The 62704-nt window shown below is 36.8% G+C and overlaps 2 protein-coding genes and 2 long non-coding RNA genes across 8 annotated transcripts; 2 read left to right on the top strand and 2 right to left on the bottom strand.

The window, feature by feature from the left end:
- Positions 1 to 10662: 10662 nt before the first annotated feature.
- On the bottom strand, positions 10663 to 11387 carry LOC124197576. The gene is made up of 2 exons (XR_006876251.1): positions 11203 to 11387; positions 10663 to 11098 (listed from the first exon to the last, which is right to left on the bottom strand). It is a non-coding gene; the product is annotated as an uncharacterized LOC124197576 (long non-coding RNA).
- Positions 11388 to 21220: 9833 nt separating this feature from the next.
- LOC124196653 lies at positions 21221 to 23419 on the top strand. 5 transcript variants are annotated; one of them, XR_006875783.1, is made up of 10 exons: positions 21227 to 21416; positions 21489 to 21671; positions 21742 to 21831; positions 21910 to 22044; positions 22109 to 22209; positions 22428 to 22537; positions 22597 to 22765; positions 22837 to 22953; positions 23015 to 23215; positions 23269 to 23419. It is a non-coding gene; the product is annotated as an uncharacterized LOC124196653 (long non-coding RNA). The 5 variants fall into 5 exon arrangements; XR_006875781.1 differs by having other exon boundaries at positions 21221 to 21315; positions 22597 to 22953; XR_006875782.1 differs by having other exon boundaries at positions 21227 to 21384; positions 22597 to 22953.
- A 2202-nt stretch (positions 23420 to 25621) lies between these two features.
- On the bottom strand, positions 25622 to 27367 carry LOC124197482. Its single transcript, XM_046592983.1, has 7 exons — positions 27196 to 27367; positions 27022 to 27112; positions 26804 to 26937; positions 26469 to 26582; positions 26244 to 26409; positions 26111 to 26171; positions 25622 to 26022 (listed from the first exon to the last, which is right to left on the bottom strand). The coding sequence occupies exons 4-7, from the start codon at positions 26574 to 26576 to the stop codon at positions 25974 to 25976; spliced, it is 384 nt and encodes a 127-aa protein (XP_046448939.1). The 5' UTR covers positions 26577 to 26582; positions 26804 to 26937; positions 27022 to 27112; positions 27196 to 27367; the 3' UTR covers positions 25622 to 25973.
- Positions 27368 to 34559: 7192 nt separating this feature from the next.
- LOC124197662 lies at positions 34560 to 35895 on the top strand. Its single transcript, XM_046593195.1, has 2 exons — positions 34560 to 35250; positions 35320 to 35895. The coding sequence occupies exons 1-2, from the start codon at positions 34915 to 34917 to the stop codon at positions 35794 to 35796; spliced, it is 813 nt and encodes a 270-aa protein (XP_046449151.1). The 5' UTR covers positions 34560 to 34914; the 3' UTR covers positions 35797 to 35895.
- The last annotated feature ends 26809 nt before the right edge of the window (positions 35896 to 62704 follow it).

Genomic DNA, 62704 nt, shown 5'->3' with positions numbered 1-62704 from the left:
AGAAAGGCTGAAATTTTTTAAAACTTTGGTAGGTCATATCATGGTCATATTCTATTTTTCGTTTTAAATTGTATTGCGATTAAATTGAAAGAGATCCAGATAATATTGCATATAAATTGCAAAAAATTGCAAAACATCCCTTGCTAACGCTGGTATCTGACAATTCTACACATCATTAATTTCGATTCAAAAAGGCTACCAAAAGCCGTCACCAGATGGGGGTTTTAACACTGACAAGGCAATAGCCCTCTATGGCTATTGCCCTGTCGGACTGGCCATGGACTACTTAATCTAGAAGACGGGAATCTTCGAGGTTTCCTATGTCGGCTGTGTAAATTTTTTTACATCAGCAGCAAAAAAAGCACAAAAAATTATTAGTTGACTTAATAAATGTTCCTATACTTGTAATTAATAGTTTGATAGATATTTGTAATTTTCTTACAGGAGAAAGGGAAGAAAGTCGTTTCACCGGTGCCACCTAGCGGCTAAGTCCCAGAAGCTCTAACAACTGAACACACAAAACGTTTCTAGAATAGCAGTCGACACTTTGTTTTGTTTTGGTTAGCTTAAGACTTCTTAACAAAAACTTAAGTTGGTCGCTAGGAGGCACCGGTGAATCGACTTTCTTCCCGTTCTCCTAAGAATAAAACTTAAATATCTATTTCATTTCATAGTTTCTCTAAAAACGATTTACACAATTGTAACCGCCTTTGAAAGCTCTATCGATTGATGTATTTTAAATATTTCCCGTGAAATTAAGCCAACTGACCCATCCCGACAGGCTTTAACATGGCGAGATAAGGAAAGAGTCCCGTCCTCTAGATTAAGTAGTCCATGGACCGGCATGACAATAGATTTCACGGATTCAACGTCTTTTGCAGCAAGTAGAAGCAGACGATGTTGTTTTTTTCCAAAGACGCTTGGAACATCTGAAAAACTGTTGCAGGTCGAGCAAAATAATTTTTTATTGCCAGTTTTCGAGGCGCTCCAAATGGGATTTTGAGAAATCCAGCTCCGAGCTTTGTCATTTTTCAGAACGCTCAAAAAAGCCCGCGCCATAAATCTTTGGCTAATTGTTTTTGCGTTTAAATCAATAACGGCCATTTTATGGCCAAACATGGGCTGCTGCTGCTGGCCCATTGCGCGCACGTAAGAAAGCGGAAGAATCTCTTTGTTTGTCTATACTTTGATGCCAATGAGCATTGAAGCAAGGGAACAAGGACAGAACTAATATTACCAATACTACCATTTTGAAAAGCCAGGGCCGAGAGAGAACGAAAGTGAATTTAAATGAACTTATTGTAGATTTAAATTATGTGATTTGATAGCTTTCTTGTCAGCTCTCCTGGGGAGTTGGTCATGCAGCCAAACTTGGCTAAGCGGTTGGCATTGTAAAAGAAGAACATGTTGGCAATGTCTGATGCGGGTATATGTAATTTGTTTTCTTCGTTAGCAGAATGTTTGGTGGAATCAGACAGCAATGATAAAATGGAACCATTGTGACCAATTTCTTCAATTACATGGATTTCATAATCTAATCCAGTTTTCTTTTCAAAACGCTAGCGATCCTGCTATAATATGAAAGGTTATTTAGTTTTTAAAGAAAATAAATATTTAATGTAAGCTTACCTATGATTTTTCACAATAGTTTCATTCAAATCTTCGTATGGGGATTGCGGAATGATTCTTCGGTTTGAAATTCGTAAAACTAGAACTAAGAAAAAATGGGACAAGCAGATGTCATGGCCATCAATTTTGGGAGTGTTCAATAGATATTCATTGAAGTAAATTTTGCTCCGCCGTCAAAGCATCTATCACAATACTCATGTTCCATGTCGACATGTGATGCAGAGCCTAGATGCTGGGGATTCTGACAATGAAATCCGTGTGGTTCGTTGTAAAATTCAATTTCTTTAAGAAAACCATTGCACAGTTGGTGATAGCCGCTTTTGTTATTTGGATATGTTGTTTCTGGTTTTCCGTACACTACACAAAAAAAATTGAAATTTAAGTTTTTAATCCAGTTTCATTTTTAGCCACTTTCAGGGAAACGACAACGCTCTCTTATGGTGATTGGGGATTGGCGAAATCTTTCTTGCCGAATTAATTTATTTGCCGAATTTTTAAACGGGGCTGAACCTTGTTGGAATCTGGTCATGGACAAATTGGTGAGTCCGCCTCAAGTTCCACTTCCCAGCTCTCTGGCGAAGAGCACAACATACCGTCAAAAGAGCCACTTCCGCATCGGCAAGCTTTGAATTTGCTTTATGAATAAGCTTCCAACCGTGCTTTTTAAAAGTAACAGATAATGACAAAGGTTGCAATGGAGTAAAAGGCGTAAAGCATCAAAAGTTGGTGATGTATTTGCAGCCCTTTATCGCCAGAGAGCAACAGAGAGAATGTTAAGGTAAAAGATGCAGAGGCTCCTAATAGGAATCGAGTTTGCGCAGCACTCTCGGCTTTAATTTCTGGTGATGAGCTTCCGTTAAAATTGCTTGCAGTACCGTTGCCATTTACTTCAGATGACTTCCACGAAATTTTTTATCGTTCAGTAGATGAACTACAGAACTCTCCGTCGAACAGTGATGAAAACGACGAAGAGATTGAGAACGATGACGAATACGATTTTTCTATTTCCAAATTTGAGAAAATTGAAATCAACACACCGTCCATCCAATTAATGACACCTACTCCAGGCCTGGAAGAGCCTAAAGAAAACCATGGTAATGATTGGACAATTGACAACCACCTAGTCTTGGCGGTCCGAAATAAGAGATGGCCGCGATCCTGATTGGAAGCCGGATGGCTAGCCTGACCATTTCATTTCTAAGAAAACAGGGAAGACATCAAATACGTCTTCTTCTTCAGAAATCAGCCGTTCTGCTCTACTTCACACGAGAAAAAAGTGATGAGGGGGGGGGGGGGGGTGGTTGGGTTTACACACACACAGACATACATTTTTGCACAAGGAAAATTATTTAGATTTTCGACGATGACGATGCGACGTTCTGACGATGACGAACCGCGGCAGTGATCAAGGAAGACGATTCCTGGCATAAACCAATGAATCTTGGCAGCGATCAAGAGAAGACGATTCCTGGCATAAACCAATGAATCATGGCAGCGATAAAGGAAGACAATTTCGTGGCATAAACCAACAAATCGCGGCAGCGAACAATGAAGACGATTCGTGGCATAAACCAACAAATCGCGGCAGCGATCAGGGAAGACGATTTCGTGGCATAAACCTCACTCAGCTGGTTCTGAGCAGCAGAAAGTAGCAGCCCAGCTACTGGAACGCCTCGAATGCGAGTTGGAAACGGTGGATCAGACACTCCGTTAGAACGCTAAAAGCGTGGAAAACTACCGGGTTCAAATTCGAGAAGCCGCAAAGCGTAAGGCTTCGGTGCTTTAAGAGGCGTATCTAGTAGACGCGGAGCTCAGCACTACCAAGCTTTTAACGTTAAACGTCAGAAGACCACCGGAGCCGTGGTCTTCTGCGAGAACTCAGTCGTGATAGCGACAATTGCGTTATTATTCTTTAGGTGTCGACAACTGAAACGCTAGACACTCCCACTGTCCAGCGTCTTAAAGACAAATAAGAAAAAGAGACAAAGAACTAAGAAGCAACTAATCAGCCAATTTTGACCAAACTTCCTCGGGCTGCTCAGCCGGAAGCTCAAACTCGGCTGTCCTCGGCGGTTCTCGGCGGTCCTCGGTCGTGTGCTCGTGCAAAAATGTGTCAACCAGCCCCGGAAAATGCCGTTGCTGTGGTGGAAGAGGTTAACAGAAAAAATGCCGAGCAGTTTTTGGACTGTATGGTGACCCGAAAAAGGATTTTCCGTAGACAAACGAGTCACCGATGATGTAGATTTAAATGTTAAAAACCTAAAACCATTAGGAGTAATAAGTGATTCCATTTTTCGTCAGGCATATCGCTCTCAAGCCACCAAAAAGCTTAAATAATATTTTAGACAAAAAAAAATCGACGACAATCAGACGTTTATTTAAAGAAAAAATCAATTCATAATTTATTCAAATCAAATTGGAAGATAACGTCGCAACTTGCGCTTCTGCTAGAACAAAACTTGCGTTCTTGTGGGTGAGTAAGATTTTTTATTAGCTACTATTGCTAGTTTGTATAAAGATGAAGTAAGGTTTGTATGAAGGTCATATACACTCGCAAAAATTGAGGCGAAATCTATGTGTTTAAGAAAGGTTGCGTTTGTGAAACAGCTAGAGTTTCCCAGAAAGCGCAACTTACGGTGACAGTTGTGACGGAACAACTGGACTCATTGCTATAGATAAGTAAACATGTAGCATATAACTCCATTGTTCTATGGTAGAGTATGGAACACCATGGATGTGTGGATCGATTCCCACAGCATCCAGCAGATGATGGCGTTCATATAAATTAAACCAATACACAACATAAACCGAATATTTCTTTACATTGATAAAAAGCCAGGCCTCTTTATCAGAAATCTTTATTTCTGTGATCAATTAATTATCAAAAATTCAAAAATTGGCATAATTGCCGAGAGTGCAGACGACGGAAATTTTTATTTGTGTTTTTCTTGGGTTATTTTGGTGTATATTTCATCCATGGCATCAGTTGAAACATTCTGGGATGCTGGGCACAAAATAACTGGACATGACGTTGGCGGAAGCCTAAGTCTAGGTTATCGTTGATTTAGAGCGTTTTCTTGGAACGTTGCCCTTAGTGTGTGTTGTTGCATGATACACCATGTCTATGGCTCGCGCTCGTCCTCGAACCTCAAGACCAGAACATCTGTTATGGGCTTTGCTGTTGTTTAGTGTTGAGGATATTAATGCTTCTCTAATCGGCATTAGTGAGAAAACCATTCAAAAGTGGTCTCACATATTCATCAACCGAAGATAGATCATCGAAGATATTCCAGTTGTAGGTGAAATATATGTAATATGCTATTTTTTATAAGTAAATACATTTTCTGCAATTTTTGAAATTAACAGCTTTTCTTGGATGGACATTTCCATAACGCTCCAAGAGACGCATCTACTGCAATTTCTCTTGATGGAACTGATTTTGAAATCATGATTCCACCAGACTTTGTTTCAAAAATGGTGTTCCCACAAATTCCATGGCACCGGTTTGGAATATGAGGTTGGCATTTGTATCCGCACCAAGGACATTGTTTGGGCTCACGGAGGGCTTCCATGCGGCGAATGGCCGGATCTTTGACTCACTCGAAATGCAATTGTTTAACACAACATCAAGAACGAAGAGTAAGTATTGAAATTGATGAGATGGCGTGTAAATAATTGTTGCTATGGATACATTACGACAACAATTTGTGGGGGAGGTAGGTTTCGGCGCGGTTACAATGGATGACACGGAATTGAACGAAATAGTTGAAGATAACTTTAGAAGAACAATCGTTGGATGATGAAGATGCACAGGAAACAGTTAGTGAAGGGCAAGATGTGATGAACAGTTGCCATTGCTACGCAAGCAAATATGAAAGCTTTTATGGCTTGTGATTTCTTTGGCCTGACCGCATTATGTGTCAAATTTGTTACGGTTCTATCTACCTTACAAGGGAAAATCCCGAAAAAATAGTTTGCTTAAGTTGTTCACGTAATGTTCTTCTCAAAAAACCTCACAGAAAACCATTTAATTTATTGTTTTTGCCACCATTGTTGGATTATTGTTCTAAATTGACATTTACCCATCAGCCGAAACTTCTACGAATACCAAATTAATGGCTTTCAAAGACGTCGACAGCTGCACTTTACATTGCAGAAACTTTTTGCGTGACACAGCAACTTTTTGACTCGTTCAGGGGGAGAACTGACTCGTGACGAAAGGGTTTAACACGGGTGAAAAGCCATTACCCGACTGAGTGAAAACTGCCGGATCGTCTGGAACGTAGACGACAGGAGAGGTGGATTCAAGTTCAGATGCTGGGTGCGTGGCCACGTCCAGTGGAATGTCCTGCCGTTTGTGTCGAATGGAGACAGGAGTGGCGTCGACGGGTTCGTCGTGCTTCTACAGCGATCACGTCAAGAACGGCAGTTCCGGAGCTTTGGCTATCTTCGTCGAATGGAAGCGACCATTTGGCGGTGCCATTGACACTTCCGCCCGTACCAATCACTTCTACCTCTGTTTCGGAAACAGAATAAGAAACGGTATCACAATCAGATTCAGAATTAGAATCAGATTCAGAATGAGAAAAATAATCAGAATCAGAATTAGAATCACTATTTCCACCGATGACGGGTGGGATCAATAACTCGATTTAAAATAAACAAGTAATTCAAAAGTAATTTTGATTCTTACCAGTAGTACGACGTCTTCTCTTACGAATATGACCCATGTGGATACTGTTTACCACTTCGGTGACTGGGCACTCTTTCTCGTCGTCCGACTTAACCGAGGCAATTTTCAGTTATCAAATTTTTTCTGCCCCCTAAATTTTGAAAAATTTTAATATTTTGATTAACATTTCCAATATGAGATTTTAAGACGCATTCACACTAAATGATTTTCGACTCGTTGAAAAACGGAAATACGAGCCGAAACGGGAAAAAATTTTACCATCTCAGCTACCAATTTTTCGTGTTCCAGAGCTGCAATTTCTGTAGAAATCTCCGTCAGTGACCGCAGTTCTGGAACATTTTCTTTCCAAGAACTGGAGAAATTCTTGTGTAACAGTGATTCTGGTGTTAAATAACCACGTTCTATAACTTCATTTAGTAGTTTGTTGCAAAGCGGACAAATTTTCTCGCCTGGAATGAGCCGCATCAGTGAATTTGTTGCACAGAATATTTGATCACTAAACTCCAGTGAGATTGTCTTATCACCATTCACACTTTTATTTCCGTGTTTGGAATATGGATCACAGCATAGACTTTTCTTCCAGATCCTATCATAGTAAGTTAAGAACACAATCAAATGACGACGGCAAATGAAAGAAATGTTTTCTGATTTAACGCGTAATTTTTTCACTCGCTGCTCATCTAATGTTAAATTACAGAGCGGAATACTTTCAGCAATCAACGAATAATGCTTTAATTTGCATTTGCTCTCAATTTTTTTCCCCACACAACAACTTTCCTCCATTTTTCAAAAACTAAACTGGCACAGCACTGAAGCATGACTTAACTGCACCTCAGTTCAACCTTGTGCAAGCATCTTGCTGTTTGCTGGTTGCTCCCGCTCGGTTGCCACTCCGGTCGAGATCCCCATTTCCCACGGCAAGTACATCACCCTGGAGCAAGCCCGCGTCCTGGGCCTCAGCTATTGCATCCAGCGCATGATCGATCCACTTCACCGACCCCTAACGGAGACCGCAAGTCTACCACTTCAAATATGCCCGCCATGCAGCTCATCATCCTCCAACAGGTAATTGGAATGTTTGCATAGAGTTGACGTTCTAACTCCCACCACTGGTCATATAATGGAAACTATCAGTAGTATATATAAACTCTAAAGACACTGTCAAGAACCCCTTGGCCGTCGCTTGGTTGATTGTTGTACTTTTTAACTTATCGATTGTTTTATTGTCTAATTTCTAGTGTCATTTGTCAATTTAGAAATACGTATGTGTATTTGCGACAGCGACCGCAGAAGATTGATTTTTTCAAGTGATGTTGTTGGAACGTTCGGACGACGAAGAGTTGAAAAAAATTTACTGCAATAGAGTCTGCAATATAGTCAAGGTTAAATCCAACGTTTATTTAGAAACTCTATGGCTTAAAGTTATTAAAAAAATTAACGTTTCTTATATTTATTTTCAGAAATATGGCTGTTCCATTATGAAAGCCTTTGCTATTTCTTGTAAATTAAGTGGTAAATTTGATTTTGACGTAACATTTCAACAAAGAAGTTTTTTAAAGTGATGAAAGACGAAGTTTCATTACACAATCGCTAGTCATCATCCTCTTTTCTTCTGGTGAGTCCTGGCTTTTTTTCGAAAAATTTTCATTCCGATATTTGCTCATTTTCGTTTCTTCTTTTCCATCCAGACATCAGCGGACTGAAGGATTAGGAGAGCGTTTGCAGTTATTCGCAGGAGTCGGTGCTCAAAGCATATGTAGCCCACCGTATGTATACTAACATCAAAAGTAAGGTTGCATGGCATGATTTTACCCTTCGTTGTTTAATCAAATCTTTTTTGTATAGGTTGCAGTTATGATATATGGCTTTTCATACTCATTGTAGATCGTCGGAGTCCCGAAGAGAGAAATCAAAATGATCAACAAGTCCTAAAATTTTACAGAACTCATACTGCATGCTTTTTTTGTTTCAATCCATTTGCGTATTTTGTTTCTGTGTTGCGTATTTTTGTTTTGGCATCAAATTAAATTGTTGCAATTAATATTATTTCCAATCTCCATCTACTTCGATTACAAGTTGAAGCAGATTATCCATAGTATTGCAAAAGGGTTTGCTAATAATTGTGACGTCTTCCGAGTTGACGCCAAATTTCCGTAATGTTTTCGCGTAGTTCAATTTCTGTGGCAACATGCTGAGAATCCATGGATGTCACCATCTCCTCCCATACATTTTTTTATTGGGTTTGGGTCGGCTACTTTTGGAGGCCAGGCTTTAACGTCAAATTCCTTCCCCTCTTCTTCGAACCAGTCTTGCACCAAATAACTGGCATGAATTGGTGATCGATCATGGACAAATGGAATGGGATTTTCTTCCGTTTGTCCGAAACGAGCCCATGCAGGCATAAGGGACCAGATAGTCTTCAAGAATTTTTCCGCGGTGAGTCGACCTTCAATGTGGTAGAGGTCTTCTGCACCTTCAGCTGAAAACCAGCCCCATAAATTGGCCGATTTTCTGCCGCTTTTTTTGGTTAGATGGGTATGGCCAGTATGGAATCGTGTTCCATTCGTTCAGTATACGAACGAACGTTTTGATTCATTTGAACTAGAAAAAAACGGATGTCTGTTTTAAAGAAAGTGAAATGAATTTAATAACTCAAATATTACCCTTTCTCGTCGTCTTTTCATCGCTAAAGATAACTGAGTTCCACCATCACTGATTTCTGCCAGAATATTCTTCCGCGAATGCCAACCTTGCTTGTTTTTGAGCGGGGGTGAGGAATTCTTTTACGGCCGAAACTCTTCCATAGACTCCCGCTTCATTTAATCTCCGGGAAACAGTAGGAAGAGAAACCGGCTATTGGCATACATCTTTAATAAAGATTATGCTATAAATATGAGAATAGGTGGCGATATGGCTACAGTGTAGTCACTATAACTCTTATAAGATAATGAATTATATTTACCTTTAATTTCTTGCAGCGATGTGATAGGCCGCGCTCTGACAGCTTGGAATATCCGCATGTCTTGCGCGGGAGTGGTTTTCAACGGCTTTCTGGATCCCCCTTTTCAATGAACATCCAGGGTTTCCTCATAGTGCCTAATCAATTTCCTCACCGTGGTAAAATGGCAATGCATTTGAAGCGCAATGTTATTTTTAGGAATATTCCTTTCATAGCAGACTTTTGCTTTAAAGACAAGTGCCCACCAGCGGGTAGTTGAAACATGTTTCTCAAATTTAATCCTACAAGGTTACTGTCGTTCCTCCCACTTATATTCTTAGATCCTCAGGCTAAAGACTATGTCCCCTAACCTAGTAATGACAGTCGCATATTATAAGAAATATTTCCATTCCCTCCCCGTAAATTCATATTTCGAAAATAACATAAACAATTGTCTATTTGTTAAGTGCTGAGCCCATAAAATACTTACCCAGCCCTGCGTAACATGAGTGCTTTAATGATACCTATGCTATCTTCATCAATTTCTCACCCAGCTTTTTTGTCCTAAAGAAAATTTTTCCTTTAACGACGTAAAAATATCCTGTTAAGACGTCTCCAGAGTACAAATGACCTCATGGTTTTTAAACAATTACGAAGAAGGAAGAGCTTTTATTTCGCTTCGGAACATTCCTGTCGTTCTTGTGACGACGTAATTTTTACCGACATAAAAAAATTTAGATGAGAGTTGTTTTATTTATTTATTTTCACTGTTTCCATTTTTACTTCCCATTTTGTCTTCATCAGTATTCAATCGTATGAGTTCACCTAACAAAACAGTCGGAAGCATCCGCGTTCTTTCCTGGTTTTCTGTTCATGACGCTGGAGAAAATGCCCTCTTTGACGACGATTCAGACATCACAGACCTGGTGGACAAATATCTCGTTCAGAAAGCAGCAGCTCTTTTTGGGATTGGTCCACTCAGGTTCGTGGATGACAATGGGTGTACCTTCACAACATCGTCGTTAGAGTGTTTCAAGAAAATGGAGAGCAACATCAATATTAAAGAAATCAAATGGCCCTGCAAATCCAGCCATCTTTTCCCGTTCTTCAACATATGGCGAAGAATAGAAGAAACAATTAGACTCCAAAGCATCCAGCCACAGAATCCGGAAGAACTGTGGGACCTGATGAAATGGTGGGGGAGAATGAGCGACATACCCGTCTATTAAAGAGGTGGAGAGGTTTCCCTCCAATCCTCAATATGAAGAGAAAATTGCGGGTCATCGCTGATTTACATGGCGAAAGAATGGAAGAAGATGGAGTTAAATGATTTTGTTATGTTTTTTCATGTCGAAGGTGCATTTTGTTTTGTTTTTCGTTTCAGTAACTCGTAGAGATATTATTAAAATAAAACATTTGTATTACATGACAACAGGAAATACAAAAAATTGACAGTAAAATTTAAGAGAATTTATAACATAAAAAATATTCGATTGAGACCAGCGTTATAGAAATCGATTGTCGTGTAGTAATCTCGCAGTCGTAGTCGCCGGGCGCCATAGTCATAGCGGAAGGATAGGGTGATACCGTAAGTCTGCAAGCCAACGTTCACCTGCACGATGTGAATCCATTCCGGTACGGAGCTTCCATCACAGTCGAGAATCGTGTCTGGAAAACACACACAATTGAGTCCGAAATCGTTTCGTCAAAACGTCGTACAAATTCAAAAAATGAATTTTAAAAATATTGATTTTCTTATTCGGGTTGCGTTATGTGATCAACAGATTGAATCCTTGGCCGTCTTCCTCAAAGTTGACGGTCAGCATGTCTTTGCCAACCTGTCCGATCCATTCCAAAATAAAAAAAAATTCAGTTGAAATTCCCGCTGGAAAAAAATTGACGCAACAGGGAGAGAGAAAATATAAAACTCGGCAAGCCTTACCTGGCAAGTGCGTTCCAGCTCTGGGGGCAAACCTCAACCGAGAATAACTAAAAAAAGGGGGTTGAAAGCAATGTAGACTTTAATTCAAAAATGTTTAGTACTTATAGACTTTAGTTCAATAATACTGCAACCCTACTAACACAGCAATGTACCTTAGATATCACTGCAGTGTACTCCCAAGAATAAGGGAGATGCAAACAGCATATGCATAGAATGCTTCATGTTTCTCCCTATTTACCCTTCCCCTTCCCCGCACGTACAGTATGGTCCACAAAATCCAATTTTATTTTGAAAGCCACCTACCCACATTGCGGGAAACTATGTTTCACTTTTGGTCCTAATTTTGGGGGGCTAGGAACAAAGCAAAAGGTGGGAATAAAGAAAAAGAAGTAATAGGCTCATTAAGCCACTGGTCACGTCTTTCCCGCAAAAAAAAATATGAATGAAACCAGACAGGCTGCCTGGAATTTCCTTTGCGGGTAAAAACGAATAACTTCATTGCAAAAGCCTTAGGATCACTGTCAATTTTTTGACAATTGACGAGAAAAGGAAAAAGCTGTCCAAATTCTGGACCATAAAGCAGGAAAAATTCAAAGTTATTGTTATGTTGCTTTGAAACACTTTTCATCCAAGTCTATTTTGACCGAAAGTCGTGACGCCAATGAAATCATTTCATTGGTGATTAATGATCATTTCATTTCCTATAATTTAATTAAAGAAGGAACGAAAAATTTAGATTGTTAATTAAACAATTTCCCGTTTTTTCGAACGTCGAAATTCGAACTCGGGACCTCAAGGGTAGGAGAATACCACACGTTTCGGCACTTTTTTTCGGCACTTCGATTTCGTCGTTTTCGGCACCCCATGCAAACCACACTTCCTCGAAGATGAAAAATTATTGTCCATTTCGGCACCATCTTCAACCGTTTCGGCACCCAATGCAAACCACACTTCCTCGAACTTGAAAAATTAGTATCTATTTCGGCACCAAATTTAACCGTTTTGGCACCAATTTTGCCATTTTTGCAGATGCCACCCGTATGGAAATTTTTTGGACAATAATCATGTGATTAAATCACCGATTTAATTCATGACAACTTGGGATTGTATTATCGAATCCTGGCGAAGTCTAAAAAATCTTCGATTTTAAATAAATAAGTAATTTTTCGTAGATGAAATATAATTTTTTGAACATTTTACATGGTGAATTACTGTTAGACTTCATCGGAATACGAACTTTCAACATTTGTCTTCAATTGAGAATTGGTTGGCATTTGAGATTTGAAAACCTGTTTTTTGTTTCGGCCCTTTCTCTTCCCTTCCCCCCCCCCCTTTTCCACCCCACGCGCTTTTGAGGGGGCTACAACACGGCTTGGGTGGAAAGGGGGGAAGAACGGGCAAAAAAATTAATTCAGTTTTCAATTCCCAAATGCGAAGTTCAATATGACGCGAAAAATCTGAAACTATAGAATGTTGATTAGCTTGTAACGTTCTTTATTTCAGAGTTTTCCGCGTCTTCCTAGCTCTACCCTTTCTTTAGTTATTCCCCTTTAAAGTACCCTACTTTGCATGGAGCACTATAGAGTGTTCCCAAACTTAGGGATCCATTTTTAACCTACCATTCCCTCGATAAGAAAATTCTGAAAAACAATCAGCTTAATGCTACCCATAATAGCCACGACCAAAAAAAAAATTCGTCGTGATCCGACAAAATTTGATTTTTCGGATCGCCGAGAAAAAAAAGCCAAACTTCCTAAGGTTCTCTCTCTCTCGCGCGCGTGTTATATAAATAAAAATATATTTAAGGAAATAGTATGATGAAATCCTACCCGGAAGTTTTTTCATCACTAAAGATGATTAACAGTCACCATTGCTCGTCTTTGTCGGAATAAGCAGTTGAATAAGCCATTCTTTAAAACTAAATAAAGCAAATAAAGCAAAATTCAAAATGTGAAAGTTTAAAGTAAATAAAACGATACAATAGTCTTGTCATCTTCGTTGGTTGAATGGCGAGCTCTAGATTGCGTTGAATTAAGTGTTTGGTTGAATTCAGAGTGACTAATCGAATCGTTTTCTGATTTTTCTCTACGAACTTCTGGAGATGAGTTGTTCTTTAATTTCCAGATTAATTCTCACATAAAAATTTGTTTGTTTTACAATTCCTCAGCATACACGTATAATCAGTGAGTAGTTACATCTGTAAGAATATTTATACTTGTGAACAATTCTGAAGAATTTAATTTTTGATCATCATTTACTGTGATGACATCAGGCATACTTTTACCTAAAGCATTAATTAATTTCTAAAACAAATTGTATTACATTTAATGGAATTCCGTGAAAGATTTTAAAATTACTTGTAATAATGTTAGTGCTTTCAACTTGACAAATTATAATTCACAATTTGGTTCAGTTAAGTTACTGTTTAGCAACGTATTTTCTAGTTTTACGGCTTTAGTCCAATGTACTTTATTTTTTGGCTTCCGCAACATAATGAATTCAGCACAGTACAAGTCCACTTAGTTTTAGATAACACGATTTTACTTTGACTACAGGAGTATAACAAAAATCTTACAACAACTTCCATATAAGTATAGTAAAATACAGTACTTGTTATACAGTAAAGTGGTTGATACAACATTTATGTGTGAAACACAACTACTCATCTAGAATATTTATTTAGTTTTATGTATTTTTTTGTCTACAGGATTTTAAAACAGATACCTGAAAACAACTTACATTGAAAAATATTAAGACAAAATAAATTTATTGTTTTTCACTATGTTGAGTTGAGACAACAGTATGGGGCAAACATTTCATCGTGAACATGAATTTATTGAATTCAACCACAATTAGTGTTCGTTAACAATGATGGTCTTCATGTTACCAACATGGCCGAATATTTTAAGTTAAGTTATAGTTATAGTTTAAGTTATACCTGACTTTGCTATGTCCATTACTATCTCTTTAGTTCCATCTGATATTCCATGCCAAGCTTTAGCTACTTGTTACTGGTAAGTTACTGGCAAGTTAAACTAAATTAAAGTAGCTTAAAGGAAAATTTTTAAAACATCATTATACTTTGTATGGTTTTAATGAATACAGGATCCATTGCTTCTCTCTGGAGCACTCCTTTTTTTCCACCCAAGGCGGGCATTTTGTGACGTAGTCAAACAGTAACGTGTTTTAACTTTGAACATTTTAATTTTTCAATAGATACCTTTCAGATACTCATGAGTTGAACGAGTCGACCATTACCTCATTAACGTACTTATTTATGTTGAAATCTTTATGATTTGTTATATGCGTTAATCGTAAGAATTTCCAAAACCTCTTTAACCTTTTCATCAAGATTTTCTTTAAATAAAGAGGATATTTGAAATATTTTGGAATCTGGATATTTCTAATTTTTTTTGTTGGTTTTTAAAGAAATTATTATAGTCTTATTACTTACTACCTTCCAATTTTGCATTTCATCAGGTTCAATGACACTTTCTTCTTCAACAACATTATCATTTACAGTTTCTGTTGAAGTATATTGATCTTCCACATCTTCAGTACTCTGTTACGAATAGAATAATATAAGAAAATGTAGTACAGTATAATTGAATCTAATTTGCTGAACCATGTTTTCTACAGGGTCGGCTGTTATTTCTTCAAACACAATAATTTGTGATTCCAAAAAAAGAATATTAAATTTCAAATTTTCTATTTTGTCATCTTTTTTAATGATACATTTTACATACAAAAGCTATCGATAAAAAATTACTGCAACAATCATATTTAAAAAAAAAATTATATGTAATTGCAGACCTCAATTTCAGCTGAAAAGTTTTTATTTCCAACAACTAATGCTTGAAGGTGTACGTTTTCTTGTTAAAAAGTCTGAAATAGAATTCATGGCTACAGTAGGCACCACAAGTATTCGAAAATCGTCGAAAACCCAAAAGCCGCCGTGTATCTGTGTTACTGGATTGCGAGAAAAGAACTGGGGCTAGATTTTTTAATTTTTTTACAAATGCATTGCTTGATAATGTATTCGTAAAAAAAAAAATCAGGACTGTACATGCTTCCTCCGAGGCTGTACACGACTTTCTATTAGTATTAGAAAATCGTTTTCCGCCATGCTTTTCTTATGGCGGCAGGGATTTTTTTGGTGGCAATACCTCTTGTACTGATTGAGATATCGCGTCGGGGATTTTTTTTACAAATTGCCCATTGGGCACTTTATTATAAGAGCGTAAAACTATCGTGATTCATTAACCCCTTCCCTGTTTTATTAGCCCGGGAAAATATCTCATTTCATTCACGAAGTAGATAGTGGGTGGGTAGTGGACACAATGGCGCTCTATAAAAGGAGAGAACAGATTTGGCGTATATATCGGTGCATCATTTTATCTTTCATCGCTGATATAAAATTAACGAAAAACATACGCGCATTGATTTTTCTGATGCCCATGCAGACGCCTATTTGGTTTCGTGGACGGATGTTATTTTTTACGAGCAACATGTCAGGTAACATTTTAAATTTCCTAATCTGTTGTCGAGACTTAAATTTTAAATTCAATTTATTTAGCATTGTCACCGACGGTTTCACATTTAAATGCCCAGGGTTGCAGCATACTGAGTGCTGTGTTTCCGTCTTAGGATGCATCTTGATCAATGGCCCATGCTTCGTAAAAAAAATTGATGGTCTACACCTATATGCGTAAGCCTACATCAAACACCTATGCCACCTTTCAGAATCTCTTGTTGTCTGGGAACAAAAATCAGAAGGGTGGCGTTTCGCTCAAGGTTGTAAAAGATACGATTGCGGAGCAGTGAGGCTTTGGTTTGATTCCCAAACCAGCCACAATATTATGGCCAGATCCAGTTCCTATTATCTTATTATGTTAGTTGGAGAGCCACTATTAATAGTCTCTGGGAAACTATTAAACATAACTGGATTACAATTATAAATCAAAGATGTCTTAACAATACAATTTTTTTATCCCTGATGTATGTGCAGACATTTTGTTAAAAATAATCCAAAATACTTAGTCTCCTATTTTAATATTCATTATTATTTTACTTCGCTTTTTCATTATTACTTTCATAATTATTCAAACATGAAAAACATTTTGCATTGATGCATTTGATGTGTTGCGTCATCATTAATGGTATTTTACCGGACAAGATTTAAATATGGTTTCTGCTATTGCAACTAGATATCTATGCTAAGTCAACTTTCATTAAATTGCCTTAGCTGTCCTGACGCGATTTTTTCACAGGATACTTTACGCACCATTAAATTTTATAACTTACTGCCCCTGCTGCTGTCTGATGCAATCAAAAGGTATGGAGGGGGGGGGGCCACCCGTAGCACCTGCGGTAGTACTAAAAATGTCTTATGGCTGGATAGAAAAATGCTAAAAATAGATATTCGCATCAAATATAGCAAAGACCAATTTACAACAAACTCGCGAAACTCGCGTCACTCACCATTCAGCGCTTTGGGCATTTCCGGTAAGCATCAGGGTACAGCTGTTCAAGAATTCGGCAAAATTTTTCCCCATACTGTGCAGGAACACTTGTAATTAAACATAAAATGTGAATAGGAAAAGTTTTTGCATCACTGCAGGATTGCAACGAACCACACAACAAGGGAAAGGAACTTTTCAACTATGCATCACTCACATGAACCAGAATTTGTCGCTGACGCCTTGCAGAAAGTTAGCGCTGGGCAAATTCAAATTTCCACATACCCCGAAAAAGGTCTGCGCCGGACCAACCATTAACTGACTGGCATTGACGCCCGGCAACGTTACGCTAGGGACTTTGAGGTACGGATCGAATGTAGCTCTCAAATTTAGTAGATTTCTGGCAAGGGAGGAAAGAAAAACCCAACCATAAAAGAAGGTAAAAAACAGGTATTGAACACTATTTTAGAGCAGTCAACGTCCTGTGACCGTGGCGCTGAAAGCGCACACAACACAAATAAACAGATATATAGCGAAACAAAATAAAACTAATCTGAGATTACCAAGGTTTGTCGTCATTTGGGAAGAGGTTGGCATTCATGTCGAATAGGTAATTGGGAAATCGTTTCTTTTGGACAGGTTCACTGGTTCACTTGCAACGTCATTAAACAAGCGTAACATTGAATTCCAGAAAAGTTTATCAGGGCCGTAAGTGCCATAGCCAATCTTGTTCAGCGACAGCTTCACGACACGAACTGTTCCAGGGACACGCTTGCGTGATTTCGCAAGCTTTACTTGTAAACACTCTCGGTTTTTTTTCGACAAACTTTTGCTTCAAGGTTTTGATTTTTTCCCGTCAAAGCACTTTTTAAAGATATCAAAATTGTCCCGCTGTGGTGTGAGTGGAATAGCCAAGATCCCCTTTCCGCAGTAATTCGAGTGGGTGAAATAAGCCTTTACTAACCAATTTGGCGAATTCTTGAATTTGGCCGGCGTTGGGCAGTAGGTGATGCCATTATTGTCGTTAATAACTAATAACATCCCCACCCATAAAAAATTAAAACAAAGGATATAAAAGTATTGTAGACTTTGGTCAACTATTGACTTGTGAATAAGGCAGTTGTTAAGGCAGAAACACACATAAGAAACTAGTACGGATGTCTGCCAGTCGAGCTCGCATTTGTGACGGCTGGATTCCCACCACTGTCTTTGAAGGGGAAAGTTCCTGTACTTGTGCTTTTCCACATAAAAAATTAACATATCGGCCTCGGCCTCTTTATCGCGAGTATTCCTTTCAGCACAGCATTCCTCCTTTTATGAACAGTGGTCCACTTCCTACGCATCTTGTTATGCCACGTCTACCGTTGCCATCACCTGCTACTACTAAACGTAAACGATGAAAACACGATAATTGGGATTATTCAATCCAAAGGTAGCGTGGAAGGATTCCAAGAAATTACAGCCTTCTTCAGATTTGGTGGAACCATGTGCGGCGGCGGGCCCAAAAATTGAGATGTCGGCCAAAACAGGGGAAACTGCGATAACTTTTTGGCGGTACCTGCCGACACGACTGAGAGAAAAAGTGAGATTTAGAAAACAAATTGAAATATATTTTTGTTTAATGCCGGGGGGCGTAAAAGAACAAAAGGTCAGCAGGAAAGGAATGGCGTTCAAGGCAACTTTAAGTCGGGGCTGAGAGAGGCACCATAAGAGAAGAGGCGTGCCGCTAACGACGGGCGGCCTAGATACCGCGCCCGTTTCGCACGACTGAAAGTGTGGCCGTTGCTGGAAAAACCATGTAGCTTTCCCTCATTTTCCTGGTGCGCCAGTCGATGGAATGCACAACTCTCTCATCTCCGTAGGCGGCCTGGGTCAACTTTCAATATGTCTGGCGTTTGCTGGCTACATTACGTCGACAACCAGAGGTGAGTGTGAGTTTCGGCATTGCACGCCTTAGCAAACTACCGCCGACAAATCCACGAACTCTACAATTTGACATCACATTAAACCAAAAGTCAAAAAATTAAACAAATAAAGAATAAATCAATGGTTGAAAACATCGCTAGCAGCCGGATGGCACCTGGGAACCACATTAGGTTGCACACAGAGAGGAAGGGTACTTAGAGCCGCTCCATTTGTCGTCAACGGTAACAGCGGCGGAAACTGAGCAATCAGGTATTCTGTAAAAGATTAAAAATTGGATAGTAAATTTAGAACAAAATCAACCTCAAAGAAGGCTAAAACAATAATGTTTCCATAAAATTTACAGCCCGCCCCCCCCCCAAAAAAGGAAAATATTAGACAAATGTTACTTATAACATAACTCTTGCGCAACTGTGCAAGAGAGAATGCGCAAAACTTTACTTATCAAATAGATGCAACTCTACGATAAAATTAACTACAACCCCTTTTTTACAGATGACTCCTAAACGCTCCATTTGAAGGGATCCCCAATAAATTTGGAAGTGGCTTTTGAAGCAGAAAACCCAGCTGCCTTTTCAAGGAACTGAGGCTATCGTCATTAGGCCGGCAAAAATTTAGCTATTATTACTTCCGCGCAGAGAGCCAGGTGAAACAGCGCTCTTCCACAAAGCATGAATTAAATTTTGTATTTTTCTTCACTGTATTTTTTTTAGTTTCTCTCTAATGCCAACACTGCTTTTCTGCTGCTCCCTCCCGTGCAATCGGGAATGCAGGGGCTGCATTTTGGGCTTGTCAGAATGCACGGTACTGGCCGGGAAAAAGATGGAAGGGGGTGGATCTCAGTGGTGTTGATGGAGAAGTCGAATAATCGGCGACAGCTAAATGAACAATGCAATAAACTTTCTTTTCTTTTTTTAATGTTGTGTTTTTTAATGTTTTTTGTTTGTGCCGTTAAACGATCCACCTCAACCACGGGCTCCCCATTATACGCCTCTGACTGAACCTGCTCCTTTATTTCCTTCACCTTATTTCTGAAACCGGGATTCCTCTCCTCCTCCGTAACCATTACGCACGCCGTACTACCGTAACTCTTTCCCAGATTATCATGATCCCGCAAATACCGAATACTATTCGATTTATTGTTATCCCAAACCTCCAATCCCCCCCCCCTCCAACTTTAAATAACTAAGGGCAATTCTGGTTGCCATGAAAAGATGATGTATATTGTACACTGAGCTGGACACAAGGTGACTACACTCACCTCCAGGAACACTCCTACAAGTCTTCTCCCCAATCTGCTGCCCCTTATCATCTAGTCTCACCGTATCCCAAGCACAAACCAACCTTCCATGATCGTCCCTACAAACATAACCTTCCCTATAAAACAGATCATTGTTACCATGCATCCAACCGTGGGATTTTGACATGATCAATGCCTCTAACCTTTACATAATCCATTTAGAACGAGAAAATAGTCCACCACTCGTTACCTATATCAAGAAAAGAAAAATTACTTTTTCTAATGATTGATAATTTGCAAATTTACGTTATTACCTAAATAATTACGCCTACTAAGAATCAAACCTGGTAAGTACAAAAAAACTTATCCCGACATAAAATTCCACGATTATGCCTATAATTTTATTTAAAAAATGTTTCAATTAAAATCCCTTCATACAAGTTAAGGAATACTCACGATCCAAGTACTGTAGACTGGCATCTGGACCCCAATTCACTCTCCTCTGATCTGTCATTATGTGGTTGAAAATACCAGATTATTATTTTAATCACAGCCTGGTCTCTCTTGACGTCAAAAACAGTCTTGACATCCATGGCAAAGCATTCTGATTGGTTGTTGCATAGTCATGTGACCCGTTTACGATTTTATGTTGATACTGGTAGCCATTTTGTTTTTTTTGCTCAAATAGGTCAGTGTTGTTTGTTGTTTTTATCATAATTTATTGATTGTTCAGCTCTAGATATTTTTTTGATTGAGTTAAGCATCTAAAATAACCCACAATTTTTCAAATTTAGAAACCATTTGTTTAATTTTCTCTAGATGGAATTCCAAGTGAGCTGACAAATTCAAATTTTTTTTGTTAAAATTTGTTGAAATCATTATATTGGCCCATGTATTGTAGATTCCAGGTAAGTTTATTGAGGCCTATTTTTTTAATAATTTTAAGCTTTTAATTAATTATTGGCTTTTTATTTATATAGGTTTATTTCAAATGATATGGATCTGGAACGACTAGAAGAAGAACTTGGTTAATCTTGGTTTTTTTATTTCTTTACATTGTGTTTTACTTTAATTTGTAACTCTTTAAGTTTTTCCAATTTTTCTTTGGTTTTAAATCATTATTTTTTGGAAAATTATCAACTATTTTAAATTCAACCAGAAGCTGCCATGTACTTAACGATTTCTATCACTCTGATTTGTGTTTCTAAATTATTTTGTATATATGTTAAACCTTTATTTTCAGAAAACTATATTGTATATTTACCTTAATACATTATTTTTAATTTACCATCCCTATTCGACTAATTTCATGTTTGGAAAATATAAGTTAGGCCTAATTGAGTAATTTTATTTTCAAAATTTTGGATGCTGTTTAGTATTGACCTTAAAATTTCAGCTTGTTTTGCTAGTCACAAATGGCGTCTATTTCTTGAAAAGCTAACAAAAATGTCTCCAATTACAGTAAATAAAGGGATTTTCAAGAATCTTCAGGTAATGAAAAGTCCAAAGTAGTTACGAACTTGTTGATTATTTAGGATTTCCACGATAAAAAAAGAAAAAGTATGTAATGGCCGACAAGCCAAAAGCTATAGGTTAAAAAATCTAGCAAAAACCGTAATTGAATACCTTCACGTAACGACAAAATTAAAAATTTGTTTAATTAGGCTCGTCTGTTATCTACCCTAAACGGAGTAAATAGTATCATATACTACTAAGCTGAAATGAGAAGAGGAACAATAGTGTATCTGGAATGGCTTTCGGTGAGAAAGCTGAAAAATTTCTAGCCTCACCAAAACCAGTAGAATTTTCTCAACACTTCAGAAAGAGTTTCTCGGTTGAAGAATTAAGTAAGTAAGTCTAACTAGAAAAAGTTACAGTCATAAGAAATAACGGATTTATTTTAACCTTTTTTTACAGCGATGTGTAATGTTGTGGCAGAAGAGGAACCATCATCTGAAAAGAAAACCAGTCTAGCTGGTAATGAAAGCACAAAGCATTTAAACAGTGGTAGCTAGTTTTTATTACTTTATCTTAGTAGCTGTATCATTAACAGTTTTTAATCTGTTAACTTCTTTTATTTCACAGAAGAGACATGTTCAACTGAGGTTATAAAAGAGATTACAAATATTGGTATCGCTGATGACCAAACAACTTGAAGAAATCTAGCCTCACAGAAAGCCACTGAATATTCTCTGCATAGAAAGCATTGTTCAGAAGAAAGTAAATCTAAAGTAAAGTATAAGGAATGAGTATTAACTAAATGGATATCTGAAATATTTTACAGTGAAGTTTGATCTTGAGTCTGATGAGGAAACATCGTTAACTGGAAAAAAGCGATCTAATGCAGCCGGTGGTAAAAGCAAAAAAGGATTTAAAACACTGACGGTAGGCTATATTGCAATCGAATAAGTTGCAACCCATAAGGGTTCTAGGTCCAATAATCTATAAGGAATGGAACTATTTGTGTTATACTGTAGTAACGTCTTTTAACTTATTGTTTTAACCAATGTGGTTAGAATTATATTATAAAACTGTAAATAGCAAAGGCCCAATCGACTTAATCGATGGATTTTTTTTATGCATATTTTTTTATTTTTGAACAGGGCTGGCATGTTCAACAAGCTGCTCCTTGAGTTAAGCACAGCCATCTGGAATCAAAAAGGAAAATGTCGATGAATTTTCTTCTAAGGATGAATTTTAAAAACGAAAAAGGGTAAAAAATATTTTAATATTTGATACTATCTAACATGGGTGATTAATCGTTCGTTGCAGCAACCAAAGGGGAAAAAGCTTGAAAAAGCATAGCAAGCCAAGCCAAAAAATGGGAAAAAGAATCCAAAAGCCCATGAAGTGACCAAAAATATTCCTGCCGAATGTACATCGTGTGATGATTGCGTATCACTAACTGAAAATGTGTTTGCGACCAAAACAGAAAATGAAGGTATGTTACCAATAATACAACGCGGATTAATTTGTTTTATTATTTTTTAAAAATACTATATAAAATTTTAGGTTTCCTTGCAATGGAAGATAGTGGTCTGATAACAGATATGGTTGCTGAAGAATCATCTGCGCACATAGAAAACGAGCAAAGTTGTGGTTTGTGTGCGGCTTCGGGAAGTATCGAAAGTAATTGTGAACATCGTGCTATACAAATTTGCATAAACTGACTCACTCTATTAAACCACAGATGTCGTCGCTGGAACAAAGGTTTCCAAAGTAAAAATGGATCAACGATAGTAATAGTGATTCTGAACAAGATTTCGAATCGGAAATGAAGGACCAGTCCAGGGTCAGGCTCATTGTAAATAAACATAGTAAATCTAACAGTATCAAAGCTATCCGAAAGTCTGAAAATGTTTCTCGTATCAATGAGAAAAAAGATGCAAAGGTATGCACAAGAAATGCTTTATTCAATCCAAAATGTAATGAGTGTTTTTTTAGATATCATGCAATTATTTTCGAACCAAAAAAAGGTTGAGGGTGTTATAAAAGTTATTGGTTTTCATGTGTTGCATTTAAGATCTTAAGACCATTAAAATGCAGTTTTCAGTGTTTGATTAAGGATATCAAAATACACATGTTGTAGAAAGTATTACGAATGTTTTGGGTCTTTTGTTATTCACGCCAGGGAGAGAATTGACGATATAACAGACTATTGTATGAATGATTTGAGGTTGGGATACCCAAATGGATAGCATCAGATAATTTAGACTAACTATATGCAAATTTTAGACATCGCAGTTGTTACAGACGTCACCATAGTTTGTTTGGGGTTATTTCTGTGAATGGTGATATTGGTGTTTGGAGAATCTTGAGAATCTCCGTGTTAACGCATATAAGTCAATCTGAATGCCAAATAATTTACAAAATAGTTAAAAACCTAAATAAAAGATGGCATATGTTTAACGCGTTAAGCGATTGAAGAAGAAATGGGAGACGGAAAGAGAAAATCAACTATGCAACACAGTTAATTTTAACTTATGCAAACGTGCTTGCACTATTAGCTTGTCCTCGCTAGATAAGTGAAATAACGCGGTTATTAGCGACACCACTTTTCCTTCCATCGAGTTAATCATCGAATACCACATTAGGCTTTAACAATGCTTTGTGTGCGTTCTGTCTTAGCGCTTTTCATAATGTATCGCCCTACATTCAAATTTCCCACTATACGCAATGGCCGAGCTGGTAGTAGCTGATTGAGCGTGTGTATTTTTTTAAATTTGTATGTTAAACACTAGCTGAAATTGATTTCAACGCATCGTTAGTATCGCCGATACGTAATGAGAAACCAGAATTGAGCTGAATTGAAAATATTAAAGACAAGCGAACTTGCCAAAATTTCACAGTTTTTTCTCAGTTCATCATAGTGTCATGCTGTAATAAAAAATTTTTATTTTTCTGTGCGATCTTGTTATGTACGTATATCGTCACACTTTGAAATTCCCAACTACAGGAAATGCCCATCAGCTCTATAGTAGCTAATTGATCGTTCATTCCTTGTGTATTAATGATAAAAATTTTAGATAAAATTGATTATAACGCATCATTTGATGCAGTTCTAAGAAACATATTTTTAAGGTGTAATACAGTATGATGCTTAAATGAGCACGACCAAGTTTCGCTGATTTTACTATTGCTCATAACATTTTAAACAATCAATTTCGACTCAATTATACTAAATATAGGACTAACTCAATATAGGACAAAACTTTAAATACATTGCCGAAACAATATAGCTCTTTCCGATATCTATCGGCTTGTGCAACATTTTAATTTAAAAAAATTTAAAACAAAAACTTTGTTAATAAGCTTCTAATTTTTTATTTTTTTTTTGTTCAGCGCATTACTAGACTGACTGAGAAACGGAAACTCGCGTTAAAACTTTTTATGTTGAGATTTTTTATTTTAGGTGTAATCCCGTCCGATAGTTCTGGACAATATTTATCAGTTTCAGCCGTATTTAAAGAAATTCGAACCATAATTAAATCACAATTAATTTATATAAGTATCTGATAAATTTATTGGATAGAGGAACTGAGTAAAAACTGTGAAATTTTGGCAAGTTCGATTTCTTTGATATTATCAATTCAGCTCAATTCTGGTTTCTCATTCTGTATCAGTGATACTAAAGATGCGTTGAAATCAATTTCATCCAGTGTTTAACGAACAAATGAAAAAAAAACACACACGCCCAATCAGCTTCTACCAGCTCAGCCATTTTGTATAGTGGGAAATTTGAATGTAGGGTGATACATTATGAAAAAGCGCTAAGACAGAACGCACATAAAGCATTGTTAAAGCCTAATGTTGTATTCGATGATTAGCTGGATGGAAGGAAAAGTGGTCTCGCTAATAACCGCGTTATTTCACTTATCTAGCACGGACAAGCTAGCAAGTACGTTTGCATAAGTTAAAATAAAGTGTGTTGCATAGTTGATTTTCTCTTTCCGTCCCCCATTTCTTCTTTAATCGCTTAACGCTTTAAATATGCCAGCTTTAGTTTCATTTTTTAACTATTTTGTAAATTATTTGGCATTCAGATTGACTTATATGCGCTAACACGGAGATTCTCAAGATTCCCATAAACACCTATATCTCCATTCCCACAAATATCCCCAAATAAACATATGGTAACGTCTGAAACAACTGGTATGCCTAAAATTGACGTTAAGTTATTCTTAGTTAACTGATGCTATCCATTTGGGTATCTAACCCTTAAATCTACCATTCACTAGTCTGTTATATCGTCAATTCTCTCTCTAGTGTGAATAACCAAAGACAAAAAACATTTGTAATACTTTCTTGAATATGTGTATTTTGATACTCTTAACACTGAAAACTGCATTTCAATGGTCTTAAGAACTGAAATGCAACTTATGAAAACCAATCACTTTTATAACAACTTGAACCTTTTTTTGGTTGGTAAATCATCGGAAGACATATAAAAAAAATTAACACTTATTACATTTTATATTGAATAAAATATTTTTTGTTGCATACCATTTGCGTCTTTTATCTCATTTATACGAGAAGCATTTTCAGACTTTCCGATAGCCTTTTTAATATTAAAATTACATCTACTTTGTTTATTAACAATGAGACTGACCCTGGATTGGCCCTTCATTTCCGATTCAGAATCACTACTACTATCGATGATCCAATTTTCTTTGGAAACCTTTGTTCCAGCGACGACATCTGTGGTTAAATAGAGTGGGTCAGTTTATGCAAATGTATACTTGCTGAAGCCGCACTCAAACCACAACTTTGCTAGTTTTCTATGTACCCAGACAATTCTTCAGCAACCATATCTGTTATTAGACCCCTATCTTCCATTGCAGAGAAATCTAAAATGTTAAATAGTATTTTTAACATTTAATTTTAAAAAATCAATCCGCATTGTATTATTGGTAACATACCTTCATTTTCTGTTTGGGTCGCAAACACATTTTCAGTTAGTGATACGCCATCATTACACGATGAACTTTCGGCAGAAATTTTTTCGGTCACTTCATGGGCTTTTGGATTATTTTTTCCCATTTTTTGGCTTGGCTTCCTTTGCTTCAAGCTTTTTCCCTTTGGTTGCTGCAACGAACGATTAATCACCAATGTTGGATTATTTCAAATATTCAAATATTTTTTACCCTTTTTCGTTTTAAAACTTCATCCTGAGAAGCAATTTCATCGACATTTTCCTTGTTGGTTCCAGATGGTTGCGCTTCACTCAAGGAGCAGCTTGTTGAACATGTCATCACACCCTGTTCAAAAATTTAAAAAAAGTATTTACAAAAATAATACATCGACCAAGTCGATTTGACATTTGCTATTTACAGTTTCATAATATACTTCTAACCATATTGGTTAAAGGAATAAATGTTAAGACTTCACAACAGTATAACACAAATAGTTCCATTCCTTAGAGAATATTGGACCTAGAACCCTTGTGGGTTACAACTTATTCGATTGCAATATAGCCTACCGTCAATGTTTTTAAAATCCTTTTTTGCTTTTACCACCGGCTGCATTAGATCGCTTTTTTCCAGTTAACGATGTTTCCTCATCAGACTCAAGATCAAACTTCACTGTAAAACAATTCAGTTGAACATGTCTCTTCTATGAAATAAAAGAAGTTAACAGATTAAAAACTGATAACGATACAGCTACTAATTTATAGTAGCTGTGATAAAAAATAGCTACCACTGTTGTTTAAATGCTTTGTGCTTTCAATTCCAGCAAGACTTGTTTTCTTTCCAGTTGATATTTCGTCTTCTGCCTCAACATTACATCACTGTAAAAAAAAGTAAAGATAAATGTGTTAGATTGCCATTGCCATTGGTTCTTATAACTGTAACTTTTTCTAATTAGACTTACTTTTTTTGGAAAAGCTCTTTCTGAAGTGTTGAGAAAATTATACTGCTTTTGGTGAGGCTAGAATGTTTTCAGCTTTCTCACCGAAAGCTATTCCACAAACACTATTGTGACCCTTCTCACTTTCAGCTTAGTAGTATATGATACTATTTACTCCATTTTGGGTAGATAACAGACGAGCCTAATTAAACAAATATTTAATTTATTCGAAACGTGAAGGTTTTAAATAGCTAATTATGGTTTTTGCTAGGATTTTCAACCTGTAGCTTTTGGCTTGTCGGTTATTACACACTTTATCTCTTTTTTTGATATCGTGGAAATCCTGAATAACCAACAATCAATTATGTTCGTAACTACTCCGTACTTTCCATTACCTGCAGATTCTTAAAAATCCCTTTATTTACTGTATTTGAGACATTTTCGATAGCTTTACAATGCTTAACAAGAAATAGACGCCATTTATGACAAGCCAGAACAAGCTTAAATTTTAAGGTCATTACTGAACAGCATCCATAATTTTGAAAATCAAATTACAAAATAAACTTTTATTTTCCAAACATGAAATTGGTCGAATAGGGATGGTAAATTTGAAATAATGTATTAAGGTAAACAAAAAATATTTTTGTCAAAAAATTGAAATCAAACACGTATACAAAATAATGTAGAAACACAAATATAGAAATCGTTCAATCCATGACAGCTTCTGGTGCAATTTAAAAAATTGATTATTTTCCTAAAATAATGATTTTAAACCAAAGAACAATCAGAAAACTTAAATTAAAACACAGCTGACAAGGTTACAAACAAACACTGACCTATTTGAGCTAAAAAACAAAATGGCTGCCGGTATTAACATAAAATCGAGAGCGGGTCACATGACTATGCAACAGCCAATCAGAATGCTTTGCCATGGATGTCAAGACTGTTTTTGACGTCAAGGGAGACCATGTTCTTTAATCACCTACCACAAATTACCTATTTAACCATATGAACCAACATCAATAGATGTTGTTACTTACATTCTCCCAAACCCAATGACTCATGACACACACACACATAGCGCAACTCTTCAAGCAGTGGCTTGCAAGCAAGCACCACCCATCCTCGTCCTAACTCCGACCCTATGTCTTACTCCTCTTTCTAAACATTATACACACTCAACACTTGACATAAACCTACCACATACACTCATCACCTGATGAACAAACTTTGCAACTAACCTAACCTTCACCTCCACACATAACATTTTTTTTACCATTTACAAGGAATCTAATTTACTCCCCATATTTCCTGGGATACACACAATTAAAATCTCCTAATATAAGAGATTCTATGTAAACAATTAATGAAAACATTTGCCCACTACACACAATATATGTAAGAAAGTTTGTTTCCATTTAACATATCCAACAAATACCATTTTTCTGCCTAAACCCTACATCAGAACCAACAATTTTTACTAACATACACACCATACACGTATTGACCCTATACACTAGACCATTTTAAAAAAAGGAATCCATTTTCCATTTTAAAATTAACTCAATCCTCACCCTAATTTTTAACATTTTAAAACCCATGTAAACTACAAACTTCACCACTGTAATGCTCCCATGATGACGACAACCACAAAATTTTATTTTTTTTAATAAAAAAAAAACAATATCCAATCCTACTATAACCTCAACATCTTCAATACACAGTATTAGACACATACCTCTTTTCTCAGGATAAAGAATTCACAACGCGTCCTACAGCTAGGCATCGCAAACAGAAAGAGAATGGCTATACAGACGTTGCCAAATTTCTTGTATTGTTAAAGCAAAAGGTTGCTTCTTTGTCCTCAACACGACGCAAACTATAAAAAAACAATATCACCTTAATTGACTAACTGAGGTCTTTATACACAATTAAAATTTTAAAAAAGGAATATCCTTGACCGCTGTGAGACTTGATTCCTCGCCGACCAGTGCGCTTCGCTACTTCGTTGACCATATAACCCCGACTTAAAAAAAAACACCATCGAATTCATCAGCTCCACACCAAGTAACTAACAGGCATGTATTAACCCTACACATTAGACCACTTAAAAAAAAGGATTCCAATCTCCATTTTTGAGTTAAACACAATCCTTACCCTCACTATCTGAAAAAATTGATAGTTGTCCTAATACTTACTCTTTCCCCCACTCAATCTATTGGTAACTACGTTCCGGATAAATGAACTATCATAAACCGAAACACTCGTCACAAATTTTTAGCAACTTATAACCCATAAAATATTACAACCCTTACCACTGTAATGATCTCATGATGACGACAACCACCATGGTTTCCCATTTCTCTGGAAAAATGTTTCCAAAAAAAAACAACCTCCAATCCTACTATGTATGGTGGGGTCACCATCTTCAATACACAGTACTAGACACATACCTTATTTCTCAGAAGAGAGAATTCACAAAGCGTCCTACAGCTGGGGCGTCTCAAACAGAAAGGGAACGACTATACGGACGTTGTCAAATTTCTTGTAACAAATCCAAATTGAACCACTCTTCTTTAAAAAAAATATCGAAATACCTCACGATGCAAAATATTTTTATGTCTCCAACACGCCGAAAAATTCAATTAAAAAAAAAACGATATCAAGGTCTTTAAACGATAAATAAAAACTGGAAAATAACCCCGACGCTATGAGACTTGATTTATCGTCGACCGGCGTGCTTCGCCGTTACGTTGGTTATATAACCACGACCTTCTTTCCTTTTTATAAAGAAAATATCCATCGAAATTATCAGCACCACACTAGGATGGATAATAGCTAATATTTAAAAAAAATAAAGAATACGTCAACACAACTTTCCTAGAATGAATATATGATCACTCCCCCAATGTAATCAATTGCCGAACCTACACAAACACTTTAATACCCCTTATACCCTTTCTCTAAACCGTCCTTTTTGTAGTTGCATCACATAATTATTTATACCGACTTTTTACACTGAGTCTCATTACACAAGACACAGACTCATATTTCAATCACTCGACAGAAATCATCAATATAAACACCCGTCACTACTTTTAGAAGTCTCTCACTCAAAACTAATTTCTATAAACTTAAACCTTTCATGACTAATCACATTTAAATGAAATTTTCATCATACACACCCAACAAATATTCTCATAACCACCTAAATCCTGACTTATCTTCTAATATAAGAATTTCCTTTTCAACCTACCTCTACACATAGTCACGTGCTTTCCAATAATTGAACACTATTTTTTTATTTTTTGTTCTTCTTTATTTCAATACAAAAAAAATACGGCACATTCTACTAAAAAAACTATCAATCCACACTCATTGACTTAACGACACCATTCGGATCTATTCTAATAAAATCATTTCCAACAAACTTTAGACCCATCCTCTCCACCTCACACGTCAGCAACTCCCGTACCACCTACATTCTGCGACTGAGGTTTAGCGGTCCAGGCATCACACTTGATCTATTGGCCTCCTTTATGGCCACCTTCCTGATATCTTCAACCAGTATTTTAAATGTGTGGGTCCGCTGCTCTTCTCTCGCCATCGCCCTCTTTATATCTTGACAGCTTCTTCCAGCACCATCATGAGTTCGTAGATAACGAATACAATTGGCATGTTGACTACAAAACATACCCAAATTGTAACTTTCATTCGGATAATAAACTTCCTGCAAACAGCTTCATCACTTTCCCCACATCTGGCATTTTTAAAGTATCATACAGCCCTTCCGACTTCAAGTAACTCAGTACAATTTTTGCCGTACGCATGTAGATTACACACTGAAACAGAAACATGATGTTCACACTTCTCTTCCGGTAAACTCTTACAGCCAGTTACTTCCAGTATCTTCACACCTTTATCATCCACTCTAATTTTATTCCTTGCGCAATATAATCCTAATGATGATCCATTCCTAGTCTCCGTTACAAACGCCCGATTTATATTTTAATTTAAATAGCTGTTACCATTCAATCGAGGCAACATCTGGTACTCAACACCTTTCCAACTTTTATACTCCATAATTAACTATACCGGTATGAAAACTTATATCTCAAAAACTTGGAGGAAACATGTCTTATCCAGACAGGAAAGTACAAAAGGAGTGTTCCCCATTTACTTGTTGCCAGATATCCCCCATTCTACTCGCCATCTCACCGCCAATCCCTGTACTCACCTCAACCTTCCGGCCCTAATAATTCATACCACATAGAGCAATACTTTTTTGTTGAATGTGTACTACAATACATTTACAAAAAATTATTTTAATTACGCTGCGATGGTCTGATTCTTATCTTGGCCACGGTCCCATCCGGTTTACGTAATAGAACTTCAAAAAAATTTTGACCCATATCTGACAAAATACCTCCTCTACCCCCAGGGAAATACATGCCACTATCACCAAAAGAAATAAAAAAACATAAAGATTAACCATAATACTACCAACATCGTCATTGTATTCCTAAAACAATAAATTCGGTAGTAAAAAAAAATAAGTTCGGCAATAATAAAAATACTTTTCTCCCACCTAACTTTTTTATCAACGGTACGAATGGACTGGCATGTACTAAACTGCACAAGACCTTACTCACGTCACAAAAAAAACTTTCACCCCCACAAACCAACGTTATAAAAATGCATTTTTTATCTCCAACAATCATCCTATTTTTTGAAAAAAAGTGATAACCATAACTGTCTACACTTTCACTTATTTTCCCATTAACCTTTATTCTTTCATACAAAAAACCCACCTACCACAAATAAACCCAACTCACCCCCACTTTCTCGAACCCACACCAATACTGCTTACTACCAACGGTAGCCTTCCACATTACTTCCCGTTCACAGTACAAAATATATCTTCAGCCTAATATTTAAATAAAAATAGAAACTAAATCCAACTGAATAAAAAGCATTTTAATTGAATAAGGAACCAGGATACTTCCATACAGAAAACCCTTCTAACGAAACAACTATTTTTCAGATTGTTCTTCTCCTCACCTCAATCACCGCCTGGCTGCTCATCTTCACCTATTAAAAAAATACATATATATAATCCAACTAAAAAACCATCCGAAACTCTTATTATTACCATGTGAATCTATGCGATCCTACAGGTCCATAAAATCATTTTCCTCTTCCATTATGTTCTCATGGTCTCCTTCAGGAATCAAGAGCTCCAAATGTAAATCTTCTCCTCCATCTAACAATAACTGTTGCCAATCTACTCGACTCTTCAACAATCCTCTCTCCGAGTATTTGTAACTCTCCCCATAAACGTAAAATATCCTGAATGCACAACCGCAACCTCAAATCAAACTCATTGGAAGCATCAATGATGCTGACCGTATACTGTAATCACCAACTTATGTTCTTTTTCCTCTTGAAAAAGAACACACCGTTGCTAAATCTACTCCATGGTTCACCCTAAAAAATAAATAATAACATAGCACATTCCTAACACACCCCCCTTCCCCTAACTCACACCAGTAGCAATCACCCCCGATTCACCAACTCACTCACCCAATAAAAAATCCCATTGTGGCTTTCCAAAAGAAACCAGAATTAAATCCATTCATACTAAACACAAATTTATTTTTGCCTTTTCAAAGGATTTTTTTTAACCCTGTCATTATCACCACTACTTTACGGGCCTTTAACACCTTTTTTCCTGTTAAATTAGAAAAATGTCTTTTTAACGTTATTCCACACTTTCAACTTAAAGGTTTTTTTTCCTCCCGCAACGACCGCTTCGGCATTACCAAACTTCTCTTTGGTATTTCCTCACCTAATGATGGAACGACGACATTCTTATTGCTCCTCAATTCACCCTCCAACCGATCAATTGAGTCCTTAAATCCCCGGACACGCTTCTCCTCTTGTGCCTCTTCTTCTTCTACCGAACTGGATTTCACCCAAGGCTTCCCAATCTTCCTAATGACCCTGAGGCCATTTACTCGTTCCTCATATATTCCACCGAAATCATAATGATCATTAGCACAATATAATACCTTTATGGCCTTCACCACAACCAGGAAGTCTGATTTCGTTACACCAAAAAATTAACCCTTCATTTTTAAATAACTGAGCTTTATCTTCACAGCACGAAATAGATGATGCAACAAGTATATTTCAAGTTTTATCACATATACGCATAATGATAGGATGTCTCAGCACACTTAAACCTCTCACCCTGCACTTTAAGACCATAATTCGTCAATTCATTTATAAGCACAATATAAACCTTTGAGAACCTATTAGCAACTCGTTCCACACGCTCTTGATAAACACGACCCTCATAATAAAAATGTCATTCCACCCATCTAAACATGGGAAACGCAAAAATTCACGACCATATGCACTAACCATCTCCATATTTATGTTCAACCCAACTAATTAATTGATGAACACTATAACAAACTTTAAACACCATCTACCAATCAACAAAACAACCAATATTACCTACCCCGTATATTCACATCTATCCCTCCCTTCTCTCTCTACCCATGGCCTACTAAATCTAACAGCCACAAGGCATAGATTCTCCCCTGTAGTTCAAAGAAAGTCGATTCTCCCAACCACCCTCAGTTGCCGGAGGGCTTTTTTGCATCCGTGGCCATCTTTTTTAAAGAATTTTTTTTTTCGATTTCCACAGTTCCATTCCACTTTTTCCGCACTTTCTTTTTGACACTGTGCCTGTTTACTGACGGACATTGCGGAGCACAGAGTGTCGTGGGTTGATTTTGTCCATTAAGTTGTAATGTAATAGCGATTTACTTTGAAGTTATTTAAAGGAACTTAGATAGAATGAAGAAAAAGTGTTTTGTGAAATATTGTGAGAACAAAAACTATGGGGAAATAATTCCAAAAGACGTTACTTTCCATATGTTCCCCAACGATGAAAATGTTATTGACAAATGGACTCAAAGTCTACTCAGTAATAGATTTGAAACAGGTTTCCCTAAGTTGGAAGACATAAAAATAACGAAGAGTAGTTATATATGCAGCGACCATTTTGAACAGGGTTGTTTTTTTCTAAGACGAGATTATCCACATTACAGACTTTTAAAGAAGGATTCAGTTCCTACTACATTTAAAGGAACAGTTAATTTGCTACAAACTTATTTTAAAACATGCTGTCTGCACATAATTACTAACATTTGCAATTTTACATACAGGTAAATACGCTATCACAAGAAAATGGGTTTACTACATGTGGTTTACATCTTCCCCAAAGAAAAGTATTAGCAGCAATTCCACACACTGCTTTACATAACAATTGACGAATGAGTACTAACAAGACAATTACATCAGTAAGAGAACAAAATTCAATTTCCACTAATGTATCTCAGGTATATTTAGATGGACAACGTAACTTGTTTTCAATGTAACAAATGAGTTAATTACTTACAGGTGATGGACAATGCTGTAAATACTGTAACAATGGATATAACGCCATCGTAGTTATGTAACGCTTCAAATGAGTCTCAGGTACATTTACATGACAACTTACCATGTTTTAAGTATAAGTAATGAGTTTACATGTTACTTACAGGTGAATGAGGTGATGGACAATGCTGTAAATACTGTAACAATGGATATAACGCCATCGCAGTTATGTAACGCTTCAAATGAGTCTCAGGTACATTAAGTTGACAAATAACCTTGTTGTCATTATAATTAATGGTACAAATTTGTCCTCTTTATTATATTATGTTCAACATTCAGTCAAAAAAGAAAAACATCGAGAAAGTTAGTAATAGTCCACGAATACGCAAATCTTGGAATGGAACCCCGTATGAACGACAGCGACTATTAGTTAGAAAACTTCGTACCAAAATAGATAAACTTGAGGATAAGTTAGAGAATATTCAGTATATTGTCGGATCAGATTTGATTTTGTTAAGTAAATCTGATGACCATGTGAAACATTGTTTTGAAGCCATTCACAAAATATTCGAAGAAGAAGAGAACAAATCTTCCGAGCATCACGCAAAATCATCATTTTTATTAGACCAGGTATTCAATTTGTTTTATTTTTCCTATTTCATCGTTGCTCACTTTATGTTTTATGCATTTTAATTATAGATACTAAATTTTTCTGTTAAAAAAAACAGAATACGATACGGCCCATGGTCAATAAAATACGCAATAATGTTGCAAGGCAGGACACCGACCACTTATGATTTCATCAGGAGACATGAGCTTCTTACAATGCCATCTTTGCCAACTTTATTTTCCTACAAAGGACGCACAAAAGGGAAAGTGGGCATCACCAATGTTAATGAAGAAAGGTTGAAGTTGTTGTTTAACTCGCTCGTAGAAGCCCACGAAAAGAAGATTTCTGTCGAAATAGATGAAATGGCATGTAGGGCAATGATGATGTGGATTCAGTCTAGACAAGAATTTGTCGGCGAAGTTGATTTTGGTGAGGTAGACGTTGATGGAATAATTGAAGATGCCTACAATGAATCCGAGGACGACCAAGTATGTGAAGAAATCGGCAAAGGAATAGATGTGGACGGTGGAAAGATATCAGAAGGTGCAGTATGCTTACAAGATTAACACACTGAAGAAGCATGTCATTCAAGAAAACCAGTCCTTGCCAACAGCTTAATCAATTTCATGATGACTGGCCTAACCACTAAATTTAGTGCTCTTGTTGGTAGTTGGCCAGTGGCTAAGTTAACTGGACGACAATTATTTTTCTTGACAGTACATGTCATAAAGAAACTAGAAGAAATTGGATTCTCAGTGGAAAGAGTAGTTGGTGATAATGCTAAAATAAATGTCAAACTTTTTTAACTACTTCGCCGACCAAATGACATCGAAAACTTCAAAGTTACTAACCCAGCAAACCCATGCAAGAAAATGTTCCTTTCGTACGATTACACACATATAATGAAGAACGTACGTAATCAACTCATCGACAGAAAATTGGTAAAAGACGGAAAAAATCTTGATTTCGGACTCATTCAGTTACTGTACCAAAGAACCATCATCGGCAGTTTCCATATTTGTAGATTTCTTACCAGAAAACACATAGATCCTACAAACTTTGAAAAAATGAAAGTGAAATTGGCGATTGACATTTTCAAGCCTGAAGTTCCCGCGTCATTAAGATCAATGTGTGAAATGAATATAGTTGGTTTCAGTAACGTTGAACCGCTTTGTAAATTTTTGGAACTAATGTGGAATTGGTTTTGTTATCATGATGTAAGTAACATGACACAGCATGTAAGGCAAAGACTAGAAGGGAAAAACCGTACACTGAAACTACTGATGAAAGATTAGTGTATTTGGATGTAGAATTTCCAGAAGAAATGAAGAAATGGAATGATAACAAAAAAAAAACATTTTGGAATGTTTAACCAAAGAGACATTAGAAGCAATAATCTTTACTAGTCGTTCTACTGCAAATTGTATTCGCCATTTACTAGATAGTGGTCAGAAATATGTTTTAACAAGACGATTTTCTACTGATAATATTGAAAGATTCCATGGATCGGTTCGTCATCATTGCGGAAGTAATGACCACCCATGGGTTGCTCACTGTCTAAATGCTGTTGAAAAGATCAATCGAACTGCTTTATCATTGACTTCAATGTCATCAAATACTCCATTGAAAACCGAAGCTGTTTTACGGGAATAGTCACCACTATTAATAGTGCAAAGAAAACCCCGGATAACCAGAATAAGAGAAAAGATATGTTTGGAAAAAACTAATCCAGCGAATCTCAAAATTTTGATACAATTAACTGTTCCTTCAAGTAACATTAACTTTAATAGAAAACCATTACATGCCTTATTCTTAATATGTTATTCGTTGTAGGTCATTTAACATTCTGCAGCGACGCTCTTACTTTAGTGTATGTAGTAGGATATACAATTCATAAACTTGGTCAACTTGAAGACTATTGCATTGATTGCTATACCCGATTGGTTAACCCTTCGCATTCAGCTGAATATCTTCGATTAATAAGGCATTTAGGTAACAATTTTTTGGTTTCATGTATAATTTCTTAACATAACAACCAATAATTATAAATATTTCAATATCTAGATAGAGGGGGGTTGAAATATCCTGCAGAATCGGTGGCGTCAAGATTTTGGAAGATTTTTATTTCACATTTTCTTCGAAAAAATGCTTCCGGAATTGAGGATGTGTGCTAAGATGGTGGATGATGTTGTGAACTTCTTGAATATGTTGTCAGAACACAAGCCAATTGTTGATTACAAGCCACAAAAACGGAAAGTTCGTAAACTTCAAAAGTGATTATCTATTTACATAATTTATTAATAATGTAATGTAAAAGAATTTACAGTAAAGTAATACAGAAGTTTTCTTTGAACAGATACTGCTTAAATCAGCATATGACTTGTAAACTATCTAAGTTCCTCAATTTTGTGATATCTCCTTAAGTTGGTTTAGTCCAGCATTTAGTGAAAATGTATGAAAAGAGAAACTTGTGTCGTAAAATGTACAGAGTGAAAAAAATTAAGTTATGTATATAACTGTTTACTTTAAATTTCTTCAAAATAAAATCCCTTATAGGTCGATCTGTAATAGTATTGAAGCAATATATATAAATGATTAAATTAAATACAAGATAATGAAATGTATTGCTCAGCACCAATCAATATCAGAAGAATGAAGAGAGCAGAATAATAAAACCTAAGTCAAGGGACAAAGATTAAGATAAAGCAGTGGACTGATTTAGGTAATGTTTACACATCCATTGATACAGTATTTGCAGCACTATAAGGTTATTTTTCATGTAAATGTACCTGTTTCATTACTGAGTAGACTTTGAGTCCATTTGTCAATAACATTTTCATCGTTGGGGAACATATGGAAAGTAACGTCTTTTGGAATTATTTCCCCGTAGTTTTTGTTCTCACAATATTTCACAAAACACTTTTTCTTCATTCTATCTAAGTTCCTTTAAATAACTTCAAAGTAAATCGCTATTACATTACAACTTAATGGACAAAATCAACCCACGACACTCTGTGCTCCGCAATGTCCGTCAGTAAACAGGCACAGTGTCAAAAAGAAAGTGCGGAAAAAGTGGAATGGAACTGTGGAAATCGAAAAAAAAAATTCCTTAAAAAAGATGGCCATGGGTGCAAAAAAGCCCTCCGGCAACTGAGGGTGGTTGGGAGAATCGACTTTCTTTGAACTACAGGGAAGAATCTATGCCTTTTGGCCGTTAGATTTAGTAGGCCATGTCTCTACCACATATTAAACCCATACAAGAAATTAACTTCTTTGACACTCAATATTTAACCATCCCAACTTGAAGATATGTGATAAAACTGTGAATTTCGCAGCACCCTAACTACACTTTGTACAAATCCTTCAAACCCCACCCAAGATAAATTTTTTTCCCACAGTAAACCCAATCCGAATCTCCCACCAGATCAATTTTTTTTAATCTGGCAAAATACCCCTGAAAATACTCGCAATTAATACAAACACGACATGATTAAAAAAACCTATCCTTTATCCATTAGTTATACTTAACACGCCCCTACAATTTTTTTTTTTCAAAACCAACATACAGGACACTTGTCTTTTCAAAATCCACTTTAAACCAGACCTAATCTGGTTCATCCTTTTCTGTTGTTTTTTTTTAACCTAACTTACAGTATTCCAACTCACCCCCGATCTTCCTAACCACCAATCACCCAAGAAAAACGCTTTCAACCCCACACTCACCCCTTTACCCCACTTTCTTTTTTTTCCTTAAACCCCCATTAGAAAATCAGCTATAACCAAACAATATAATACAACAAACAAAAAGAATAAATTTAAACTCTACACGTATATGCCACTATTCGACACCCACCTCTGACAAGAGTCCGTACTCACTCCCAATAAACCAACCAACACGAAAAATTGATTAACAACTCTCCTGAATTAAGCTTTGTTATTCGAATCATGATCCTCCACCTAACTCCATGAACTATCATGACTACTTTATCGTCCAGACTCATTGACCCTTTCCGCCATAATAGCTTCTCATCAAACAAAAGTGTTTTAAATATAATTTTCTTCCTTGAAGTTTTATAAAAAAAAACAGTTACTCATCAGTCAAATCAATTATCTGCTCGACGATCACGACATCACCAACTAGCAGTGGGTCCACAGCACGTTCTTGTACATCCCAATTTTCCTACTGATCTCCCTCTGGAACAATGATACGATCCGATGGAAAATTAATATTCCACCCCATTCCTTCAATCTTATCTTCCAGATGACCGATATTCTCCGATAACTGATTTATAACTTCAACACACCGACATAAACAGGAAAGAATCAACAGATATCTCTGGTCATCCATCATGGCCACTGACCTGATATCCCGGTAGCAACATTGCCATATATTCCCTATAAAAATCAATCCAGTTCATTTTTTTCTCTCTTATCAACCCACTCAAATTTTGATTTTTAACTACATTACCCAATTCCCCATTTTTAATTTTCAACTAAAAAACCCGAACTGAAACACGAAATCCCTAAAAACACAGCAATTTCACCACATAGATACTTAGCATATACTCCAGACCCAGCTTATACTAACCTGCAATTCAGTTATAATCCAACAGACACGTGTGACTCACCCTAATTTTCTCACCCCTGTTTCCACAAACTCACTTCGACTCTTCCACCATGAAATGATAAAAAAATTTTTTTACATACCTTAGCTCCAATAATCCCACAGCCACATTTTTTCTGAAGACTATTCTATACACCTTACATAAAACACACCACCATATCTAACTCTGTAACCACCACGTTTCCCTCCTTTCCTCATTTCATTCAGTCCTACTCTCCCAACTCACACGTTTTAATCTTTTTGACAAAAAAAATAAATTATAAAGTTTCCTTCTCTTTAATACAATTTCTTTACGGAAGCCTGACTTTATTACTCCCCAACTGAGCATGGTGACGTACACCTAATTTATGACTTTTATCCTTCTTCGGTGCCGCACCATCCGCCCTCCTCGTCTTTCTCTTCTTCTCCTTCCTCTTCTCCTCCTTCTTCTTCACCCGTGTATCCTGATAACAGCTATCTCCGTCACCTGGTACAAATAATTAACATCTAAATAAATAACACCTACCAAACCAGATTTTACCCGGTAAATCAATAAGTTCTTCAATTATGGTAACTCCATCATCCTCCCCGGGATTCACAGCGTCGCCTTCTTGGCGACGATGGCGACTTGCTCAACCATTTCCTCTTCTTGATCCACCAACAACTCTGGTTCCCAGTCTATTTTCTATGATTCCATAACTACATCCCCTTCGTGAACCAACTCCTCCCATAATTGATAAACGTTTTGAACATAAAATTGTACTTCAACATCATAATCACTGGGACACGCCATTATACCTGCTTTCAGCATCAAATTGCTTCTTTTAATGATACTCTCTTCCGATGGTGACTAAACATTCCCAGACTCACTTTTCCTTTCTTTAAAAAAAAATAAAAAGATAATATTTTTTTAATACTTACTTTTACATAAACCAATCGACTCCACTTTTGGAATAATCTTGCATTTGCTAAAAATATATATATAGATTTTTATCCTACCTTTTAATTGAAAGAATCGATCTAACATTTATAACCATACTCACCCCCAATCACCCCAATTCACAGCCAGTAACAAAAAAAACTTCCAAGGATAAATATCACCTCCAGCCCCATCCGGCATACCTACCACTTATTTGTCTGTTAACCTTATAGCATTATCACCTATAGGATCTTAACTTTGTTACCCCCCAATATTTTCCATTGACAGGCACTAAGGACCCGCCTATTCACCCCCGTTACCCCAACTCACTTCGAGCCTATTTTTACCAAATGCATTCCATCCTTCTCATCGCAGATTATGAGCAGATGCACTCAGTACAAATCCCCGACTACATTCATCCACTGCACATACAAAAAATTATCATATGCCCTGCCTCTCCAACATTTTTTATACTCTTCTGCATCTTTTTCTCCAGTCCATTTAACTACCATCTGATTTTGACTAATCTCTATGTATAGACACTCAACTTACGGCGCACTCCTTACAAATAAAATTCCCATCACAAACCTAGAAACATAATTAAGCATATTCTACCGAATAAACTAACGAAACCGTTAACCAATGTGAGACAAACCCCATCATTCCACCAACTTTTAACCAATACCAGAGATAAGGAGATGGGACACTCTGTGTAAAGTTCAGCAGGCGACTTTTTTCCCCCTCCTGCTCCCTAGCCAACGAATTTGACTGGCCTGCTCCTTTTGGCGAGCTCCGGAAGCTTTACCTTACTTGGCGGTAGGGGCGGTCCTGAAGAGGGAGAACTACTGGGAAAAGTACTACGAACACGTACTACAAATTAAAAATGTTTCTGTATTCTTCTCAAAATAATTTGAATAAAAATCCTTTCAGTTCCTTACAGGAATTTTCTCACCTTTATTGACAGTTCTTACTATAATTTTCCAATCCACTAAAATAATCAACAATCTCTTAAAAAATAACATCTTAGTCAACCAATCACCTGAACCACTGTCTAACGAAGCTATCGAAATACTATGCTTAGGCCTTAACTTTATTCCAAATTCACCAGCAGCTCCCTTTCCCCAACAACCAATCTCCCTCCTAATCCATAGCATCAACACATCACTCTTTTTCGCTCAGAAAAAACCTCAAACCACATCAAAGGATGGCTTAATAAATTCACCAGTACAATTCACTAGTACTGAGTACAATCATGGATGACTGATACCAGAATAATTAATCTTTTTAACCTACTACCTGAATCCAGTATCACCAATAATGACACAACCAACAAAAAAATCCCTTTAGAACTTGATAACCTCCAAGGCAGACAAGATATTCACATCCTAAAATCTGACAAGGGACGTTATACGGTGCTTTGGCTTATAAAAGACTACGACAGAGAAGGCATGAGACAACTTAATGATAAAGATCATTACCTGGAATTATCTAGAAACGATTATGAAAATAATCTTTTATTTATACAACTGCAATTCCATGAGCTATCAGAAAATTTACTCAGCCTTCAACTTATTAGTCCCGTTGAAGATTAACACATCCGTAAAAGACCCCCCACCGGCTCAGCCATTTATTTTTTACCCAAAATTCACAAAAATAAACAACCATCCAGTAAAAACTTTCCCTGGTCGCCGGATCGTAGCTACTTTTTCCTCCGTAACATATCCACTTGACTAATATACAACCGAAATTACCGGTCACCTATTATCACTTATATCGGGCTCCCTTATTGATACTCAAGACTTCTTACAAAAACTATCAAATAATTCCCTCCCTTCCGTCTCTACCTTACTCACCGCCGATGTCACCAGCTTATATCCTAATTCCATGGAATGAAGCAATTATAGCTGCAACCAATTTATATACGGATAATCTGAGAAACTCTAAAAAATATATCTAAAACAAAAAAGCTATGTCCTCTCCCTCATCCACCTTTATTCAAGAGAAAACACACTCTCTCTTTTCTCACTAACTCTATGATACCCTTCAAAAATAAAAACTTTTTTCACCAAATACAAGGTACAGTAATGGGCTGGTGCATATCCGTCTATTTTGTCAAAAGCTATATGTTATACATCCTCCGGAGCCTTATTGTATCACCCCCCAACTGGCTCATTTGTTTTCTTCGCTTAATTGACGATTTTTTTTATCACCACTGAATATAATGAACCTATATTCTCCGCAACCATCTTGACCATTTCCAACTCCAGCGTTAATTACGAATTCAGTTAACCTGGCCAAATACAAAACTTCTTAGTCACTACTGTCACAATAACTAAAAAACCGTATTATCACTGAACCATACTCCAAGGAAACAGCTTCCGGATCCTATTTACATTCCTGCTCAATGCACCCGCCTAACACCATTAAAGCTACCCCCTACTCCCAACTAATGCGTATTCGAAGAATATTTTCGGAAACACGCCAAAAAATTAAAAAAAAAGAGACTTCATCAACATGGGTTACCCTAAATTCTTGATTAAAAACTATATTAAATTACTGTTTTCTAAAAACCTCAACGAACTTACTTCTAAAAATGACAGGTCATCAATTACTTCGGCCTTTAAATTCATCACCAACTATAATTCATCACGCAATTGGATACAAGTAAAAAAACATCTGAATGAACTGCATAAAGCTATCTTTAATCATTACTTTGAAAAGAGCCCCTATCAAAAAATTGAATTAGCCACCTTCTTAAAAAATAAACCCATAAGGACTATGCATGGCAATAAACCCAACCTTTCCTCTTACTTCATCAAAAATCTCAAAACTTAAAAAAGACACAATTTTTACTCTTTAGGATTACCTTTACACTCGCTGACTCCATTCTCCTTCACAATAATGTTATGGCCTTCCCCCACATTATTAGATTAACTGACACCTCCCAAGATCCGGTTTACTTTGTCAACATATCTCTCCACTCATTAAATCCGGTTAACCACGGTTTACCCACACTCAAAATAATGTTACCCACACAAACCCACTTCAAAACACGTGAATATCTTCCCATCCAACCATTCAACAAACACATCTTTAATGAATTAAAAGAACTCTCTTGGTTTACCACTACGTACCTTTCCCCTCCTAACCATCCTATTTCCTTATTATCACCTACTAACCCTATCAAATTTGATAAATTCACTTGCTTCTTTACATGGAAAACTAACCTCCACCCACAACAACTTACTATACCCTCCACGTTAATTAGCCCCTCACGAAAACGATCCTGGAACATTAAAACAGGGAAATCCTCCCTTTACGAACCAATTGCGGAACCATCTGACATTGACATTTCCATGCAACCCCACCCCATACCATCTCTTACTCAAACGTACACCATGAACCTTTCAATACACTATCTTAATACAGAAGTACTACTATTCCGCATACTAGAAAAAGAAAGGACTACATTTCTCTCTGATCCGCTTTGGCAAAACCTCTACATCCGATATCAAGGACAAGTCCTTAAAAAGTATTTTGTCCTTCGCCAACACCCATCTGCCAATGGAATCACGATCAACTTCGAAGATTACTCGCTATACTTCTCTCCCATTAGACCATTATCAAGCCCTACATTCCGTTTCATCTACAAACAATTATCAAGTTTCCGAAGCCCATACGAATGGTTATCCGTAGGAAAAAACGATTTACATTTTCTCACTAAAAACATACCACACATTGTTCACTCCAAACTTTCTGACATTTATATAAAAAAAAAACACTTTTTTAATAAAGGGCAACCTATCTAACAAGATCTTCCTATGTAATCGATAGAATTTCCATTAATCTCGATTTCATCACCCTACCGCTTTATCAACCACTATGGACTGACTAACTACTCCACAATGGACTGACTACTTCCAACGTGTAACATGGGATACCCACATTCCACCGCCATCAAATTTACTCCAAATCCACCTTACTAACCATGGAAATTTCATCTACCAACGTTGTCCTCCCTTCCGCATAGAACAAGACCCTTGTTACTCATGGATTGGATGGCACACCCTTAACCCCCCATTAACAGCCTGTCATAATATAATACTCCGAATCCATAGTGGAATAAATCCTGCAAACATCATGAATTCTACATCAATTTTTAGTAATATTAATTACAACCTTTATGTATCCCAACTCCACGCAATTAATAATCCCACTACCAACCCAAAACCCACTAACTGCTGTAACATCCATTAATGAATAATATAAACCTCAATTGAACTAATTATCTTTTGTTTGCAATGCCATTCCCTTGGAAAAAACCTACCTCGATTAATTGTCTCCCAGATGACCTTATAGGAATATGTGATAACATTGATGGATTCGTCTGGCTAAAAATAATTGACGAGTTTGATGTCAATTTCTTCGCTCTCACACGAATTACAACTTCGAAATACAAAATTCCACTTTACCAACTGAAGGGCTAACTTGTGAGTTAGTTATCCCCACAACTAATTCACCCAACAGGACCCACTTCCAGTTCATACACATCCCTTCCACTGGACACATTATCAGCTTTGAAAACTAATTAACAAAATATTGCTGCCCCCTCCTAAATGCTGATTGGACTCTGTTAGATGGGTTTAGTAACTCTCGGATAATTGTGTTTCGCCCACTCATCCTACTTTTAGTCTCCAACAAACCTATACTAGTCCCTTCAACGCCGACAATTACATTTAAATTCCCGATTTTGGATACCCTGGAAGGCCGGGTGGCACTTGAAGAAATGGCACTCGAGCACCATACCTGCCATTACGCCATGCACTGAATTTTTTATATGCCCATCAACCTTCTTTGAACACATCACTGGACCCTCCCCCCTTATGAGCATTGTACTGATAAAACATGTGTCCGTTTTTTTTTTAAATTATCTTAATTTTACTGGCATTCCATAAAAATAAAATCCTCTCACTGTTAAAATAAACTCTGGTTAAAAAAAAAAACTTCCTTTATTAAAAATACTTTCCCAATACAGACACTCAACAGAAACTCTTCTAGCAACAACCTTTCTTCCAACACTACCGCTTAGCACAAATCCCTTGAGGAACCACTCCCTAACATTTAATTTCTTCCCTCAATCACTTGCGTTTGTTAAATAAAGAATTATTTCCCAATCATTCGGCACAAACTCCTAAAAAAAAATTTTCTCCAATCATTGGCACAATTTAAAAAAAATAAATTCCCAATCACTGGAACAATTTTTATAAAAAAACCTTCTTTTCAATCACTTGGCACCACCCTTTTCAAAATCACTAGACACCAACTCCTCAAAAATATATATTTGTTCCCAATCACTTGGCTTAACTCTCCATAAAAAATGTGTTTCCATTCACTTGCACAAACTCTCCATTTTTTTCCAAACACTCGACACAACTTAAAAAAAAAATTCTTCCAAATCATTTGCACAACCCTACTTTTCTTCTCTCAATGACTTGCACAACCTTTTTTAATCTCTTCTCGAATTATTTGTTTTAACTGTTCTTAATAAACTTTTTCCACGACTACTTACACAACTCTTAAAAAAAACTTTTTTCTACCTATCACTTGGCACAAATCTTAAATTTTTTTTTTCTCAATCATTTGGCACAACCCTTAAAAATAAACTTTTCAATTAAACAGGGAAATGGAAATTGACGGTCAACTGGACGTGGGCTCAGAAGTTAATTTGTTTTGTTTTCATGTGGTTGCGTACGATCTCCTTCAACGTTCTCTTCAAGCCTTTAAAGATGCCTGGAACTGTCATCCGATAAGGACCGAACATAGTCGTTCACCCATGGAACTGTACATTTCCGGATTGCAAAAGCTCAAGGAGGAACAAGAAAATGGACTAATAGAAGGCGAAGTACCTGAACTTATTTAGGTTAACTATATGTTCCGTTGATTCTTATATTAATTTCATTTGAATAAATTTATTCAGGGAAAGAAACTAAAGCCATTGACAGAATGGTCCGGATATGGCAATGCATTCAATCAATGTGTCCTTCAGAAATATAACGTACAAATTTCAGTAAATGAATTGTTGGCCCTAGAACAAATAATTCATCCAAAATCTGTTGAAATCGACGATTTAAAATTAAAGTTTCAACAAATGAAAGCTATGGTATTGCCCCTCGTCTAATTTCTCATTCTGATTCTTCCTTAGTCGAATTCTCTTTGCTTTATCTTTGGCATAATGACCATTGACAAATTCAATTGTCTGAAACTCTGAACTCACTTTTATATAACTCTGAATGTGGTTATCATGTTCGAATCAAATACACATGCATCACCATCAATTCTTAGGCCATTCCTCCTCCCACCCCCTTTTTTCGTAATTCAACTGCGTATTAGGGAGCTGAAAAATCGTGTGAAACTGGAATAACATTGAGACATTTTGTCTCGAAGACGTTTTTAAGGAGGAAGAGATGATGTCCACCAATGATGTTTTGGATTGAAGGTCACCTCGGAACAACTAGATGTAAGCTGTAGATTTTCCCATACAGGCACCGAGTGAAACAAGGGGATAGGAAAAATAGAAATTAGAGGCGGAGCTTAGAAATTTTTGAACTTGAAATCACAGAAGTCATCAGTCAGTTTTTAATTGTCACGGCACTAGGTGCTCCATCGAAATTCCGTTCAAGCGGTTTCTTTTAAAATTAGAAGCGTGCGCAATTGAAATGGATAGAAAATCTCTGGAGAAAATGGTCGAAAAGATCATGAGTAAACTGAAAGAGGACTCCGAAGAAGATCCTGATAGCGACTTTGTCCACGACGGTAAATTTTTTATATTTGTTATTGTAAATTTTTATGCCTTATGCTGTTATAAGCAAAAAACTTAAGCAAATTCGTTTATATTTATAGATTCCCAGCCGTCAACATTAACCGGAAAAGTATCTACCAACAAGAGAAATCTTAAAAGATTGCAAAAAAAACAACCAAAAAAAGGAGCGCTAGTAAACCATTTGCTGATCAAGTTGAAGAGAGACGAAAACTTTTAAACAAAAAAAAAATGGTACGTTAAAAGGATTTTTTTTTTTTATTTTTGAATTTGTATTCCAATTATCATCCTAACTTACAGAGAAGCACGGATTTGTCAAAAGCTTTCGTTGTTTGCACAAAATTTCGAAAGACATTCAGGTCGTAAAACCAAACGACACCTTCTTGTTGGAAAGAAATGGTCTATGGGGCCGTGATATTGAATTTTTTGAGGATAAAGACAAAGTCACTGTTAAAAAGAAAATTGAAAGGTATAGAATGAATTGTCGTGTTCAATTTGAAATTTTTAATTTATTTTTGTCAATTATTATTTATCAAGCTTTTTTTCCTGAAAACATCGGTGGATTTAAGATGTTAAAGTCTAACAAAAATGGGAAGCTGCTACACCTCATAGGAGATGGCCCAATTGTGGACGGGAAAGGGTTGAAATCGGTTTCCGCCAAAAAACATTTATTTGTGCCCGTTGCAAAGGGACATCGAAATAAATGAAGACTTCACTGATATTGAAGATGAACAGGATTTAGACGACGTCTTCCTTGAAACCTGCGTTATCTGTGAGGAAGTAATGCCGATGGATGTTCTTGAAAAACACGCACGGAAGTGTCGCGGGAAGAAAACCGATGGGATCGGTCAACGTTTATGCTTACCAGGAAACATTGAGGCAGAAAACGGTTACTTCTTTGAACAAGCCGCTGTCCTAGATCAGTGCGGACTGTTGAGAATAATATTTGACTAGCAGTTTATCGAGTATTGATAGTTCACTTAATAAATTCAAATAGCAGATATATATACTTTAATTGCAATATATAGTTTACTCTAATACTTACTAGATGTAGAAACAAACCACTAGTTAAGAATAAAAAAGCACGAGATAGCGTCAATGGCTGTCGAAGCTGTCAGAGAGAGAAGAGAGAGAGGAGGTGCTAAACAGCATCCCTATACCCAAGCGCATTAATCTCACAAGAATGAAAGGAGAGAAGGGTTTGCCATATTTATTTAATTCCAACTGGTTGCGCACATATTTTACATCAACACGGACTTTAAAAAATTCAACAACATCGCGAAAAATGGATGACCTTGACGGACAAAGAAGCTTGGGGGGGGGGGGGGGGATCGGGATCGGAAGAACTTGGGAACTGCGTTGAAGTTTGCAGGTCTGGCTACGTCTACGACGCAATAAGACTATCTAATTTCTTTCTTATTTTAATTTTAAAATCCAACCTAATTTAAACAATTGCATTGGTCAAAAATAAGAAAACCTCTCATAGTTTCCTTCGTCGGTGAGGCTGGAGTTGATGCCGGCGGTCTTCGCCGAAACTTCCTTTCAATGTTGGCTTACTACGGCGCTCGAGTTTTTGCAAGACACGGAGAGCAAGTCGGGTTGGAAGTGCGTGACATCGAAGAAATCCATTTTACGCTTGGTTTGTTTCTTGGTAAGGTTTTAATTTTGATCACGAAAACTTAAAACAAGAAAGTCAAATTTTTCCTTAAATAGGAATTGCCATCATTCAAGAGGTAATTTGCCTCAAGTACATGGTGAAAGCTTTCAATGATTGTGGTGGAAAATCAAATAGATACCACCTTTTTATTAGAGGACTTGTTATGTCGGAATTAGATCAGGTAAAAATAAATAGAATAAGTTTTATTTCTTTGTATGGTTACCAAAAACAAAATTTCGTCTGCTGAAACAGATTTTGTCGGATCGTCAAGTCCAATCCGTTTTTCTACCGATTCCGGTAACTGTGGCGGTTAAACTTGCATCGTTGGACCGATCACTGGATTTTTCAGAAGTCTTTCAGAGCCCAGAGGGGCTAATGTTCGAGAACATTTCGTATAACTTTTTTGTTGATTTTCTTAACAACGTTGTGGACGGGAAGGTGACTGCACGAACCATGGAAAAATATCTCTTTCGGATATTTTTTGGTTTTACACCGAATCTTCTTATGTGCCGATTTCATGGGACGTTGGAAAGTATTAACTGCGCTACAAATTGAATGGAGCACGTAACCAATTCAGACCTTCAGCAAATACCTGCGTAAGGTGTGCGCAATTAACAATTCCAAATGTTGAGTGCTACAAGGATATGGAAGAAGTGTGGCTAGATGCTATTTTGAGCATTGATTCCGGATTTACGCGGGCCTAAAAAATTTCAGAAGGGAAAAAATGTCATCTTTTTCATTTAAGTAAGAATTGTCATGAACATGTATCTGTTTTTCAACCTGTAAAATATTTTAACAAAGAATTGCCTGCTTGCAGCCATTTTTGATGGGCGGTGCTTAATTTGTGATGAATTTCGCTCACCAAAATCACCCTTTTCGTATTTCGCCATAAGGCCCTAAGGGCGAAAGAGGGTTGTATTCAGCCGTAGGCAGTACGTTACACCGCGTAAGTACGTACGTACGCCGTAAGGCACAACCCTTTAAAAAAAAATTCCCAATAACTTTTTAAATTTTTTTTAAATTTTTTTTTCTCCTAATCACTTGGCACAACTCCTTTTAAAAATTGTTTTTCTCTCCTAATCACTGGGCACAATTTCAAAAAAAATTTCTTTCCAGACACTTGGCACAACCGTTTTAAAAAAAAATATTCCAACCACTTGTTTTAACTCCTCTAAATAAACTTTTTAACCAACCACTTGCACAGATCTTTTTAAAAAAACTTTTTTCTACCAATCACTTGACACAAAATTTTTTAATCACTTGGCACAACTCTTCAACAAAGAAAACTTTTTACCAACCACTTGGCACAAATATTTTCTTTATTTTAATTTTTTGTTAATCATTTGGAACAACTCTTCAATTTTCTTCTTCTCCAATAACTTGACACAAATTCTCCAATGAATTCTCTTTCAATCACTTGGCACAATTTTTTTAAAAATTTGTCTTCGAATCACTTCGTACAACTAAAAAAAAAATTATGTTTCTCCCCAACAATTGGCATAACTCTTCAAAAAATTCTTTTTCTCCCAACCACTTAGCACATTAAAAAGAAATTCGCTCTTCCAGTCACTTGACATAACTCTTCATTTCATTTCCTCCTCCAAATCACTTCATACAATTCTTTAAGAAAATCTCTTCCAATCAATTGGCACAACTTTTCAAAATAAAATTTTCCAACCACTTATCAAAGCTCTTGAATTTTAATAAATCACTTAGCACAACAGACACTTGACATAAATCTTCATTTCCCCCCCCCCCCCAATGACTTTGCACAAATTCTTTATCTCTGACAGTCACTTGGCACAACTCTCAAAAAAAAATGTTCACTTCACATAACTCTTCAAAAAAATCTTTTGATTCCCAATCACTTGGCGCAGATTTAAAAAAAAATAATAATATTTTTTTGTTCTCCCAGTCACTAGACATAACTCTTCTTTACATTTCTCCCCCTAATTACTTGGCACAATTCTTCAGAAAAAAATCTTTCCAATCATTTGGCACATATTCTTGAAATAATCTTTTTTCTCCTAATCTCCTTGCACATTAAAATATCATTCCTTTTCCCCAACCACTTGACCCAAGTCTTCAATTATTTTCTTTCGATCACTTGGCAAAACTCTAAAAAAAATGTTTTCTCCCAATCACTTGGAACAACGCATCAAAGATTTTTCTCCCCAATAACTTGGCACAAATGTTATTTTTAAATTCTTGTTTTCCCAATCACTTGATATAACTGGTTTAAAAAAAATTCTACTCCAATCACTTGGCACAATTGGTGAAGGTTTTTTTTAATCACTATGCACAACACCTATGCAAAAAAAATTTCCCTCCCCCAATAACTTTGGGCTCTTTAAAAAAAATTTTTCTCTCAATCACTTGGCATGTTCGTTTTTTTTTTGTCCCTCAAATTACTTAACATAACTCCTAAAAAAAACTCCCCTCCCCAAATCACTTAGCACAACTCTTCATATAATTTTTCTTATCAATTTAAAAGTTTTTTCCAATCACTTGATACCAAAAAAGTCCTTTTTCACTTAGCACAAACTTTTTTTCTCAATCACTTGACACTTACCTTCCCATATAAATCCTTCCAAAATCAGTTGGTACGAACTTGTTAAATAAACAAAATAAACATTCAACTTTTATTAGATATCATTAGCCCCATAAACCACTTATCTCCATCGTCACTCTTCCACATTTAAGCCACTACTCTTTAACCCTTACTTTTTTATTTTTATTAAAACCGACTATTGACATCTCCATTCACCACTTACTTACTTACACCCCCTTAAAATTAACACACAAGACACCTCTTTCTTCTTCTCTTTTCTTCGATTAAGCCACCCTAAAGCCCAATTTTTTTATTTTTATTCAACAACAAAAATCCCTTTTCCCAATACGAACACTCGGCATAAGCTCTTCAATCAACAAATTTTTTCCTAAAAATAAAAAAAAAATTTTGGTTTTTTCAGTCTCTTGAAATAACCCTTCATTAAACTTTTTCACCCAATCACTTGGAACGATTCTTTTAAAAAAAATTTCCAATTACTTGGCTCAACTCTTCATTTTTTTCTCTTCTCCAATCAATTGACACAAGTCTTTTTCCTCTTTCCATCACTCGGCAAAACTCTTAAACAAAACATAAATTTCTCCCACAATTCTTCTAAGATTTTTCTTACGAATCACTTGACACAAATTTTCTCTAATAATTCTTGTTTTCCTAATCACTTGACATAATCGTTCAAAACAAAAACACTTGGCACAAAATTGTTTCTATAAAAAAGAATTTCTTCCCTAATCACTCGACAGAAACCTTTCTAATAATAATTTTTCCTAGCTATAGCACCTGGCAAAAAAACTATTAAAAATCTTTTCATGACAAGTACTTGCCACAAAACTTCTATAAAAATTCTCCTTTTTTCTTTACAGGCATACACTTTTTACAAATTCTTCCGAATCCGTTTCTGACATATGCATCCGACACAAATAAGGAGGTTTTCTTAGCTGAACAAAATATTTTTAGAGACAAAATCTTTGCAAATAACCAACTATTCCCCTTTACAAAATTAACATTCATCTTTTATTAGCTATCATTAGTCCCATAAACCACTAACCTCCCTCTTCACTCTTCCACATTTCAGCCACTCTTAACTTTTATTCTTTCATTTAATTAAAACTGATCATTGACATCCCATCCACCACTTATTCACTTACACCCCTTTAGGATTATTACTTAACACGCCTCTCTCCCTCTTCTCTCTTCTTTGAGAAAGCCACAATAAACTCACTTTCTTATTATTTTTATCCAACTATAACCCTTTTTTTAATAATTTTTTTTCCATTACTTGACAATTATTTTCTTCTCAACCCCCTCTAAACTCAATTTTTTCAACTTAAACTATCCTTCCAAAAAAATAACTCTTCCAAACTGAAGTACCTTACACTAAAATCCCTTAGAAATTCTGTTCATAACAAGCATGTGCCACAAACCCCTTGAAAAAGTTTTTTTCAGACAAATACTAGGCATTAATTCTTTCATAATCCTTTTTATAAACAAAAAGGATTTTCTTCACCCCTATCACTTGACAAAATTCTTCAAACTATCTTTATAATCACCTGGCATAACCCTTCATCAGAAAAATTTTTTCCTCTCGATCACTTTACACAACTCTTCAAAAAAAATTCTGTTCCTCCCATTCACCTGACATACTTAAAAAAAATTTCCCAATCACCTGGCACGTTTAAAAAAAATAACTTTTTTTCTACCAATCACTGGGAGCTATTCTTAAAAAAATTTTGGCACAACCCTTCAAGGTTTTTTTCTCCCTCACCTGGAAAAAACCTTAAAAAAAAATTTTTTGACTTGGAACAACCCTCTAAAAATTTTGTTTTCCAAAAACTTGGCACAACTCTTAAAAAATATATTTTTCTCCTTTCACCTGGCAAAACTTTTTTTCTCCCTAATCACTTGAACTAATTCTTCATAAAATTTTCCTCCCATTTACTTAGCACTTTTTTTAAAAGAAAGTTTTTATTCCTTATCTCCTGACACGACAAAAAAAAAGTTTTTTGTTCCCAATCACTTGATACAACTTTTAATTTTCGTCCTTTCTTAATCACTTGGGACTTTAACAAAAATTTCATCGTTCTCCCAATCACTCGGCACTTCAAAAAAAGAATTCCTTCACTCCCACCTGGCACAACTCCAATAATCCAACTTCAATAATCTTTCTTTTCTTAATCACCTAACAAATTTTTTTTCACTTGGCACAATTCCTTTGAAAAATTTCTTTTCCAATCATTCGATTCTAACTTTCTTTCCCTTATTACTGGGCACAATTTTTCAAAAAATTTTCACTCTCCCATCACCTGGCACGACCCTCCAATAATTTTTTCTACCAATCACTTGGCACAAAATTTTTTAATAACCAATCATAATAATAACCAAATTTTTTTTCTCCCAATCATTTGGCACAATTCTCACAAACATTTCTTTTCCAATCACTTGGCAGAACTATTCAAATGTTTTTTAATCAATTCGCATAATTTGACACAGTTTAGTGACTCTTTTCTTTCATTAATTAAAACCGACTATCGACACCCCCATTCACCACTTATTCACTTACACCCCCTATCATTAACACATAACACGCCTCTTTCTTTCTTCTCTATTCTTCGACCAAGCCACCCTAAATCCTTTTTTTTGTTATTTTTATTCAATAAAAACCTAACCTAACCTTACCTTACCTAACCTAACCTAACGTAACCTAACCTAACCTAACCTAACCTAACCTAACCTAACCTAACCTGACCTAACCTGACCTAACCTTATTTTTAAGCATCTTTTTCCTATTTGATTACTCTATCTGAGTAACCACCCTTCCCTTATTTTGTATGTTAAATTTATGTATTTGAAAATCAACATGTTATACTCTTCACTGAGTAACCATCTTTTTCTTTTTTATGTCCAATCTATGTCTTTTAGTGTTTTTTAAGAAGAAATAATTTCTTTTTTTCTGTTCGCTCCTTAACATGAGCTTCCATGTTGATCTGGACTCACCATCACCACCATTCACCAGAATAACTTAAATTTATCTTTCATCATCCTAAAAAATCCGAAATCTTCATACTTCTGGACCCAATTTTTTCGCCGTACTTCATGGAATACTGAGTACCGGTTCCTCAATCATTTGATCAACTAGACATCGCCAATTACGGCCAACATATTTATAATCCATGTGCATCCTTCTACCTACATGAAGATGAATGCAGTAACTGGCTGACCTGGTCAACAGTCAAACTAAATCAGGAAGGAAACGAAATCCGGATGCTACAACTCAAAATCGATCCCGAACGAGATCAAGGATAACAAAGAAAACAAAACAGGAATTTTCGATCACATTCAACATGTACTTTGGGCCGAACAAACTTCAGTAATCAACTCACCAGCACTGGGATATCTTTCCAGGATGGAAATCTTGGTCAAGCAGACAATCAATTCACAACTACGCAATGTCCCTCAAATGGTCCTTAACGGAATCCGACAGGAACTACAAGAATACAGCAAACGACGCAAATCTCACTCACCGGAACGACGTCGCCACTCACCTGATAAAGGTCACTCTCCAGCATCACTTATTCATGAGATTCAACAGAACCCATTTTCCAATACTGTTATCAACCCACAACAATTTTATCCCCAATTAATGATGCCTCAACTTTTGTCTCAACGATAATTTCCGCAATATATTCCACCTATTCAATGGAACAACAAGGTTGGGCAAGGAAATCAACAGCCTCAAATTAACACTCTTCAACAACGTACGAACCCTTCAAAATGTTTTTTTTTATTTTTTTTTTTTATAATGCAATAAACCAAGAATTTTGTTCCTTTCAGTTCCTTTCAGTTCCTTATCGTAACTTTGCTACACCCATACATCTTACATACAAGCCAATGGTCTTCAAAACATCCGAGGAAATTAACAAATTGCTCCAAAATAAAATACTCATTAATCAATCCAAAAATCCGCTCACATACGAAGCTACGGAGGTACTCTACCTTGGTCTGAACTTTATTCTGTCAATCAAAAACGTGAAATCATTTCCAGAACCTATTTCTCGTCTTATTAAAGAAATCAACACAGCAATAATTATTTCCAAACCTTCTGGACACCCCCATCAAACAGGATGGCTATGTCATATTATTAAAAATGAATGGAAACCCGAAAATCAATTTTGGATGCTCGATGACAACGTGATTAAAACGTTGTCCGAACTCCGGAACACACCATTCCTACCATCCCCAATATCACACGAAAGAATACTTAAAGAAGCCAAAAATATCTCACCAAACCGACGTCCACGTGATGAAAGCAGACAAAGGTCGTAATAACGTAATTTGGAGTACCGAAGACTACGACAGAGAAGCCAACCAGCAACTTTCTGACGAATCGACCTATAAAGAATTGTCTCATGCTGACTTCACTTGTAAATTGAAATCTATCAAAAAAATGGTTTGTTATACCTCTGAAAATCTACTAGCTCTCCGCCTAATCACCCCAACTGAAGATGAAGCCATTTGTGGTCGCCCCCCTACTGGATCTATGATTTATTTCCCACCTAAAATACTTAAAAAATAGAATCCGCCAGCCAAACATTCCCTGGTAGACCAATCGTGGCTACTTTCACATCACTGACATATCTTTTAGACAAATACATAACTGAACTAACTAGCCACCTCCTCAAACTTATTCCTGGATCACTTGTGGACACCATCAACTTTTCTCACCGGCTCCCAACATGACCTTTACCACCCAGCTCATATAAATCGTAACCACTGATGTAACCAGCCTCTACCCGAATATTCAACGGGAAGCTGGTATCGAATCTTCCACCAAATTCTACAAAGAAAACATGCATCATCTACAAACAATCTCCTTAACTAAGCATTAAAAAAAAACCCACCACCTCATAGACTTTTTTCCGAAAAACTCACACTGGTTCTCACAAATTCCATGATCAGCTTTAAAAATAAGCGTTTTTTTCCACCAAATAAAGGGCACTGCCATGGATTGTTGCATCTCAGTTTATTTTGCCAATTGCTACATGTACTACACCACCCACAGGATCATTCACAATCCACCTGAAAACTTATTTCTATTTCTCCGTTTTATTGATGACCTTTCTTTATCATCAACAAACCATTTGCTTTACATGATATCATACGTGCGATCACAAACAATCATATCATTTACGAGATCACGCCTCCATCTAAAACACAAATTTCTTGGATACCACAGTCTTAGTTTCTCGAAAAAATGTTATCATCCTGGAACCATTCTTTTTTGTGTTTGTGTCGGATAGTTATTTCCCCCGGTGTAAGCATCTTTTCCTGTGGTGGAGAAACAACACGCGTATAATGCAAATATAATAATAAAAAGTAAAAAGGGGGAAGAAGAAGAATATACGCGAGTCGTCGAGTCAATCTTATTTCTGGGAAAAGGGCGGCGTTTGCCAAATGTTAAAAGGAAGGATGTTGGCGAGCAGAGAAAGAAAAAAAAGGGGGAAGCAGCTAAAGACTTTAGGGACTTTTGCGCTTCTCCATTCCATTGGGATAATACATGGGTTGAATGGGGAAAAAGGAAAAAAAAAAGAAAAAGAAATTCAGCTGGGCTACTATACTACGGCATAAATCGTTACTTAAATGGTCCAAACGGTGGGCGGAATGTTGCCATGTTGTGTGTGTGTGTGTGTGTGTCTCCCCGATGGATCGCTTCGGATGGATGTGGGCGGCTGGTGAGTCACCCCGACCGATTTGCACTCTGCACATTCATGTATAATCTCCTCTCTCTCTCTCTCTCTCTCTGTGTGTTTTTATCATTTCCATTTGGGTTTCATCATCTTCTTCTTCCACATGTTCCAGCTGGAAATGGCAACAAACCGAGAGAGGCTCCTCCCCATTTTCGCTGGGATATTGATGGAAATCCATTTGATCGGGTTTCTCTTTGATTATTTTTCTTTTTCCCGGAATATGTCTGTTAGATCGATCTTCGGGTCTGTTTTTGTGGGACTCGTTTTCATTTTGGGTGTTGTCGATGGATGACCGAAAATCCGCTTTTTTTTTTCTAGCCATTTAAATCTCATTAAATTCTCCCAAGAGAAAAAAAGTAATCTAAAATATACTTTCAACGTAGGGTTTTTCGTCTCTATTTATTGGGCGGATTTTCCAGAAATTCAAAGATGGAAACCATCTGTTTCTTTTTCTTTTTCTTTTAAATGTCCCCGCCCAAAAGTTATTTCAAAACTTATCCGATTAGAATTTCGTCGTAGCAGTTAGAAATCTTGATGTTGTTCCTAATTTATTTTTTTTTTCTTCTCTCTACTTTAAACCACACACGACGTCGCTTTTTCAGACGGGATTAATTAAACGAGCTTCCCACTGTTTTCTTCTTTCTTGTTGTCCGGGGTCGCTTTTTTCTGATATAAAAATAATAAAAGATTAAAAGAAATGAAGAAGGGAGAGAGATGCCTTGTTGTATGTATGTATGTGTGTGTGTGAGAGAGCTCTGCAAATCGTTTGATCCCTGCACGACTGAATTCGGAATGATCGGATTTGGTTCAAACGACCAAAAAGTCTTTTGCTTTCGACGACGCCACTCGACGTCGTCGGCGACGGGAAATCACTGCGCACAGCAGGAGAATGGGACGGGGATGGGTAATGCGGTTACGTATTTTTAGAAATGCTTGCGAGTGTGTGTGTCACTTGTTGATGTTTGACAATGTTTTCTTTTCATCTATTTTGCCTTCGATTTATTCCCAATTTCTTTTCTTATTTCTCGTTCATTTTCTGATTTATTTTTCAACCCGAAGTCAGAAAACTCGTTCGTTAAGGGTGTGTGTGGATTCTTGATAGCTCTTACGTCATTCCTCATGGATAAACGAAAAAGGTATCCTGTGAAGAAAATTCTTGACGTTGGGTAAGTTTGTTTTAATTTTTGTAATTATTTAGATAATGTAATTCTTTTTTTTATGTTTTAGAATGTGTCCTATCGGGAATACCTGGTATAAAGTTCAATGGGAGGGTTACAAAAGAGCAACCTGGGTCTACGAAGTTGATTGTGATGGATGTCCAGATCTCATCAAAGAATTTTTGGAAGGGTAAGTTGCTTTGGAATAATGTAGAAATTTGTTATTTTAATTCATAGTTTAATTTTACAGGCATGATGGTGAACCCGTTCATTCATTTCATTCATTCATTTCATATTCCAAGGATACGGCATCTGGTGCCTATTTGCACCCTGCATCCACCCACCCCCATCATACTATAAAAGCTACTCCCTACTCCCAGTTGCTACGAATACTTCGGATCTCTTCTAATAAATTCATATTTGACGACATGCCCGGTCAATGATCAAAAATTTCCAAACTATGGGATACAACAAAAAACTCCTCGATAAAACATTCTTAAACATCCTTAAACTCCATAACCATTCCCTGACCAAGAAAACAAACAAATCAGAGACAGCCAGGGCCTTCAAATTTATAACCAAATTCAATAGAATCATCCACCATTCGAAATTTAAAAAAAAAAAAAAAAAAAAAAAAACACTTAACAAAAAAAAATTCTGACATTCTCTCACACTAAAGTAACACGGATTCCCTTAAAAATCAATCAATCACAAATTTATTTGTCTCCAAACCCACTGGTCCACAGCAATGAAAAGAACCTCTCATCTTTTTTCTCTCTTTCCACCAAAGTTGGCCATAAACTAGACTGATTTTGAGAAAGTTTTTTCTCTTCCAGGCTTCACTTACTACAATCCCAATCCATAGATCTTATGGTATAACAATTGTTATCCGCACGAATTTTAGTTCTCGAGAATCTCTGGATACTCCTTACGATTCATGTATAAAAAATTGTCAAAATTATCAGGAAAAGACGACTGCATTACCATTTCTGATCATTATCCTGAATATCGTCTTCTAGCCCATCCACTAACGTATGGACTCTATGCCTGGCTTTCTGACGTCCTATCCCCAATTTATTAAAGAACCAAAACAAAAACATTTTTTTAGGCCCTTCCCCTTCAAAGCACCGGTCATCATCAATTGCCACTCGACTAATCTGCTACGTATCCAGAATGACGGAACGGAAAACGCTCAAAATATCTGGCTCAAAATCATAGCCATAAAGAATGAAGACGACAACGGACATCTTGATATCAGTTTTTATGGTTTGACCCACGTCAACAATATCGCTGTACTCCCAACCACTGCTGCACTCGCCTATAGCTCTGGGAACACATGCGACATCACGATCCCCATCGTCAGGCTCCCTAACACAACAAAATTTAGTTTTAATTACATCCCAACCATAACAAATACAAACGACGAACGGATTGAACTCATGCGTTTCTGTTCGGCACATTCCAACATCACATGGACCCACTTGCAAGGATTCGGCGCCGTCAATATATATTTTCTTCAATTTTTTCCTCATACATTTGTTACGCACCAGCAAATCAGGCCAATCTTACCCCCATGCATCACCTTAATTTTCCTCCCACTGGACACTCTTGAAGAAAGAGTCCAACTGGAAGTACTAGCTGCCAGCAGACATCTTTGGGATCCACTGCGGATCCGACCCCTCAACTGAACTAGCTTTTTTCACTAATCGATTACTTAACATAACTAGCTTTTTCACTTATCGATTACTTGTCAGTAGAGTTACTTAACTAATATTTACTTAATTGGGTTTTTGTAACTCATTCATTACTTATTAGTAGTTACTAAACTTATAAAACTAAAAACTATAAATTTTTACATTTATTAATTTTATAAGATTGTATTTCTGCAGTGCCATCTATTGAACATTTTTAATGCTAAAAAACAAAGCCCCTCCCTCTTTTCCAGATATTGCATTTGGCAGTTGGTGTTTGACTGTCGGCACAGTAAGTTGTCAGTTTCGTCCGGTCTCTTGGTTATTTCTGGATTTTATTGTGTCTATTATTTTGGAACACTCATAAATGTTGTTTTCAATCTCTTCGAATATCTTGTTTGCATCACTTGCTTTTTTAATGACATCAAGTAACACGACCATCTCCAGCTAGAATTTAAATTTTAGTTATTAGTATTTTAACGTTATTGTTGCAGACGGCCCCGTCTGTCTCCTTACTCCATCTATGAACCCCTTTCTGTACTGTATGGGTGCCCTGAGGGCCCTTGTGATTGTCATTGTGACCGCCAGTGGGCGCGACTGTCATGTGACGGCCGGCACACGAAAGAGCAGTCAGTAGATCTCGTGTAGTAGTTGAGACGAGTGCGTCTCTGTAAGACTTACTGTCGTAAGCAAGTTGAGAGAGAGCTTTGGCTTAAACACCTGGCTCACTCGCGGTATCGTGTTTCGTGTAAGTAGAATATACTCGTGTAAGCACCCCTATTTTGTGTGTCGCGTGTTTCCTTATTCGAGTAGATTGCAACATTTGGTGTCAGAAGTCGGGCACGGGCCACCGAACAGTTCTCTTTTTTTTGTTGGTAAAATTTTGTTGCTTTTCTTTTTTTTGAGAACTGCCCGTGCAATATCCAAGTCATTTTCTTTTTTTTTTGGTAACGCCCCCTCGTCTCTTTCATTGATTTAGTTCATGGTTTTTGTGTCTTGTGTATGACACGAGAATTTTTTTTAGTAATCGATTATTAGTTGAATCAGTTTTTTTTTGTCACGTCATCAGCCCCCCCCCCCTTTTCAATTTTTTTTTTCTCGTGTTGAAAACGCCCCCACCCACCCTCCATAACATTTCGCGCGTAAAACCACGTGGCCCGTCGAGGCATTGAAACAATTCTTTTTCTTTTTTTTGGCTTATGGAATCTGCGAGATAGTCGCCATTTTCTTTTTTTGTTCTTCGTGTGAATGGGCTTTTGGCTCATGGTAGTAGATAATTATTAGTACTTTACGTTTTTTTCCTCGTGTGTTCGACCACGTCGTTGTGTGTCGTTAATATCACCTAAATTTGATTGAAGTTTATTTATTAATATTTTTTGTTTTGCGTTCCGTAAGTCGGTCATATTGATAGTTTTTTTTTGGTTGTTTGAATTATATGCCGCCTAAACGTGGAGAATCTACAGTGCCATTTCAGATTAGAACGCGGTCAAACACCCAAACCGCAGTCACACCAGTGACACGTGCAAGAGTAGTAGAGCCAACCACACTCGTACCGTCACCATCCTTGCGTGGTGGCTCAAGTAGGCTAACATTTAATTTACCAGTTCCGGCAACTGCAGTTGCAAGGGTAGCAGACATGGCGGTACCACAAAATCTAATAGATGCGTTGACGAATCTTGCGACAGCAATGGCCGCAGATCGAACGGCTGCCCAAAATCAATCGACGGCGCTTTTGAATGCGTTAGACCAGCAGCGTCTTCAATCGGTGGATTTGGTACAACAACTCGCAGACAACGCCGCGGCTGCCCCAGCAGCAGCAACACCTCGTGTAGCAGCTGCAGCCGTCGAATCTATCCCGTGTTTTGAAGGTAAATTAAGGGATTTCCCGCAAGATTTTGTAGATTTTGTAGACAGAGTTGCCGTGGCCGAAGATTGGACAGACGCACAGCGTATCCAGGTAGCATCAAGGCGACTGTTGAAGACAGCATTGGATTGGCATATTCACATCGGCCATACGCATGCAACCTGGGCTGCCTGGTCTGGAGCGTTCATCACGAATTTTTCACCACGTTTACACGTAGGTGAATGGCTCAGGTTGGTAGAGGAAAGACGACAGAAAATCGATGAATCAGGTATTGAGTACGCTTTAGATAAGCATAAATTGTTACGTGTTGCCCCTATCCCCCTTAACGATGAAAAGATGGTAGCTTTTCTTATAGATGGCCTGGCAAGTTGGCAACATGTGGCCGCCATGACAGCGAACCGTCCAGCCAACGTCGCGGAATTTATCCAGCGGATTCGTGCTTTGGAGACCCTTGGT

Source organism: Daphnia pulex, chromosome 7, assembly GCF_021134715.1.
Source record: "Daphnia pulex isolate KAP4 chromosome 7, ASM2113471v1".
NCBI classification, from domain to species: Eukaryota; Metazoa; Arthropoda; class Branchiopoda; order Diplostraca; family Daphniidae; genus Daphnia; species Daphnia pulex.
Note: the sequence above shows the minus strand (reverse complement) of the source record. Positions and strands in the feature narration are given on the sequence as shown.

What these genes read in the sequence shown, in the direction of transcription:
- LOC124197482 (XM_046592983.1), bottom strand. Translation starts at nt 26,576, where the DNA reads ATGACATGTTCAACAAGCTGCTCCTTGAGTGAAGCGCAACCATCTGGA. An exon ending in AAGTTTTAAAACGAAAAAGG is followed by an intron (nt 26,410 to 26,468) that starts GTAAAAAATATT and finishes CGTTCGTTGCAG; the next exon opens with CAACCAAAGGGAAAAAGCTT. An exon ending in GTTGCTGAAGAATTGTCTGG is followed by an intron (nt 26,023 to 26,110) that starts GTACATAGAAAA and finishes ATTTAACCACAG; the next exon opens with ATGTCGTCGCTGGAACAAAG.
- LOC124197662 (XM_046593195.1), top strand. Translation starts at nt 34,915, where the DNA reads ATGGTACAAATTTGTCCTCTTTATTATATTATGTTCAACATTCAGTCA. An exon ending in CATCATTTTTATTAGACCAG is followed by an intron (nt 35,251 to 35,319) that starts GTATTCAATTTG and finishes TTTTAATTATAG; the next exon opens with ATACTAAATTTTTCTGTTAA.